The sequence below is a fragment of the Sus scrofa genome, chromosome 15 (assembly GCF_000003025.6).
Source record: "Sus scrofa isolate TJ Tabasco breed Duroc chromosome 15, Sscrofa11.1, whole genome shotgun sequence".
Taxonomy (NCBI): Eukaryota; Metazoa; Chordata; class Mammalia; order Artiodactyla; family Suidae; genus Sus; species Sus scrofa.
In genome coordinates, this window is record NC_010457.5 from 78200322 (window position 1) to 78272410 (window position 72089).

Here is a 72089-nt window from a genome sequence, read left to right on the forward strand (position 1 = left end):
AGGGCCCGTAGGATTTACTAAGTTCTCAGCTCAGCCGTCCCCGCAAGGGCCTCAGGGAAAACGGAGGGGAAGGTCCAAAGAAGGGGTCTGACCCTGGCTTCGGCAGGTTCCCCGCGGCGGCTTGAATGGACTGCGGGGCCAGGACCGCAGGCGCGGGGGCGGCTGAGACCGCCCAGGCGCGGGGCTTTGGCGCCGGCGCCGGAGGGGCTAGGCAGGCGGAGGCTGGAGCCGCCCGGCGCTGAGTGACTCACCGCGCTGAGAGCTGGCGAACCTCGCGCCGGGACTCGGATGGGGCAGAGCGTGAACCCTCACGGCGGCCCTGCGCTGAGTGCACCTGTCCTCGCCTCGCCGCATCTCACCGCAATTCGCAGCCTCCGAAAAGATGTAAAATGTCACTCTTGGCTGACCTAGTTCCCTGCCTGGGCAGCGGCTCGAGCCTCCAGGTCGTGACACCAAGGAAAAAGGGCACGCATCCAATGAAAACAATAATTTATTTAAATAATCTCTTCATATTGTAAAATCAACATTAAGAGCATGTTGTTTTCATAATAAATAACCCCAAAATACCTTTCATTTCAAGAACAAAGACTTTAGGATAAGATAAAACAAATCCAAATCAGTAGCTTAGTTAAACTGAGAAAATTTTTCAAAGGGAAAAATAAAACGGAGGGGTTGCTGAGGTCACTGCTAAACCGCAGTTTTCACAAGTGGGGATTTACAAAAAAGCCTGAAAAGATGGGTGTTTTTTATACAAATAAATCAGTGGGAAAATCTGCTCAGACACCTTTATTTACAAACGCTATGTCGAAGTCCAGGTTAATACTCCTGAATAAGTTTAAAAAAGATAATTTAAACACATTTTTTTGCAGTGTCCACATATTAAAAAATCATTTTTTCCCCGACATCAAAATGAGGTCATCCGCAAAGGCACCTAAACTTTTAAAAAAATAAAAATAAAAAAACTCCACCGGTGAAGGATGAGGAGAAAGTTAAGGAAGCGTTCCTGGGAGAAGACCTAAGGCGGGGGAGGGACGGGGGCTCCAAGGACTGGAAACCATAGGGCAGAAAAAAAGCGGCGGGCCGCCCAGGTCAAGGGGGCGTGGGGGGGGGCAGGGCGGGCTGGCAGGAGCCGGGAGGTCAATAACCCTAGAGGACAGGAGCTGAGCCCGGGGGCGGGCGAGGAGAAAGGAGCCTCAGAGGGCCCGGGCAGCCTCGCGGGCGGGGGAGGTGTCCCTCTCTGGGACTCAGCTCGCGGCCCGCGGCGAAAAAGGCGCCGGACTGCCTCGCCGGGCGGGGAGTGGAGGGGGGCGGGGAGGCAAGTCTGAGGCGGGGCTCAGGTTGGAAAGGCAGCCGTGACAGGCAGCCTTCGCCACGCGGATGCCAGGTTTCTCCTAGAGGAGCCCATGGGGGCGAGAAGACGCCTTCCAGCCCCTGGTTGCGCAGTGGCCCCGCCAGGGAGCAGGGTCTGGGGTCGGCCTGCCCGGGCTGCCACCGCCGGCATCATCAGGCCAGCCGGAGGGACCCTCTGGCTCTGGGGGCGAGCTTTGAGAATAACTGGTCTCTGCTCTCTCAGTCTCTGGCGCGGTCTCTGGGGGTTAGAAAATCGTCCCCGCGCTCACGGGGGCGCCCCCGCCGCCGTGGTGATGGTGGTGGTGGTGATGCGGCTGCGGGGTCTGCGTCGGGTGCAGCAGCGGCGCCGCGGCCTGCAGGTGCGTGGCGGAGCTCGAGGCCTGGTGGTACCACGGGTAGTTGCCCAGGAAAGCCGAGGCCGCGCTGCTCGGGCTGGAGCCGGAGCTACCCGCGCCGCTGCCACCGCTGCCCGGGCCGCCGCCGCCTCCCATCCGCTGCGGCGCACCGAAGTCCCAGGAGGCGGGTGCCGAGGCCGGTGGCGAAGCACAAGGTGGCGAGGCGCTGGCCCCCGGGTGCTGCTCCGAAGGGATCTCACCGCTCTTCCACATCTTCTTGAACTTGGATCGGCGATTCTGGAACCAGATTTTGACCTTTGTGGAAAAGGGACCTGAGCATTAGTGGGAGAACTTCGGCCTAGGGCAGGGGTGGGGAGAAGGCGTAGGAAGACGGCCGGTGAGAGGGGCCACCGTAGGCAGGTAAGCCGATCACGTGCCGTCGTCTCGGAGGCTCTGTTGGTTCCTACTCCAAAAAAACAAAACAAAACAAAACAACCCGAGACGGCTGATGTGTGTGCCCTGAGGGGGTGGTGACAGCGGGAGAGGGTCAGTAGAGCCAATTGTTTTACCCGCTTAATCAGTAGTGCGCTGGAAGACAGCTTGGTGCGAGATTTCTGCCCACCCTCGTTCTTTCCTTTTCTCACACGAAGTGGCCCCCTGGGGGATTTCAGCTTCCGGTGTAGAAGTTTAGGCCGCCCAAGGCACGCACGGCCTCGAAATCCTTAAAATCACTTCTAAAAATATTTTAAAGACACAGTCTTGAACCCGCCTGCTTCTCGGCCATCCCCGGCCAGCGCCCTCCTCGTGCCTCCCAGGCCGCGAGCCCTCACCTGAGTCTGGGTGAGGCCCAGAGACGCCGCCAGCTCGGCTCGCTCGGGCAGTGCCAGGTATTGAGTCTTTTGGAAACGCCGCTGAAGAGCTGCCAGCTGGAAACTGGAGTAGATGGTTCGAGGTTTCCGGACTTTCTTTGGCTTCCCGTTTACTATCCGGATTTCAGGCTCGAGGTCCTCTTTCTCTGCAGTGAAGCGGAATCATGAGAACCGCGCGATCAGGGGAGCCCAGGAGTTCCCGCCCGCCAGGAGGGGAGCGTGGAACCTGGCCTAAGCTGGGAGGCGGGTTCTTGGGGACGCTCTGCGGCGCTCAGGCACAACTTCGCCATGGGCGGACCCATGCCGCCACCAAACCAGGGAGCTAGCTCCTCCAGGGAAGGGAGGACGGGAGCAAAAGCGGGAGAAAAGAGCAGCAGGTGGTAAGGAAATGAGGTTACCGAGGCATGCACAGTGCACCCATTCGGCCGCCGAGGCGACCTGGTCCCACAAACTGAGTACCGAGGGACATACCCAGTGATCCTCGGCCGACTGGAAGTTGAGGAGGTAAAGGGCGAGGGGCGAGCGGGGAGCCGGCAGAGTGAAAGGCGAGGGCTCCGGATGGACCCCTGCCCCAATCATTTTTATCCCACCCATCCCAGTAACCAGACCGACTTTGCACCCTAGATGTCAACCACGCATACCAGGTTCGTTGTTGGCCGGGGACGAACTGGTCCCGTAGGGCGCGTAGGAGGTGTAGGCGGCGGTGTAGCCCAGGTCGTAGCCACTCTTGGCTGAATAAGGGACGTTGTTGAGGCCGCTGGCGTGGTACTGGTAGGAACCCATGTGCGCGTAGGGTGAGCCCCCACCGCCGCCTCCGCCGCCCGCTGGGTGTTGCTGGTTGGTGTAATAGCTGCTGTCGGTAGCTGTGGACACCGGGAGGGTGGGCGACTCCTGGGGCTTGTGGAGGCTGCTGCCGTTGCTGCCGCCGGGGCCAGCGCCGCCGCCGCTCGGGGGCTGCTGGTGCTGGTGGTACGTGCTGGAGGCCGTGATCTGGGTCGAGTGCATATCAGCCACCAGACTGTCAAAGACTCCAGTCATCCTGGCCCGGGACGGGAAAGAGCCGGGGTGGCGGGCGCGAGGGGGGTAGTGAGGCGCCTCCTCCGTCTCTCGCAGTCCCCTCCAGCAGCCAATGTAATTACAGTGGGGGAGGGGGGAGGAAAACAAGAAATGTAGCAATGGTCTAGGCAACTCCTCCTCCGGGGGAGGCGATCACCGTGCACTGCTCTGGACAGCTGCCGCGGGCCGCATCCTCTCTCCGCCTCTCGGGCCGCTCGGTCCTTTGCCCCGCGCGGGCTCGGGCAGGGGGCGGGCAGTGGAGGGGGCAGGGGTGGCGGGGCCTGGCCAGGGCTCCGGGAGGTGGGAGCAGGTGAGCTGCCGGGAGCTGCTTTACGATTGTCTGCGGGGCGGGCTCCTGCAGGGTGGGCATTTAACACTCGTCACGTGAGCTCAGGCGACGTCACCTAGCAACAGCCAATCGAAAGCGCCGGGCCGCGAATCTAAGGGCGCCCAGGAACACCCGACGGGGGGGGGGCAGTGTCACTGTGCGGGCGCTGCTGCTGCCTTGGTCTTGGGTGCAGACTGGCGGCTGCTGAATATGACTTACTGGGCGAGGAGTGGAGTGGGGGCGGTGGGGAGTCAGGGTGGCCAGCTTCAGGAGGTCATAAGGCGTGAAGATGGAGACCGGCATTTCGCCTCAGAGGAAGAGGAAATTGGGGTCTCCCATTCCATTCTGCGTACAAGTGCCAACCAATTCCAGTGATTCGTACCTTCATGTCCGAGGTCAGCTTTCCAACATTAATTAAAGGAAAGCAGTGTCGAAAGCCCAGCCAGCTCTAGCTCCGCTTTTCCTCAAAGGGTCTGGTGTTTACTATTTTCAGCCACTCTGCACTCCAGCCAATTGATTTGATTTAAATTATCCATAAACTACGGATAATACCTGCTTCCTAACCGACCCACAGAGATATTAGGACAATTAATTCGATACTATTTAAACTATTTTCCTTGTCGTTTGAGAGAAAAGCTATATAAATTCAAAGGTTGCTCTTATTATTAAGGTTATTGCTAATGATATATTTGAAACCGTTTTCCCTTGTACTTTTCTGACATGCAGAGACTCAGAGTAATTACGTGTATCTGGTGGCTAATTGACAACTGATAAAACGATCCTGAGGATTTCCTCTATAGGAAAGCTAGACTAAACTGACCAGATGGCCTTCAAAGTACATTCTAACTTTATAATTCCACGTTTTTACGAAAAAGGAAATGGGATAATTTTTCAGTGAGAGAGTCATCTCGATGCTACAAAACTTGGTACGTTTACAGAAACAAATAGAAAAGTTTTATCTCTCGCACTTAACCCTGTTTTTACAATTTTTTCACTTTAGGACCATGTTTTGCCCTATCATCGCAATTTCCTCTTTTAAGTCTCAAGTGTCGACCTCCTCTCTATCTCTATTACCTGGTGATTGGGAATCATGGCCCAGAGTGGAAGAACTCTCGACTTTACTGAACTCCGCAGTTCCTGCCTTGTGGCGCCACCTGGTGGAGGTGTTTGTGGTTGCGGCGGGACCAGTAGACGGTTTAATCACGCCTAGGCGCCAGTCTTTGAAACACCCCAAAAGAACAAAATAGTAATTAAAAGCCACAAAATTGTGCTAGTGCGCACCATCTGAAGCACCCCTTTCTAAAGACATAACATTTTGCTGAAAGAACTTGTTACAACAACTGCCTAATGGAAAACAAGTTGATACTTTGAAAAATATCATCTTTGGTTTTCTTCCCCAGAAAAAGCAAGTGTGTAATTAAAACTCCAGCATCCACACAGAACACTCTCTGCAGAATAGTGAGGTGGTAATCCACCTTCAAATCTTCCAGATTTAGTTCTTAGTCTTCCTTTTGGTTTCAAAATGCCCCTGGATGAAGAGGGCTGAGCTAGATAGAAAGCTTTGGGAGATGGGGCTCACCGCCATGGGACATATAGCCTGCTGCTTTGTGGGCTCCAGTCACAAAGTTAACCTCTTGATATTTAATCAGGATTGCCTTTTGGTGTCTTGACACCAAATTCCAAGTTTTTCTGTCACCACAGTGGTAGCTGTTTTGACCTGAGTTTGAAACTTGTTTTCCCCGTGAAAGTGAAATATAAAAGATCTAATTTCTGTAGTCTTGCCTTCTCTCTTTCCTCTGTTCCTCTCTTCCCACCCCAGACATGTCTTCCAGATCTATTCATGGTGGCAAGTGTGTTGTTTTATTATCTATGACAACCTGCATTAATAGCCTAAAGTCCAGGTCAGCGGAGATCTGGAAAATAGCCCCTTCCTTGAAGGAACTATGACCCCAGGCCCCCATTAACTGGACAGCAAGGAACTGTGTGCATGTGGGAGAAAAGACCAGAGGCAATGAACAAAGAGAGAGAGAGGCAGAATTTACAACTGCACTTGAAGAATCAAGAAAAGACTTGAGACATTAATTCTGATAATCTGGACACAAATCTGGGTTTGCCTAAATTATCTGATCATTGCATCACACTATTCACATGACTTCTTCACTTTGGTCTAAAGTCAGGGAGACAGCAGTAGAGAATCTACACTCTTGTCTGCAGTTCAGAGCAGTTATGCTTCTCTCCACAGTGATCAGAGAGGGGTTTAGCGGGGCTCAGACAGCGTTTGGGGGAATGGAGATGGATCCCTGCAGCCAAAATTCCTGTTCGGCCTCAGGGCACTCTCCTTTTCTGCTCTGCTTTCGGGTTTTCTCTCTCTGCCTGGGCTGGCTTGCTTATTATTTGTTTATTTAACACTGAAGGGACCCGAAGGAGGATGGGAGAAGAGGGAGGGGCTCAGTGTCTCTGCTCTAATCATATATGATCTAACACTATCGCTGAGACCTTTCCACTTTGGATCCCATGCCCACCAGGTTGTCTGGAAGGCACTTTGGTCAAAGAGTCTCACCATCGCCTGCCTCCCTTGGGAACCTTGTGAGAACCCTTGCAGGCAAGGACGGAATTATTGTTCCCATTGTAAAGATGGACACTGAGGCTCCAGGGTAGAAATGACTTCCTTTGAGTTAGGTACCCTTCCTATCTCTGTTGATATAGTGCAAACCACAAGGTATTTACTGCAAGCCTTGGTTGAACAGCTGCCAGTCTCCTGCAGACAGCAAGCAAGTCTGGAGAACAGGTCTGCTGTGTCTTCCTTTCAGGCCCCTGCCATCCGGGAGACTTTCTTTGGCTCCACGGAGAGAGCCTGTGCTGGACTGTTGGAGCCCCCCACCTCACAGAAAGCCGCCTGGGGAGGGGGTACGGTGGGAGAGAAGATGCCCCCTGCCAGCAGGGAGCGTAGGCTGAGGGCCAGAGTGCCATTTGTGCACAGTGGGGACAGGCTCATTCTCACTCCCCTACCCTATTCAGGGTCACACACGCTGCTGCTAGACTGCCCCACTCTGCACTCTGTCGTCCAGGGTCCCAGGTACACAGGTTTCTGGGCCATGGGTCCGAGTGGCATTCTTTCGTGTTTTCGTCCCCTGCGCTTTTGAACTTTTGGGGGCTTGGTCCTAGAAATCACAGACGTTGGAGAGGGTAGGGGTTTGGTTTATGGGAGTCTCCCGTCTCCACCTTTCCAGGACCAGGCCAGCTGTGCTCTCATCCCTTCTTCACTGGCCATTGCATCTTCTTGGGTATAATCCAAGCCCAATCCTTTCACGTTGCTAGAGTCTTTTTTTTTTTTTTTTTTTTTTCCCACCTGTGGCATATGGAGGTTCCCAGGCTTGGGGTCCGATCAGAGCTGTAGCCGATGGCCTACACCACAGCCACAGCAACGCAGGATCTGAGCCGCATCTGCGACCTACACCACAGCTCACCACATTGCCAGATCCTTAACCCACTGAGCCAGACCAGGGATCGAACCCACAACCTCATGGTTCCTAGTCGGATTCGTTTCCAGATTCGTTTCTGCTGCTCCAGGACAGGAAGTCCGAGTTGCTAGAGTCCTTAACCTGGTTTTCCCCACCAGCCCCTAACGAGGCCTTGAGGAACTCATGCTGTGGACAGGTCCTCCCAGCCCCTCTGCCCCATAGGCAGACAGGATCCCTGACTATGGGGTCAGTGTTCTTGAAGTCTACTCTTTTTTTTTTTTTCCCTTTCTTGCACAGACTCAAGGAAAAGACCTAATGGAAACACATCCACTGGAAGGGAAAAAACCCTCCAGAAAACTCTTCCAGGACTGGGAGTCGGGCCCAGGGTTCGTGCAGAGAGTAAATGGCCTTTGGGTCCTCTGCCCTCTGCTGCCCTGCAGCTGCCAGTGTATCCTCACCTCTCTTTTTGCCTTCAGCTCAGAGACTGTCTGGGATGTCTGCACCTTGGTGTTCCCTCCCCCACCTTCCTCATGAGCTTGAGGGTCTCAGTCAGGCAGTCTCGCCCACCTTGCCAGATACTGTGTCAGGTGCTGGGAGTTTCTGTCCTCCAGGACCTTACAGTGTCGGGGGAAAAGCTGATATACTGAGATAACCAATCGTGATGGCCAGATTTTATTTTCATTTTTAAACTGATTACAATTAAATTATAATCAATTTTAGTTGGTTTACATTGTTGTGATAATGGCCAGCATTCATTTTTTGAGCGTTCCTTGAACACCAGGAGTTCTGCCGAGCACTGACCCCCCGGGAACCATCCTACGTGATGGGTACACAGTTATCCACATTGAGAAAACCAAGGCTTAGAGAAACTGAATGTTTTGCTTAAGGACACGCAGCAGCGTCAGGACTTGAACGCAGGTCCGGGCCACAGAGGCAAAGCCGCTGGTGCTTGAGGATGCGCCGGAAGGCCGCGACCCACCCACCTCTCCTGGGCCAGGGGCTCGGACGCAGCAGGACCGCTAGGAAGGGGCGCTGACGGCCCCGAATTCGAGCTTCGAGGGCGCCTTGCAGCCCCAGGATCGGCCTGGGAGGAGCGGTTTCCGCGGGAGACTAGCGAGCTGCCCGCGCAGGCACAGCCCAGAGGGGCTCGGCGGACCGGAAGATCCAGCAACAGACTCGAGGGGCGCTGTTGTAGCGGGAGGGAGGCGGGCGCGCCTCTCCCCGGTCACACGCGCACCTCAGCGCCGCGCCGGGGTTCTGTTCCCCGTGAGTTCCTGCCGAGGTTGCCACCGCTCCCTGCTCTAGTGAGTAAACCCAAGGGCTTGGCGACAGCGAGCGGACCCTCGGCGTTTACAGCCCGGGAAGGTCGTGGCGCTGGGTGGTCAGTTCACCTTGTTCCCAGAACCTTGAGAGATCATTTCCCCAATACCTTCTGGGTCTTCCTGACCCAAGCCAGGCCCATTTTGCTTTATTGCCTATTCAGCGGCCAAAGCAAAGAAAGCAAAAGCGAGTTTTCCTGACCCGTGAGGGCGCCCAGACCGGGGTGAAGGGTCCCCCGGGCTCTGAGGTGCTGCCGGGGCCTCACCATCCCTCGGAGCTCAGGCGGGGCGGACAAGCGTCTGTGAACTAGAGGGATGCCTCCTGCTTCTGCGGCTTCAGATCTCAGAGTCGGGTCAAGTTGGCCGTGAACGCTGGTGGAGTAAGTTTCCCCGCACCCCCAGCTCAGAACACTGGCACCTTCGCTTTGCACTGTGGAGCTGCACCCACGTGGTGTGATAGGAAGTGTGCAAACAAAAGGCTCAAAGTTTATGCCCAGAACCTGAAAGAAAACAATCTTTGACACCCCGCCGGGCACACACCAGGGAACTTAGGGAGGGCGAGCTCAGCTGCGCCCACTGAGTGGAGGGAGCGCTGCGTGCAGGGCCAGGTTGGGAGAGCTGTTTTCATTCTAGAACCTTCTGTGTGCCCAGCATTGGCTGACTGCTGCTTGTCAGATTAAAAGGATGACACCTCTCATAAGAGGGGCGGAGGTGAACTTCTGTGCTGGCCACCCAAACTCAGTGGTCACCTCCTGTAGCTCACGGTGCTGCTTTGTCTGTTACAGCATACTTTCTGGAATTTTCAGAGTCAGGTTTGCCTTCTGCCTTCCAGGTCTTAGACTCAAGTCAGGTGCGTTTCACTTTCTTGATTATTTAATGGTTAAAGCACCCCCCCACCCCCGCCCTGTCTTTCCCCCTTCCTTCAACCCTTTCCCAGCACCAAATGGGAAAAGAACTTGGAAGGAATGTTTGAAACTCAGAGTATCCTGTCAGGTACCACGGATTCCTTTCTCTCCACCCCTACTCCTTTCTCAAGACACGCTAAAGAGTGCCACTTGCTGTGGATGCAAAGAGGATTTGCTGACACCTGGGCTTGGGAGCCAGACTTTGCTGGGTTGAATCACTGCTCACTGTGTGGCCTTGGGAAAAGCCTTATTTTTCTGTGCTTCATTGTTTGCATCTGTGGAATGCGAGTAAAAGTACTACCTTCCAGGGGCGAGGGACAAAATAGGTGAAGAGGATTAAGAGGTATGAACTACTAGGTATAAAATAAGTCACAAGGTTGTAATGTACAGCACAGGGAATAGAGCCAAATTTTATAACTTTATGTGGAGTATAATCTATAAAAACGTGGAATCACTATGTTGTACACCTGAAACTAATGTAGTATTTTAGGCTAGCTATACTTAAATAAAAAACAAAAACAAGCAAACAAACAAAAACTAATATCTTCCTCCTGGGATTATTGCCTGGGAACATATCATCACATGATTTCTTGACTGCTGCCCTGTTTATCTGGAGAACAGGGCATTCTCTGACCTAGACTCTGCAGGTTCTAGGAGGCCAAGGAGAGGGTGTGGCCCTACTTTCTTCTCCAGTGCGGAATCAAGCCTTCTCTTGGTGGGGAGCTGAGGGCAGAAGAGGCCTGCCGCCTGCCTTTTGCTAACTTCAGTGGACCAGAGCAGGCTTCAAATATGAGCATCAGCCTCTTAGGTGGCAGTGCAAGGCCCAGGTATGTTAGGAGGAGGTCAGGCGCTGGGATTCGGGCAGTGCAGGGCTGCCTGCTGTGTTGGATTTAGGAAAGGCTCTTAGGCTGCTCCTAACCCATGTGGCATGGCACTACTCTCATTCAGTCTCCTGGGCAGAATCCCACTGTGTGGAGCCTTAGGTAGTTTCCCCGTGCGGAATACGCAGGTCTTTCCGCACCTCTCTGAAACTGGAGAGAGGGGAATAGGGAGGAGCCCTGCAAATTATTCATAGGAAAGTGATTGTCATTATGGAAACATTGTTTAAAAAATTACAAAGTGATTGCAGAGAATCAGATAGTATTAGAAATATATTGGAGTGGTTAAATGTATAGACACTGTGCTCAATTCCTAATTTGGCCATTTGTTAGCTGTGTGACCCTGGGAAAATTACTTAATTTCTCTGTGCCTCAATGTAATGTTTAATTAGAATAAAATTTCAGGAGTTCTCATCATGGCACAGAAGAAATGAATCCGACTAGGAACCATGAGGTTGCGGGTTCGATCCCTGGCCTCGCTCAGTGGGTTGAGGATCTGGTGTTGCCGTGAGCTGTGGTGTAGGTTGAAGATGAGGCTCGGATCTGGCATTGCCGTGGCTGTGGTGTAGGCCGGCAGCTGTAGCTCTGATGCAACTCGTAGCCTGGGAACCTCCATATGCCATGAGTGCGGCCCTAAAAAGAAAAAAAAAAAAAGAACAAAATTTCATTATTTGGATTAGTACAGGATGATTGTGGAATAGATCAAGTGCTGTCTCCCAGCATCTATGTGATCTTTTAGGGGAGCACAACTAGACCGCCATTTCCTAGCAGTCCTTGCAGTTAGGTTAATGATGTGATTCAATTCTAGGCACTAGGATTTCCTGTCGTGGTGCAGTGGGAATGAATCTGACTAGGAGTCATGAGGTTGTGGGTTTGATCCCTGGCCTTGCTCAGTGGGTTAAGGATCCAGCATTGCTGTGAGCTGTGGTGTAGATCAAAGATGAGGCTCGGATCTGGTGTTGCTGTGGCTCTGGTGTAGACTGGCAGCAACAGCTCCAATTAGACACCTAGCCTGGGAACTTCCATGTGCCTCAGGTGCAGCCCTAAAAAGACCAAAAAAAAAAAAAAAAAAAAAAGTCTAGCTAGGCACTGAAAGGAACAGAATGGGAGTCATGTGTGCCACCCCTAGGATGGGACGCTTAAGACAGTTGAGTCTCCTCCCTGTTCTTCCACTGGCTGGAATCAGAGTTATATGACCCCTCAGGGAATCACCCAGGGGAATCACTCCTAAAGGAATCTTCAACACTTGCCTTGAGTGGGTACCTGACCAAGAAATATACTTCTCATATTTTAAGCTGCTGACTTCTGGGATTTAAAATAAAATACATAGCATCTTAGCAACTATAATATGACTTGGAGTCAGAGTGTGATGACTTTGTCAGTAAATTACACGAAAAAAAAAAAATCCAGAACATCTTTTGTCTGTGAAAACCAGAGATTGAGTTGGGAGCCAAGTGTCGAACTCAAGCCATTTGATTCCTAGGTGCATTTAGTCCAGAAATTGAAATAGCATAGCTAGTTGTTCTCATTAGGAGCATAAGTCTTTTTTTTTTTTTTGCTATTTCTTGGGCCGCTCCCGCGGCATATGGAGGTTCCCAGGCTAGGGGTCGAATCGGAGCTGTAGCCACCGGCCTACGCCAGAGCCACAGCAACATGGGATCCGAGCCGCGTCTGCAACCTACACCACAGCTTACGGCAACGCCGGATCGTTAACCCACTGAGCAAGGGCAGGGACCGAACCCGCAACCTCATGGTTCCTAGTCGGATTCGTTAACCACTGTGCCACGATGGGAACTCCAGGAGCATAAGTCTTAAGATGATCATTAGTGAGGTTTTGACAGGTCCAAGCCAAAATCATATGGATTTCTTTTTAAAGGTGACATGTTGCAGAGGTTTTGTCACCCTGCTACCTGTGGCCTTTCCCTTCATGTCATTGTCATTCTTGCCTTGAGCACATGCTTATTACCCTTAGGAGTTGTCATGAGGTGATAAGCCACTTCTCACCACAGTCTTTTTTGGATCCACAGTACTAAGCTAATGTGATGAGCCAAGGCAAAGACATACAAGGGCAAGAAGTACTGATAGTGAAATAACTTAAAACAGGAATCTTTCCACTAAAAGAGTCCAAATGGCTTTCCTTTGAGGAGAGTATAGAAACTTAGGTGGAAGGATTTTGACATGTCATTTTGGACAATTTCAAGACTTTATTTTTGCTTGTTTTCCTGTCCTCAGCAGTGTTCTACTTGCTTGTGTAATATAACTTTATAGGAGTCTGAAAGGGACTTTCGAAGACCTGGGAGGTCAGCTGAGTGAGAAGAGTGTACACGATGGGGCTGGAAAGGTAGGCTGAAGCTGGGTCACGTAGGACCTAGTAGGTATTTGGTCTAAGAACCGATGGAAAAAATCTGAAGGTTCAGAACATTTGAAAAATTAAACACCTTACTTTGATCATTATAGATTCTCTATGCAGTTGTAAGAAATAATGAAGAGACGTCTTTTGTACTTTCTACTCAGTTTTCCAATGGCAGCGTCTTACAAAGTCACAGTGTAAAATGCGCCCAGGAGGTTGACATTGGTGTAGTCAGGATGCAGAACGTTTTCATCACCATTTTGCCCTTTTAAAGCCACATCCACTTCCATCCTTCCCCCACCTGCTCCTTGACCCCAGCAATGACTAATCTCTTCTCCATTCCCGTAATTTTTGTCATTTCGATACTGTTATATAAATGGAGTCACATGGTATGAAACTTCTTGGATTTGGCTTTTTTTTTTTTTTTGCTCAGCATAATTCTCTAGAGATTCATCCAGATTGCTGTGTGTATCAAGTCTATCTTCTTTTATTGTTTAGTACTAGTCCATGGTATGTATGTACCACAGTTTAGCCATTTAACCATTTGCCCCCTGAAGGACACCAGAGTTTTCAGATTTTGGTTATTATGAGTGAAGCTGCTATGAGTACTTCTGCATATGTTTTTGTGTTAACACAAGTCCCTTTGTTTCTCAGGATTACTATTGATGGGTCATACGGTAGTTATATGTTTAGTTTTTATTTCTATTTTTTTATTTTTTGTAAGCAGCAATTTTTATTTTTTAAATTTTTTTATTACTCAAATGAATTTATCATACCTGTAGTTGTATAATGATCATCACAATCCAGTTTCACAGGATTTCCATCCCACAACCCAAGCACATCTCCCCACCCCCCAAACTGTCTCCTCTGGAGACCATAAGTTTTTCAATGTCTGCAAAGAAGTTAGTCTGTCCTTTTTTCAGACTCCACATGTCAGTGAAAGCATTTGATGTTGGTGTCTCATTGTATGGCTGACTTCACTCAGCATGATAATTTCTAGGTCCATCCATGTTGCTAAAAATGCTGGTATTTCATTCCTTTTAATGGCTGAGTAATATTCCATTGTGTATATATACCACATCTTCTGGATCCACTCCTCTGTCAATGGCCATTTAGGTTGTTTCCATGTCTTGGCTATTGAAAAGAGTGCTGCAATGAACATCGGAGTACATGTGTTTTGCAAGTCATGGTTTTCTCTGGATAGATGCCTAGGGGTGGGATTGCTGGGTCAAATGGTAGTTCTATTTGTAGTTTTCTGAGGACTCTCCATGCTGTTTTCCACAGGGGTTGCACCAATGTACAATCCCACCAACAGTGTACTAGGGTTCCTTTTTCTCCACCCCCTCTCCAGCACTTCTTGTTTGTAGACTTTTTGATGATGGCCATTCTGGCTGGTGTAAGGTGGTACCTCATTGTGGTTTTGATTTGCATTTCTCTAATGATGAGTGATGTTGAACATCTTTTCATGTGTTTTTTGGTCATCCGTATGTCTTTGGAGAACTGTCTGTTTAGATCTTCTGCCCATTTTTTGATGGGGTTGTTTGTTGTTTTGGTATGGAGCTGCCAGAAGGTGTTTATAAATTTTGGAGATGAATCCCTTGTCGGTTGACTCAGTTGCAAAGATGTTCTCCCATTCTGTGGGTTGTCTTTTTGTTTTGTTTAGGGTTTCCTTTGCTGTGCAGAAACTTTGAAGTTTGATTAGGTCCCATTGGTTTATTTTTGTTTTTACTGTCATTCCTCTCAGAGGTGGGTCTGAGAAGATGTTGCTGTCGTTTATGTTGGAGAGTGTTTGGCCTATGTTTTCCTCTAAGAGTTTTATAGTGTCTGGTCTTAGATCTAGGTCTTTAATCCATTTGGAGTTTATTTTTGTGTCTGGTGTTAGGGAGTGTTCTAATTTCATTCTTTTCCATGTGGCTGTCCAGTTTTCCCAGCACCACTTACTGAACAAGCTGTCCTTTCTCCATTGTATATTCTTGCCTCCTTTGTCATAGATGAGTTGGCTGTAGGTATGTGGGTTTAATTATGGGCTTTCTATCCTGTTCCACTGATCTATATTTCTGTCTTTGTGCCAGTACCATACGGTTTTGATGATTGTTGCTTCGTAGTATCGTCTGAAGTCAGGGAGCCTGATTCCTCCAGCTCCATTTTTCTTTTTTATGATGTCTTTGGCTATTCTTATATGTTCAGTTTTTAAAGTAACTGTTATGAGCTGAATTCTATCTCTCCTCCCCCCGCCATTTATATGTTGCAGTCCTAACCCCTAGTACCTGATAATGTGAATATATTTGGAGATAGAGTATTTAAAATGGTAATTAAGTTAAAATAAGGGAATCGAGATGGGCCCTAATCCAATCCAGTATGACTGTGTCCTTATAAAAAGAAGCAATTAGGACACAGACACACACAGAGACGAAAGACCATGTGAAGACACGGGGAGATGATGGCCCTCAGAAGAAACGACTCCTGTGATGGAGATATTAGCTAAAGCAATGGTGGTAATCATTTTACAATATTCAAGTATATCAAACCAACACATTGAGTGCCTTAAACTTACATGATGTCATATGTCAAATATATCTCAATAAACTTGGGGAAGAAAGAAGCAACCCATCCCACTGACACCTTGATCTCAGACTCTAGCCTCTGGAACTGTAAGAAAATAAATACTTGTTTAAGCCACCCAGTCTGTGGTACTTGTGATGGCAGCCCTTGCAAATTAATACACTGCCAAGTTGTTTACCAGAGTGGCCTTACTATTTCATTTTCTCACCAGCAATGTGTGACTCCATTCTCTCCATATCCTCACCGGTGTTTGGTGTTGCCGTTATTTATTTGTTTTTTTCTCTTTTCAGCTGCCCCAAGGCATATGGAGTTCCCTGGCCAGGCATCAGATCCAAGCCACTGTCTCCACCTAAGCCGCCAATACAGGAACACAGGATCCTCAACTGACTGTGCAGCGCCAGGCATTAATCCCGAGCCCTGGGGCTCCCAAGACACCACTGATCCCATTGAACCACAGCAGGAACTCTGCCATTATTATTATTATTATTATTTGTCTTTTTAGGACCATACCTGCGGCATGTGGAGGTTCCCAGGCTAGGGGTTGAATTGGAGGTGTAGCTGCTGGCCTACGCCATAGCCACAGCAACGCAGGATCTGAACTGCATCTGTGACATCCAGCTCACGGCAACGCTGGATCCTTAACCCACTAAGCAAGGCCAGGGATAGAACCCATGTCCTCATGGATACTAGTCAGGTTTGTTAACCATTGAGTCAGGATGGAAACTCTGGAAACTCTGCCATTATTTTTTTATTTTAGCCATTCTGATAGGTGTGAGGTGGTATCTCATTGCGGTTTTGTTTAATTAATTTATTGGCCACACCCATGTCATATAGAAGTTCCTGGGCGAGGGATCAAACCTACACCACAGCAGTGACAACACCAGCTCCTTAACTGCTAGGCTACCAGGGAACTCCTTCTTGTGGTTTTAATTTCCATTCCTCTAAGAGTTGATAATGCTAGGCATCTTTTCATTTGCTTATATGCTTATGTATATCTTTTTTGATGAAATCTCTTCATGTTTTTTGCTCTTAAGATGTGCCCAATTGGATTGTTTACATTTTTACTACTGAGTTTTGAGAGTTGTTTATGTATTGCAGTCTTTGTTGGATATGTTATTTGCAAATATTTTCTCCCACCTTGTAACTTGTCTTATCATCCTCTTAAAAGGCTCTGTTGGAGAGATTTTCTTTTCTTTTCTTTCTTTCATTTTTATTTTTAATTAAAAATTTTTTTTTGCTTTTTGCATTTTAGGGCCACACCCGTGACGTATGGAGGTTCCCAGGATAGGGGTCAAATCGGAGCTACAGCTGCCAACCTATACCACAGCCACAGCAATGCAGGATCTGAGCCACGTCTGCAACCTACACCACAGCTCACGGCAATGCCAGATCCTTAACCCACTGAGCAAGGCCAGGGATCGAACCTGCAACCTCATGGTTCCTAGTCAGATTCGTTTCTGCTGTACCACAATGGGAACTCCCTCTTTCTTTCATTTTTAAATAATACTTTATTGTCTGAAGAATGGACTGTAGAAGGGGCAGGAATGGATGTGGGGAGAACGATTAAGTGTTTTTTTTTGTTTTTTTTTTTTTCCCTGTTGTTTAGGTGCTATGTAATTGTGGCTTCAACTAGGTAGAGAGAGGAAAAAAAAAAAAAAACGTTGAGAAGTGAGTGAAGTGAATTCTGGAAATATTTAGAAATTAGAATGAATAGAATTTGATGAATGAAAAGAAGAGGAGACATCAAGGTTGACTTCTCGGTCTTTTACCTGAAGAACTGGGTGGATGGTATTGCTCTTTATCAAGACAGAGGATATGGGAGGAGGTCCGACTTGGGGAAAACACTATGAGTTTAGTTTTTTAAAAGTTTTATTGGATTATAGTTCTGCTCATTTAAAAAAATTGGAATGTATTTAGCATATAACATTGTATAACATTAAGGTGTACGACATGTTGATTTGATACATTATATATTGTAAATAATTCCATTGCAATGATAGTTAGCATTGTTATCACATCACATAATTATCAGTTCTGAGTTTAGTTTTAGACAGACTGAATTTGAGGTATATCTATCAGTTAGCTATTGCTGTGTTAAAACTCAGTAGCTTCAAAAATAAGCACTTATTATTGTTTATAAGTCTTTGGGGTCAGCTAATTGGGGCCAGGCTCAGCTGATCTTGCCTAAGCTTGCTCATGTGTCCATGGTGGGCTGAGTGGTCAGTTGGAAGCCAGCTTGTTTGGAATGGCCTGACTCACATGGCTGGCAGTTGGTTGGCTGGCAGCTGGGGCAACAAGGGTGACTCGGCCAGGTATCTCTCATCATCTAGCAGACTGTGTTGTTCACGTGGCATTTGCAGGGTTCTGAGAAAGAGGAAACATGCATGACGTCTCTTGAGATCTAAGCTTAGACTTTTTGCACTGTCACGTCCCCTGCATTCTATTGCCCAAAGCAAATCAGAAGGCCAGCCCAGAATCAAAGGGGAAGTAGACTTAGGATGACCAACTCATCTTGGTTTTCTCAATGTTTTCCTGGTTTAAGCCCTTTAAGTCCTATGTCCCAGTCCTGAGGCGATTTGGATGGCTGGTCACTCTAAGCAGATTCCATCTCTTTGTGGGAAGAGCTATAGAGTTATACTGCAAGAGCATAGTTATAGGCAGGGATGAAGAATTAGGACTTTTTTTTTTTTTTTTTTTTGCATTGTCTACTATAATTCCTATGAGGTTTCTGAGCAGAGGTGTCAGGTAACATTGGACTTTTATAAGCGAGGTCTGGTCTGGAGATAAATTTGGGGTGTGTGTGTGTGTGTGTGTGTGTGTGTGTGTGTGTGTGATTATCTGATATTTATTGAGCAGTTGAATGACAGATACCATAAAGCTACTTAGTTTTAATCCTCACAAATTACTAAAAAAAAAATAAATGTTTCCATTTTGCAAATGGAAATAGGAGCTTAAAGTATTGTTTCTTGAGATAAAAGGAAAGCAAGATAAAAGGAAATTGATGGTTAGGAATGGAGATAGCAAATCTACTAAAAGTCCCCAAATACAGCAATTTGAGGCTAATTAGCATAGAGGGGATATCTTGACATACATTGATTAGGTTCTAATGGACCTGGTAAATTATTAATATTTAGAATAATGAGGCTTGAGTAATCTAGAAAAGTTTGAAATATAATCAACATGCATTTCTACTTTAATTTCATTATGGTTAGAGAACATACTTTGTCAGATTGTGTAATCTTTTGAAATGTAATGGAGACTTGTTTTATGGCCCATATAGGGTCTGTTTCAGTGACTGTAATACATGTTCTTGAAAACAATGTGTATTCTGCAGCCGTTGGGTATAATATTCTAAAATGTCAATTAAGTCAAGGTGGTTGATAGTATTGAGAATTTCTGTTTTCACTGGGTTTTTAAAAAATTTGTTTCCTTTTAGCGGTTGCCAAGAGAGGGGTATTAAAATCTTCAATGATGGTTTCCTCTTTAATTCTACCAACTTTGTCTTTCTGTATCTTGAAATTTTATTATTAGGCAAATGCATATTTATGATTTATGTCTTCCTGATTAGATATGTTATAATCATGAAATGTCCCACTGTTTCCCTGGTAATACTGCATCTTTTTTTTAAATGATTTTTATTTTTTCCATTATAGTTGGTTTACAGTGTTCTGTCAATTTTCTACTGTACAGCAGAGTGATCCAGTCACACATACATATATATACGTTATTTTTCTCACATTATCCTCCAAGATGCTCCATCACAAGTGACTAGATATAGTTTCCTGTGCTATACAGCAGGATATCGTTGCTTATCCACTCCAAATGCAATAGTTTTCATCTACTAACCCCAAACTCCCAGTCCATCTCCCTCCCTCCCCCCCCCCTCGGCAACCACAAGTCTGTTCTCCAAATTCATGATTTTCTTTTCTGTGGAAATGTGTATTCGTGCCGTATATAAGATTCCAGATATAAGTGATATCATATGGTATTTGTCTTTCTCTTTCTGACTTCACTTAGTATGAGTCTCTAGTTCCATCCATGTTGCTGCAAATGGCGTTATTTTGTTCTTTTTATGGCTGAATAGTATTCCATTGTGTGTATATACCACATCCTCTTAATCCTAATACTGCATCTTTAAGACTACTTTATTTAATAATACTATGGCTAATCCACATTTTTTAAAATGCTTACTGCTTGCAGGTTTTAAAAAGACATCTTTTCAACTTACCCGTCTTTATATTTAAAGTGCCATTTTATGGAGTTCCCATCATGGCTCAGTGGTTAATGAACCCGACTAGTATCCATGAAGACACAGGTTCAATCCCTGGCATCGCTCATCTGGTTAATGATCCGGCATTGCTGTGAGCTGTGGTGTAGGTTGCAGAAGTGGCTCAGACCCCACGTTGCTTTGGCTGTGGGGTAGGCTGGCAGCTACAGCTCCAATTCATCCCCTAGCCTGAGAACCTCCATATGCCATGGGTGCAGCCCTAAAAAGACAAGAAAAAAAAAAGTGCCATATTAGTGAGAGTCTAACCAAGGGATGGAAACTACATAGTAATTTGAATCAGAAAAGTTTAATATGAAGAATTGAGTAAAAGAGGGAATTGGAATAATAAGGGATTGCTTAGCAAAAAGCAAAAAGAATTCTCAAGAATATAATAAGAGCAGATATAAGTAGCAGCCACCATTTCTAAGGCTGAGAAAGGGTGCCCAAGGAAGAGTCTCTCCCTCCCCTCCCTCTTGCCAAAGCTAAGGCAAAACTTCACCTTGTTGGAAACAGTGGTACTGTGGCTCACAGTAAGACGGAGAAGTCACTATGGTGCCTTATCAACAGATTTTGCTAGAAATCCTCATCTAAAACTTGCCAGAAACTTGCCTCTAGGGTGTTGGGGAAAGTTGTTCACTCAGAGGCAGTTTCTGCAGTGAAGCTTCCCAAGGAGTTCTGAAGAAGCTGCTGGTTGTGGATGCTGCTGACCACTGTGCACTGTAGGATCTGGGCACTAGAGAAGCTCTAGGTGTCAGGTGAGCTCTCTGAAACCAGCCAAGGGAATCTTTTCTTCCTGCAATGTTTCTCCAGTGCTCACCACTGACAGAACTTAATTATTGTGCCAGGTGGCAAGGGGAAAAATGCCTAGCTCCATTTTTACAGAGCCTTCAGTGAAAGGTGAATTTGGGGCTGAGAGGCAACTGATAATTGGCACCTGCAGCATGTGGAAGTTCCCGGGTCAAGGACCAAATCTGTACCATAGAAGTGACAGTTCCAGATCCCTAACCTGCTGAGCCATCAAGAAACTCCAGGTTTTCCTTTTCTATTGAGTCTTATAATCTCTGTCTTATAATTGGAGTGTTTGGTTATTTATTTATTATAAATCGTTGATTGATAGATTTGGATTTAGGTTTTTTTTTTTTTTTTTTTTTTTAGGGCCACACGTGTGGCATGTGGAAGTTTCCAGGCTAGGGGTTGAATTGGGGTACAGCTGTGGGCTTACATCCCAGCAACAGCAATGCCAGATTCTAGCCATGTCTGTGACCCACACTGTGGCTCACGGCAACAATGGATTGTTAACCCACTGAGTGAGGCCAGGGATCGAACTTGCATCCTCATGGATACCAGTCGGGTTCGTTTCCACTGAACCACAACGTGAACTCATTTTACTATTTCTTTTAGTTCTTTCTTTTTTAAAAAAATTTTATGGCTGCATTTGTGGTATAAAATACTTGGGCCAAGGATTGAATCTGAGCCACAGCTGCAACATCTGCTGCAGCAGCAGCAACCAGATCTCTTAACCCACTGTGCTGGGCTGGGGATTGAATCCATGCCTCCACAGTGACCTGAGCCGCTAAAGTCAGATTCTTAACCCACTGTGCCACAGTGGGGACTCCATTATTTATTTTCTATTGATTCTATTTTTGTTTTTGTTGTTGTTTCTTGGTTCCTCCTTCACTATTTTAAGTCAATTTGGTATTTTTAGAATTCCATTTTTTTCCTGTATTGGCTTTTTAGTTATTTTTCTTTGCATTTTTGTTTTGAATAGTTGCGCTAGGGATTACAATGTACATCCTTAAATTTGTAGAGGCTACTTAGGGTTATGATTTTCCATTTAATGTTAAATATAAAAATTTTGTAAGCAGGAGTTCCCATCGTGGTTCAGTGGAAATGAATCTGACTAGCATCCATGAGTATGCAGGTTTGATCCCTGGCCTTACTCAGTTGGTTAAGGATTTGGCATTGCCATGAGCTGTGGTGTAGGTTGCAGATGCAGCTCAGATCTGGCATTGCTATGGCTGTGGTGTAGGCTGGCAGCTGCAGCTCTGATTTGATCCGTAACCTGGGAACCTCCATATGCCATGGGTACAGCCCTAAAAAGACAAAAGAAAAAAAAATTTTTTTTTTTTGTAAGCAAACAGTTTCATTTACCCCAATCTTTTATTCCAGAGGAGGACAAACTGTGACTTTTGCCTGCCAATCTTGCCTTGTACTTGCTTTTGTTTTATTGCAGATTTTTGAGGGGGTGTGTGTTGCATTACACGGTAGATGAGTGCTGTAGGTCTCTGTGTTCTGTGTTATTACCACACTCTTTCCTTTTCCCAAAGGGAAGAAGTAATGAAGGGGGTGTCAGGGAGACCATGGACCCTTTGGTAGCCAAACCTGGGGAGAGTGGACCTCAAGGGTTAGGAGGAGTGGAGGCCAGCTCTGAGAATGCAGGTCTCAGAATGCAGTTGGCAGGCAAGGACAGGAGAATGCAAAGGACTCGTTTGGCCCTGGGAAGGGTTTCTGGGATGAGCTACAGATGGCCTGTCTAAGATCTCCCTGCACCAGTGGTTTTCATGACATTAGGACCGTTTGCCTTCAACTTGGTTTAAGTGTATTTCCAAAGCCTAGGGACTTCATTTCCTCCCTGGGGTGTTTTGAGGATTTGTATTTTAAAGTACATCAGTTTAAGTGAAAAGAGTTGTAGAGGGAGGGCAAAGAATCATTTGATTATCTAATTTTCATGTTTACATAGCATTTGTTTTAAAGTAGTAAGAATCTAAATTCCAAATGTGGTTATAAAATCAGCCTCCACTTAAACTGGTAAGTGCATGTTAATGAAGCTTAATTTAAAAGCATATATTTGCATATTGAAATTTACTTGAGCAACTTATAGAGTATGATCTCTAGAGCACTGGTAGTCTAGTGTTCTGAGTGTGTGACAATTCTTTTCTTTTTTGTGTCTTTTTAGGGCTGTACCTGTGGCATATGGAAGTTCCCAGGCTAGGGGTTGGATTGGAGCTGTAGCTGCCAGCCTGTGCCACAGCCACAACAACGAGGGATCCAAGCTGCATCTGCTACCTATACTACAGCTCATGGCAACTCTGGATCCTTAACCCACTGAGTGAGACCAGGGATTGAACCTGCATCCTCATGGATACTAGTTGGGTTCATTACCATTGAGCCACAATGGGAACTCCAAGTGTGGCAATTCTTTTAAATTATTTTTCAAGGCCTGGAAATGTTAGCCCAGTAGGTACAAAAGATAGTAAAATGGAGAAGCTTCAAATTAAATTATTATATTAGTTATAGTGAAATACTTTTCCAAGTCATTTTTAGAATGTCCTTGGGATTTTTTTAGAACCCAAATGTCATGTTTTTGAATAATGTTTTAGATATACTCTATAGCTCATCAGTATTTAAATCAACAGGTATGAGAACTTAAAATAGCATATGAGATAGCATATGAGAATTTATCAGGTCAGAAATAGATGGCTTCATTTTCTGTTGATATCTTCAGGCAAAAATGAAACTCTGTTAATACAGTTATTACAAGTCTGACAATTTCAGAACTTCTGTAGTTATATAAAGTGAAGTTGATATGTTCATTTCAAACCTTTATTGTGAGAGTATGATGAATAATTATAAAATAAGTAGAAAAAAACATAAAAACATCACCCAGATCAAGAAATAGAATATTGTCCTCGCCCTCAGAACCCCTTCCCATGTGTCCTATCCTGATCACCTCTTTCTCAACCTTCCCTTCCCCAAGGTAACTGTTATCCTGACTTTTTTTTTGGCTACACCCATGGCATATGGAAGTTCCTGGGCCAGGGGTTGAATCTGGGCTGCAGCTGCAACCAGCACCACAGCTCTGGCAATCCTGGACCCTTCACCCACTGTGATGGCCTGGAGATTGAACCACCACAGAGACAGCACCAGATCCTTAACCTGCCATGCCACATTAGGAACTCCTATCCTGACTTTTATGGCCGCTTTCTTGCTTCTTTAAAGTTATGCCTGCTTTGACCTCTATACACAGATGGAATAATACTAACAAACACTGACTCGGCTACCTAGTCTGCCCACATCTGTGTGACCCTGGCTGGGAAGCACAGTCCCCACAGCTAATTAGAAACACTATGAGGCTTTGTTTTCCTACTGTTAGTCTGAGAGAGGTCTCAGTCTTTTCGACTTAAAATGAATCCACTTCATTTCTTCTTCCCCCATTTTCATCTCCCAGAGCCTAGACTCTGGGCTAGATTAGGTTCTTCAGTGTTTTGTTTTTGTTTTTGTTTTTTCTGGTTGTGCCCATGGCATATGAAAGTTCCTGGGCCAGGGATCAAACCCATGCCACAGCAGTAACCCAAGTCACTGCAGTGGCAATGTTGGATCCTTAACCTGATGCACTGTGAGAGAATTCCCAGGTTCTTCAGTTTGACAGGACTCTTTTTTCTAGTCAGTAGTCAGTGTTTGATATTAAAATACCAATAGATTAAATTACTCTTTTTTCTTAATGCTACATAATGTTTTCTTTTGTATGTCCTTTTTGCTCAACTTTATAAGATTCATTCATGTTGTAGGTATAGATGGTGTTCGCTCTTGTTCACTGCTGTGTAACATTCCAGTATGTAAATATATAATTTATCCATTCTATTGTTTTTTTTTTTAATTTTCCCACTGTACAGCAAGGGGATCATGTTATCCTTACATGTATACATTACAATTACATTTTTTTTCCCACCCTTTGTTCTGTTGCAACATGAGTATTTAGACAAAGTTTCCAATGCTACTCAGCAGGATCTCCTTGTAAATCTATTCTAAATTGTGTCTGATAAGCCCAAGCTCCCGATCTCTCCCTCTCCCTCCCATCAGGCAGCCGCAAGTCTTTTCTCCAAGTCCATGATTTTCTTTTCTAAGGAGATGTTCATTTGTGCTGGATATTAGATTCCAGTTATAAGTGATATCATATGGTATTTGTCTTTGTCTTTCTGGCTCATTTCACTCAGTATGAGATTCTCTAGTTCCATCCGTGTTGCTGCAAATGGCATTATGTCATTCTTTTTTATGGTCGAGTAGTATTCCATTGTGTATATATACCACATCTTCTGAATCCAATCATCTGTTGATGGACATTTGGGTTGTTATCCATTCTGTTGTTGATGGATATTGGAGTGACTTCATTGCTGTTAAGAATACTCTTGTACTTGTCTCTTGGTACAAGTATGTATGTATGTCTGTTGGCTAAGTACCAAGAAATGGATAGAAGGATCATAGGGTGTGTGTACCTTATACTTTAGTAAATATTTCCAAACTACTTTTCAGAGTTGTTGTAGTGTGCATTTGTGCAACTTTTTTTTTTTTTTTTTTTTTTTTTTGGCTATGGCATGTAGTGGCTGAGATGTGGGATCTCAGTTCCCAAACCAGGGGTTGAATCTAGGCCATAGCAATGAAAGCACTGAATCCTAACCCCTAAACCACCAGGGAACTCCCCTGTGCAACGTATTTTTTTTTTTTTAAATGCAGTCAATATAGAAAAGTACAAGGTAATATAAATCATTCTTCAGTAAGCATCTGTTAAATTTTGTTAATGAAAAAGGTCTGCTCTAAGAGATTAGTGTAGACGAGCTTAGGCTCAAGTGAAGTGGTCCACCTTCATGAATGTTCCTGTTCCAGGCGCTTCTGGTTACCCCTGATAACATGGTGCTCTCCAGAGGAGACTAGTGTACTTGCAGATTGGTAAGATACTGGTAGATACCCAAGTGGGTATCTTTGGAGTAGGTAGGTAGGGCAAAATCTAAAGGTTCTTTTCATAGGTCTTGTGTTTCACCAAAAGCAAGATTCCCTTTGGGGGCAGCTTTTCTATACCTGCATTCTGTAGAGTTTTAATTCCTCCTGCTTTTTGCTCTCAGTGTATTTTCTTACCTCCTGATATTTGGACTACAAGGGAGGGCCTCATTTAAATTCCCTGCCCCAAATTATATGGCTTGTTGATTTGCAAATGGCTAAGTCAAGAATGAGGGAAGTAGCTTCTCATTTTTTTTTTTTTTAGCATGACACCCACTAAAATTTTTTTTTTATTATTGTGGACTTTTCTAAACATACACGAAAGTATAAAGAATGGTATCTCATATATCTACCTCCAAACTTTGACAGTTATCAATTTATGACCAATCTTGTTTACATCTCGCAGACTTCTTTTCCCACTGGATTATTTGGAAGGAAATCCAACACATCAAATGATATTATCCATAAATACTTCAGCATGTATCCCTAAAAGGTAAGTATTCTTTTTAAAAACACAGCCATAATACCATTATTACACTTAAATAAAAGTAGCAATTCTTTAATATCATCAAATATCTTCTCAGGATCCAAATTTCCCCAGTTGTCTCATAGTGCTTTGTTATGGTTGCTTTGCTAGAATTAGGGTCTAATGAGATAGACACATGGCACTTGGTTGCTATATCTTCTAAGTCTCTCATTCTCTATTTTCCTTGCCCTCTTTCTTTTCTTGCCATTAAATTGGACATCATTTGTCCAATAGAGTTTCCCTACTTTATTTTATTTTTTTGTCTTTGTTTTTGCTTTTTAGGGCCACACCTGCAGCATATGGAAGTTCCCAGGCTAAGGGCCAAATCAGAGCCACACCTGCCAGCCTACACCATTGCCACAGCAATGCAGGATCCAAGCTGTGTCTGCAACCTCGACCACAGCTAACGGCAATGGGCAATGCTGGATCCTTAACCCAAGGAGCCAGGCCAGGGATGGAACCTGCATCCTCATGGATACTAGCCAGGTTTGTTACCACTGAGCCACAAGGGGAACTCCTGATTTTTTTTTTTTTTTTGCTTACCTTCTGTTTCTTTAGCTATAAAATGTAGGAGTTAGATCAGATAATTCTAAGACCTTTTCTGGGTCCCAAATCTAAGAGATTCCCTTCTGGCTTACAAATAAGTCCATCCTGTGTTTCCTTTAGCTGGGGGATGTAATAGAAGAACCCACAGCAACCTGAGAAAAGAGTACTAAGACCCTTTTTGGTGAGTCAGAGGGAGAACAAGGATTGAGTACACCACGACAAACTCAAAATGGAAGAGTAATGAAGTATAGGAGTCCCTTGTTAAGGAGTTTTGCAAGATTTCCCACACCGACCAGTAACCTCAGAAAAAGAACCAAAGCCCAATATTTTTTTTCTCCTAAAATCTTTATAAGCTTCTAAACTCTGTTCCCTAAGGAAAGCATCAGTAAATTATAGCCTGGAAATTGAGGATAGTTTTTACACTTTCAAATGGTTGAAAAATCAAAAGATGAATACTATTTTGTGACGCATGAAAATTATGTAAAATTCAAAGTTCAACGCCCATCATTAAGTTTTATTGGACAGAGTCACTCATTTATGTGGTTTATGGCTGCTTTTGCGCTATAATGACAGCATTGGGGTGATGTGACATAGTATGGCTTGCAAATGTTTACTATCTGGCCCTTTCCAGAATTTTTCAGACCCCTGCCCTAATGCAAACCTATAATTTGCATTTTATAGCTGTTCTTTCAAAGGCTGACCATAGTCAACAAACCCTTCTAAATCCGCTGTTCACATGCCTTCTCTTACATTTGGTTCAACTTTTAGATTCTCTTAGGTTGCTAATTACTTCTGCTTCAAATCTTTTATATAAAAACCACTCTGACACCTTTAGTTAACCATCTCAATCCCTGTTCTAGAAAAATTTTAGGGCTGAAGCAGGTGTTCTGTGATCCACCCCTTCTCAGGTCTAGCGGAAACCCCCATCCTGGCTTTTTACTACAGACTGCCTCAAATTCAATACCACCTACACCCTTTAGCTTCTTACTTTCAAGGCCTCCTTACCTATAGCAATTGTTGAGAGTGGCAGGCAGAAGATGCGATTGTTTTTTTTTTTTTTTTGGGTACACCTGTGTCACATGGAAGTTCCCAGGCTAGGGGTCGAATCTGAGCTGCAGCTGCCATCCTATGCCACAGCCACAGCAACGCTGGATCCAAGCCAAATCTATGACCTACACCACAGCTCACGGAAATGCTGGATCCTTAACACACTGAGTGAGGCCAGGGATCAAACCTGCAACCTCACAGTTACTAGTCGGGTTCATTACTGTTGAGCTAGGACGGAAACTCCCTCAGTGATCTTTTCTTGTATCTGGAGGACAAGCCTGAAAGAGCTGGAAAAACTCATTCAATAGTTGAAATGAGAAACAAAACAAAATGGCAGCTCTTCCTCTTTACGTGGATATCCTTGGAATTTTTAGACACATGTCTACATGTTCTAAAATTATTCCCAGGATTTTATTTTATAGAGGTGTAATTGAGATGGAGATGTCAGTGCTGTTGAATAAAGATTTTGCAGCACATCACACAGCGCCCCAGGGGAAGGATGGTCAGGAAGCAGAAGTAGGGGAGGGGCAGGAATCATTAGAGCAGAGCCTTTATTGGGGAAAGGAAAATAGGGCAGAGTGACCAGTTTAGAAATGGCTAGCTTGAATAATTGCATTGGGCCTTGGGGCATAGGAGCTATCCCTAGTTGCCAGGTACCTGGCCCTGGGGTTGATTTAGGTTGGGGGAAATATTGGCTTGTTTGTGTGAGAGTTAGATAAAAAGATAGTTGGGGGTATAGACTGGGAGATTGATTGGTTTCCATATGAAAAGTGTGCCCTTGGCAAGCTGTTATTTCCTTTAGGAGTTAGCAGACCCTGGGAGGGGCAGTCTCTCTTTGGGTCTGTTAGGGCCCCAGAGCATTCAAGAATACACAAAGTAAGAAAAATATCCTTGGAGTTCCCGTCATGGTGCAGTGGAAACCAATCTGTAGGAACTGTGAGGCTGCGGGTTTGATCCCTGGCTTTGCTCAGTGGGTTAAGGATCTGGTGTTGCTGTGAGCTGTGGTGTAGGTTGCAGATGTGGCTTGGATTCTGCGTTGCTGTGGCTGTGGTGTAGGCCAGCAGCTGTAGCTCCGATTTGACCCCTAGTCTGGGAACCTCCATATGCCCTGGGTGTGGCCCTAAAAAAAAAAAAAGAAAGAAAAGAAAAACATCCTTAACTTAATTGGCTCTGTGATGAATGGATGCCATCTAGACAAATATGAAGTCAAGAAAACACAGACCCTTAGGAGTTCCTGTTGTGGCACAGTGGTTAACGAATCCGACTAGGAAACATGAGGTTGCAGGTTCGATCCCTTGGTCTTCCTCAATGGGTTATTAAGGACCCGGCATTGCTGTGACCTGTGGTGTAGGTTGCAGACGCGGCTCAGATCCCACGTTGCTATAGCTGTGGTGTAGGCCAGTGGCTGCAGCTCTGATTAGACCCCTAGCCTGTGAACCTCCATATGCTGTGGGAAGCGGCCCTGGAAAAGGCAAAAAGAGAAAAAACAAACAAAAAAAACACAGACCCCTATAAAGTTGCAAGTTAATTGAGTTTATATATTTAATAGAATAATGAATTTTACCATTAAAAATAGAAATCTTGAGTTTAAATTAGTTATAAAATTAATAAAAAGCATAGAAACTCATAATGAAATTTAAAACCTGTATGAAAGTATACAATGTGAGACGTTCCCGCTGTGGCATGGTGGGTTAAGTATCTGGCTGCATTTGCTAGGATTGCTGCCGAGCCTTGGGTTCTATCCCTGACCTAGCGCAGTGGGTTAAACGATCTGGCTAGGATTGAATCCCTGGCCCAGAAACTTCCATATGCCGCGGGGGATGCATCCATAAAAAAAGTCCATGGCATGAAAATTGAAAAGATTTTCTACACCTATTCCTAATCCAGTTTCTGAATTAACCACTATTAACATTTTTTCCTAAATTGGATGCTTTTCTTTGCAAGTATATCCATCTCACAGTGTTCTCACAATGTCTACAGGCCCTATTTCCCCTTAATTTACTCCTGCCTGCTTGGTCCCTCCTTTTCCACTGGCTGAAACCTCCAGGCATGTTCCTTTCTTAGAGCCTTTGCATTTAGTGTTTCCCAGACTCTTCCTTGGAACAGCTGCCTGACTCCCTGCCTCACTTGCTTCCCTTCTTTACTCAGATACAACTCCTAGAGATCTAGACCAGGCAGTGGTAGTATCAACTACCCCACACTTCTGTCCTCCTTTCCTGATTTATTTTTATCCTTAGCACTTTGTACATGGCACGTATACTTTTTGCTTATTTCTCTTATTTTGTTATCCATCTTCCCCACTGGGAATGTAGGCAAAGATTGTTGTGTGGTGTCTGATAGAGAAGATGCTTAATAAATATTTCCTGAATGAATGAATAGATGAATATCAGGCACAGTTATATAGTATAGATTTATTTGCATAATTTTTAAATGGGTGGGATCATATTGTACATATAACCTCTAACTTGAATTTTTTTCACCCAGCGAGGAATTTTGGATATTTTTCCATGTTAGTACATCTGATTCAATTTGTTCTGTGTTTTCTTTTTTTCTTTTCAGGGCCACACCTGCGGCATATGGAAGTTCCCAGGCAAGGGGTCGAATTGGAGCTGCACCTGAGGCCTACACCACAGCCATGGTAACACTGGATCTGAGCCACATCTGCGACTTAATGCTTGCGACAGTGCCTTAACCCAGTGAGCGAGGTTAGGGATCAAACCCGCATCCTCATGGATGCTAGTTGGGTTCTTCACCTGCTGAGCCTCAATGGGAACTGTGCAATTTGTTCTTTAAAGTAGCTGCATGGTATTCCAGAGTATAGATAAACCCTGATCTATTTAACCAGTCATTTACTGATGGTCATTAAGATGTTGATAATGTCACAATTTCCTTCAATAACAAGTCAAGGAACATAATGCACATCAGGTTCAGGGAATGGGACTGGTTGTAGAATTGACTAGGAAGCTGTTGGTCATTTTCTGACTTTCTTGTGATGAAATTTATATTTTTCTTTAATCCTTGTTACTCAGTTGGGAAGAAGATTGCTTAGATGAAGTATGGGCAGAGATGGATGTTAGGGCCATCACAGGTACTTACAATAATTCTGTATTAATAGTTAATAGAGCCAAGGGCAGAACTCCATGAAGGTGGGCTACAGGCATGTGGAAGGGAATATCCCTCCATTTCCTTTGACCTAAGTCACCCCATTTATCCACAGCTGCATCTGGTCTTATATGCCTCTTGCCTACTTGCCCATTCATTTACTATGTGCCTTCAAAACTAATACTTGACACTCCATGTGCTGGCTGATTTATCTTCTCAGCAATCATTTTTCTTCTTTTTTCTCTTCATTTAAACCCCACTTCTCAGTCTTTTCCTCTTTAGAGCACAGTCACATGGTCTCTTTCTCCATTGAAATCTGCCCAGTCTCTGACATCTTCTGTATAAAAGTTCAAGCCTCATCTCTCAGTGATGCTTAATGATATGGCCTTCATCTTGCCTTTCATTTTCTCCCTGGCCCTGGACCAGACCATCTGTTCCTTCCTAGCATCTCTGTTGCTTTAATCTGTGCTTGCCTCTGATCTGTGCTTGTTATACCTGAAAGCCCAACCTATGTAATATGCTTTTCCTCCCTAACCTTCAGAAACCTCATCTGCTTCCCTGACTGATTCCAGTCTTCCAGGCTTCCCTAAGTGATTCTGCAGGCTACTTGAGCTGTGTTTTCTTGGGGACTGGATGTTTATTCTCCATGCTGTATCGCTTTTACTCTATTGAATGTTCCCAGGTTGGCTTAATTAGGGCGCTGTGGGATCATACTTGGTCTTCTGTTGCAGAGGGGACTAGGCAGAGGCCCAGGAATGAAGGGAAGTGTTGCTAAGGTGGGCAGCCAAGCTGGTGTCACCGAGTTCCTGGTGCCCCCAGTTCCTGTAAGGTGTCACTGGGGGGAGAGATCACTTTTTTCCAAGAGGGAGGGCAGTTGGGTTTTAGAAAATACTTCTGAGTTATAGAAGATATTTATTTCTATTATAAGTTAGTGGTACTTAGTGTTTTTTTCCCTCCAGTAATGGGCCTCTTGATAAGAGCTGTGAATTTTCTTTCCAGAAAAAGGCACATATGCACCAATTTTTGAAGGAGCTTTCAAGGTGTCTCTGGACCCCCAGTAGGCTGCTAAGGATTCCATAGTCCCAGGTTAGAGCTCACTTCTCTAGATCATGTTCAATATTTGTTCTTTGCTGTACTCCCATCTCCCCGACCTGTCCACTGATTTTAATGAGATTAATGAAATAGACAAAATGACTGATGGCATCTTTTACTTTTTTCTCTTATTTTTTAAGCAAGTTTTGCTTCTCTTTGGAAACATGCTATATTGGTATTTAAAGAATTAGGTAGAATTCTTCCCCTACCCCATGCATACGTTTAGCATTATAAGGTTTTGTCTTATATCTGAGTTATTTATTTTGTGATATAGGTTGGTAGGAATTCCCCTCTGAGCCATAGTGGGGATTCTTCAATACTGACTGTCTGCCTCCTTTCTCACACAATTCTGTTTAGGTCTGGTGTACTGACTGGGATCAAAGGGAATAATAGAGCAGTGGGTTAGCCTAGGTGTTAAGAGTGTGGGTCTCCAAAGGCAGACTGATTGGAGTTAGTTAAATCAGAGATCTTGAACAGGTGGCTCAAAGACCAGAAAAACCAGTGGGTAAGTTTTGTTTTGCCTGCCTAGCATTTCCAAAAGCAAAGTTATTTTGATCTCATACAAGGTGTTATCTTGATTTCAGTGAAAGCATTGTGCAATTTTTTGTCTTATTCTGACCCTCTTTAAGTGTTAAGTCAGTTGCTTGTCATGACACAATTGAGTTTGGGATTTAGTTTCCCCAACTGTAACATGGACATAATACCTATCTCAAAGCACTAAACGACTGATGAATGTAAGAACCAAATGAATTAGCCTGGTTCATGTATATTCTGAACAAATTATATACTTGATTATTAATAATAATTCACAGTGATGAATGCCTTAGGAAATGCTTGAAGTGTGAGGATAAAGGAATGGGGACAGATGCAGCTGAGAGATGCTGAATCAATTTGAGAAAAAAACTAGGCATGTTTGCTGAGAAAGCCACATAAAAGTGGGAGGGCACAATTTGGTCCAGAGAGTTTCAGAACAGCAGCCTGGAGTTGCTGGCATACAGCTCAGAGAAGAAGTCAATGCCCAGGATTCCACTTGAATGGCAATGTGTGGTTTCCATTGCTGTTTCATGTAGGGGAAGTGAAGGTCTCTGTCCAGGCCTCTTTCCTCTGGATTCTTTCACCCTCAGACCTTCTGTTCTTCCCACAGCTGCCTTCTTCTGCTGCCCACTGCTTGGATTTCACAGCAATTTCCAGACATAGGAATCTTTTGATGGGGAAACATCCTCCACAGCCTTGGAAGGCAGGCCTGAGGTGCCATGGCTGCATCCTGGATGTCTGGAGCTCATTTTAATCAGCAGCTGGGAAGCTCCCTAAGGCTTCCATGAGCTGGCCACCTTGGCTTGGCTCAGCATTGACCTCTCACTGCCTCGGGCTCTGCTGTTGTCCGTGGGAGGGGAAAGGGTATGTCAAAAGAGCACCCAATGGGGCAGGGTGGGCAGACTCTATCATCTGACTTTGGGTGGCAGGCGGAGGGGCTCAGCTGCATTATCAAGGAGCTCAGACTGCCATCAGATACAGAGAATCTGAGGGTAGGGTTGAGGTTGATTGGGAATAGGGGGTAAAACTTTCAGTGTTGGCATGAACTCAGAGGCTGGATTGCAGATCTTGGGTTCAGATCTCAGCTCTGCTGTTTATCAGCTCTGTGATCTTGGGCAAGTTGCCTAATCTCCTGGGGTCTCAGTTTTCTCATCTATAAAAGGGGGTTATAACAGTATCTACTTCAGAGGATTGCTATAAAGATTAAATATATACATATGTGTGCATGTGTGTATGTGTGTGTGTGTGTGTGTGTGTGTGTGTATGCGCTAGCTTGTGTTAGTTCCAGTTATTAATTATTAGTATAATACCAGGGTTTGGATTGCTAGGTTGGGCATTAGGGGTGAGCACTAGTCAGGGCTGGGGATTGGTATGAAGCTAAACCAGGGAATGAAACATAGCACTGGGGGAAAATATTAGAAAAGTTGGGATTAGGGTTGGCTCCGGAATGTAGCTTGGTCCAGCACATTTGCTGTACACTTTCATTGAGGGGTAAGAGGAGCAGGGAGGAAGCTGGGGGTGGGGGACAAAGGCAGCCTCCTTTCCGCCCTCAATCCATGAACATCGCTATGGATGCTCCTATATACTCTTACCTCCCCTACTGGACCAGGGTGCCTGTAGCCCTGCAGGAGGTTAATATGGGGGAAGGAAGGTCCTGAGTTCTTTGAACATAGCTTGAGAGTGGTGGTGGTAGTAGAGCCAGTGCCAAATGCTGGCTGAGGGGGAAATATAACTGCTGTTGTCATCTGCCTCCCAGGTCTCCTCCCCATAATGTCTCTTTTGCTGCCACAGTTAGGAAAACCCAAGAGAAATCTTGGGAGTAGTCTTGAGTGCCCAGGACAGTGGAGATGACATCAAGCTTCGCCTGTGGCTGCTCCAATAGCAGCAAAGCTTGGATAGTGGGCTGGGGAGGATGGGATTCCCTGGAGAAGACCTCCCTGCCTAGGTGATGCATCCGGTCCATATAGTTAGGTCCTGATGCCATGGTACCTGACAGTGTATTCCCCTGTATTTGTGACTATGTCTTTATCACCTGGAGGCAGCTAAAAGGAGGAGAGGTGTACAGGAGAAGGAGAAGGTATGAGACCATAGAAAGGTGGAGAGTCTCTCCATGAGCTCCAAAATGGTTTCCAGTTCCAACCCGCTTTGAATTTGTTCAAGCACGGATGGGTGGTGGACCAAGGAAAAGAGCCAGAGTCCACCAGAGTCATTGTTTGGGGCAGGAGCAGAAATATTCTTTTTATATTGTTTCAATATGCTCTTCACTTTTTGTGCTGATTGGGACAAACATACAGTTGCTCTTCATTTATGCAGATGGCACTGCCAGGACTCACCATGGGAATGTGTGTTTTTATGCCAAAGGTGCTAGCTCTTTATGTTCTCAGAGCTGCAGGAACTGCCTTAGCCACAAGTGCTGTGGATGAGCCCTTGAGGCATCAGTGTTGCTCTACCACCCACCACAGCCCCAGAATCCCAGGGGTGGCATAGCTTGGACATGTCACATCTGCTGTGTGTGTGTGTGTGTGTGTGTGTGTGTGTGTGTGTGTGTATGTGTATGTGTATTTAACAGAAGCAAAACGATGCTCTCATTGTGGTTTAGGAACAGAAAAGAAACTTCTTTGAGAGCTAACCACTCCGGTGTTATTAAGACTTACATTATTACATTAGAATTACTTTAAGTGGCCTGTAATAAGAGTAAAGTGAAAGGAAGTGAGCAGATGAGAGGTTGCTGGGCTCCAGTTGTGAAAATCAGAATGAGGAAGCACCAGAGGCCTTTTCATTAGAACCATGAATGGATTATAGAACATTCACCATTACCATTATCATTTGATGTCTTTCCCAGTTTGTAGCTAGTGCAATTAAAGATGAAACAGAAACATGATTTAGGTCATTGGAAAGGAAGAGACAAAATTTTATTATTTGCAGATGATATGATTTTATACCTACCTAAGAGAATCAAGGAAAATGTACTCTCAGCTATTGGATTTAATAAGAGGGTTTAGTGTGCTGGCTGCAAGCAGGATAGATATACTCAAATCAAAAGTTTTCCCACATGCCTGTGCTGAAGAGCTTTAAAATATAATGAAAAAAAAAAAAAAAAAAAGGAGTTCCTGTCGTGGCACAGTGGTTAAGGAATCTGACTAGGAACCATGAGGTTGCGGGTTCGGTCCCTGCCCTTGCTCAGTGGGTTAACGATCCAGTGTTGCCGTGAGCTGTGGTGTAGGTTGCAGACACGGCTTGGATCCAGTGTTGCTGTGGCTCTGGCATAGGCCGGCAGTTACAGCTCCGATTCGACCCCTAGCCTGAGAACCTCCATATGCCGTGGGAGCGGCCCAATAAATAGCAAAAAGACCAAAAAAAAAAAAAATAAATAAAATATAATGAGAGAAGGTGACAGAGATCTCACTTTTGAAAACAAATCAAAATCACAAAATACCCAGGAATATGTTTAATGAGAAATATGTCCTGGGGTCTTTATAAAGGAAACTAAAGGAGTTCCCTGGTGGCCCAGCAGTTAAGGATTCAGTGTTGTCACTGCTGTGGCTTGGGTTCAGTCCCTGGCCTGGGAACTTCCACATGCCCATGGGGGCGGACAAAAAAAACAAAAACCAAAAAGACACAGAACTAGAACAAATAATCCAAAAATTTATATGGAACCACAAAAGACCCAGAATTGCCAAAGCAATCCTGAGGAACAAAAACCAAGCAGGAGGCACAACTCTCCCAGATTTCAGGCAATATTACAAAGCTACAGTCATTAAGACAGTGTGGTACTGGTATCAAAACAGACATATAGACCAATGGAACAGAAGAGAGAACCCAGAAATAAACCCAGACACCTATGGTCAATTAATCTTCGACAAAGGAGGCAAGAACATAAAATGGGAAAAAGACAGTTTTTTCAGTAAGTGGTGCTGGGAAACCTGGACAGTTGCATGTAAATCAGTGAAACTGGAACACACCCTCACACCATGCACAAAAATAAACTCAAAATGGCTTGAACACATAAATGTAAGACAAGACACCATCAAATTCCTAGGAGAGAACATAGGCAAAATATTCTCTGACATCTACCTTACAAATATTTTCTCAGGTCAGTCTCCCAAAGCAACAGAAATAAAAGCAAAAATAAACCAGTGGGACCTAATCAAACTGACAAGCTTTTGCACAGCAAAGGAAACCATAAAAAAACACAAAAAGACAACTTACAGAATGGGAGAAAATAGTTTCAAAGGATGTAAATGACAAGGGCTTAATCTCTAAAATACACAAATTTATACAACTTTGTATATTTATAAAGTTATACAACTCAACAGCAAAAAAGCCAACAACCCAATGGAAAAATGGGCAAAAGACCTGAATAGACATTTCTCCAAAGAAGATCTAAAGATGGCCAACAAGTTCATGAAAAAATGCTCAACATCACTGATTATTAGAGAAAATGCAACTCAAACCTACCACAGATACCACCTGACACCAGTCAGGATGGCCATCATTTATAAGTCCACAAATAACAAATGCTGGAGAGGGTGTGGAAAAAAGGGAACCCTCCTGCACTGTTGGTGGGAATGTAAGCTGGTACAACCACTATGGAGAATAGTATGGAGGTATCTTAGAAAACTATACACAGAACTACCATATGACCCAGCAATCCCATTCTTGGGCATATATCCGGACAAAACTTTCCTTGGAAAGGACACATGCACCTGCGTGTTCATTGCAGCTCTATTCACAATAGCCAAGAGCTGGAAACAACAACAAACACGTCCATCAACAAATGATTGGATTAAGAAGATGTGTGTGTGTGTGTGTGTGTGTGTGTGTGTGTGTGAACATACAATGGAATACTACTCAGTCGTAAAAGAAAACAAAATAATGCCATTCGCAGCAACATGGATGGAACTAGAGACTTTCATACTAAGTGAAGTAAGTCAGAAAGAGAAAGACAAATACCATATGATATCACTTATATCTGGAAACTCATATATGGCACAAATGAACCTTTCCACAGAAAAGAAAATCATGGACTTGGAGAATAGACTTGTGGTTGCCAATGGGGATGGGGAGGGGATGGGGAGGGGATGGGGAGGGAATGGGATGGATTGGGAGTTTGGGGTTAGTAGATGAAAACTATTGCACTTGGAGCGGGTAAGCAATGAGATCCTGCTGTATAGCACTGGGACTATGTCTAGTCACTTATGATGGAGCATGATAATGTGAGAAAAATAATGTATACATGTATGTGTGACTGGGTCACCTTGCTGTACAGTGGAGAATTGATAGTACACTGTAAACCAACTATAATGGAAAAAATAAAAATCATTATAAAAAAAAGTGTTCAAGTGGAATTTTTTAACAAAACAAATAGCAACTAAAAAAAATCTTAGAATTATAAAGAATGATATGAATAGAGAGCTATTTTGTCCTAATAACAAATGTTATATTTATATCTTCTTTATTGCATTTCACCGTATGCTGTGGGGTGGGGCTACAGTGGTGAAAAACAGATACATTTATGGAACTTACATATGAAAGGGAGAGATACTGATGAATGAATAAACAAAACATGATTTACATGAATACAGCTCACAATAAGGAGAGACGAGAGACATGGCTTTCTCTATGATTTCTGTGAGAGCCCCTGTTAGCAAGCTGTAGTATCCAAACTTTTTTTTTAAAAAACCGCAAGTCACTGAATATAGCAAATTTAATGAATAAACAGCAAATGATAAATCTAATTTAACTAAGAAAATACGCAGACAGGGGAACCATTAATCACCTCAGCTTTCAGTTGTGGTGGCCAGAGCTTCCTGAGTACTGGGTTCTTTCCTTTAAAAGGAAATCTTTTTTCCTTTTACTTCACTTAAATGCATTCTTGCATATTGTCATGTGAAAGGAGGGCTTGATTTGGCCTGTATCCTCAAGAGGTCATGCAGGCCCACTTCTGGGTTTCATGGTAGCCAAATCTGAACTCTGTTAGCTAATCATATAAGTGTAGTGAGTGGCTTCTTCTCTGCTCTGGAGACTGTCACTGCTGCTCGGCTTAAATGGTTAACCAGGGAAGGATGTTGTTTAAATATTTTCACATCATTATTTTTTATGAAAGTGAGCAAGATAGAAGAAAATTCCCCTGAAGCACGGGGCAGTGAACTGAACGTGGAAAAAGTCTCTTGCTAACAGAATTTTCTAACTTTTTTTCTTCTCCATTTATTACAGATCTCTTATACTTTTCATCTTCTTTAATCTACCCTGGTCACGCCCTGGATGAAAGTTTACTGATTTCCTTTGCAATTTCTGCCCAGATCTTCCATCATCTTCTATCCTTTGGCCCTGTCAGAATTTTCCAAGGGGTCCTATAGCTAACAGACAACGTTCAGCTTCAGAGAAGAAAGGAAATGGGTAACCATATTCCGCACAGAGTGTCTTCCTTTGATGCTCTCTTTATTTAGTATGCTAAGTACATATGGAATTAATTTCTTTCTGAAGCCTTACAAGTTGCTAAATGACACATTTATTTCCAGAAGGAAGGTAAGTATAGTCCAGGTGCGGAGGTGGGTTAGGTTTTTTTTTAAAGAAATGTTTTTTATCCATTTGGAGAAGAGCTGAAGGTGCTACTTCATCATGGCAGCATCCAGGAATTTGAAGAGTGGTCTTGAGGAGGGGACTTAGCCTTATCTTTGCCTTCTGGGCCAAGAAGATATATTTGTCTTTTCCAGGAAGAAGGGATTTGAATGATAAACTGTGAGAGCTTGAGGAGAACTTGAAAAACATTCATTCCAATCATTCCCTTAAATTAATGAAGAAACGGAGGCCCTGAGGGGTGAAATGATTTCCTAAGGAGATTCCCAATTTTTAGTCTATTTGTGTTCCCAGCACACCTTGGCATCTGTTGTAAACTTTGGAAGCCACTTTGGAATCCGCTAGTGACCTGAGCAGAAGACTGTGGCATGGCCCCCTCTTGCTACATAGCCACAAGGGAGGCATATAGTATCTTTTCTTCTAGAGACTGGGAGAAGGATTCATCTTTAAGTCACAAAGAGACAATGACAGATTCCCCAAGCTGCATACATCCATGAGAAAATGACAAACATATGAGGTGCTGAAGCCGAAAAATGCTCCCATTGATACAGCCGTGAAGAGGGAAACCCTGCACCCTTTCAGGCAGCAGGAACTATGCTTTGCTTGGAACAGGTGTGAGTTCAGCTTCAAGTGTTTCAGGAGGGTCAGAGTTGAAGGTATTTGAAGCAAAAGATAATTTATAAAGACACAGGGAATGATTTATCATTCAGGATCATAAAGAATGAAAAAACACCACATACCATTGAGACCATGTTCAAGTTTCCACCCCTACATTTCAGTTGAAAAATTTCAAATCCACAGTAAAGTTGAAAGGATAATAAACTTAACATCTATACATCCTTCACCTAGATTTACCAATTGTTAACGTTTGAAAGTTGCAGATATTGTGATACTTTACTTTAGCATGCATCTTTTGAGAATAATGACATTTCCCCTATGTAACTATAATACTAGGATCACTGAGAGAATTAGGAATAATTCTGATATATAGTTTGTATTCAGTTTCTCCCCAAATGTCTTTTTATGAATATTTTTTCAATTTGGGACCCAGTCAAGATTCATGAATTGTGTTTAGTTCTGATGTCTCATTCAGTATAGAATAACTGCCCTCCTCTTTTGGATGACTCTCTTTCTTTGAGGAGAGCAAACCTGTGCCTTGTAGAATGTACTACATTCTGCATTGGTCCGGTTGTTTTCTCTTGATTCCTTTTAGGGAAATATTTTTTGGCAAAAATATTGGTGAGCTTGTGTGTGTGTGTCTCTCTCTCTCTCTCTTTCTTTTTTTTTCCTAGGGTGGCAACTGCAGCACATGGAGGTTCCCAGGCTAGGGGTTGAGCTGGAGCTGTAGCCGCTGGCCTACAACACAGTCACAGCAATGCTAAATCCAAACCGTGTCTGCCACCTTCACCACAGCTCATGGCAATACCGGATCCTTAACCCACTGAGCAAGGCCAGGGATAGAACCTGCGTCCTCATGGATGCTAGTCAGATTTGTTTCTGCTGAGCCAAAGTGGGAACTCTGTGTGTCTCTTTTTTTATTACACCATAAGTTACATAAACATGTTGCTAAGTGTGGTCATTCAGTTAGTGATCTACTAATTAGTGGGGTGTCCCTCATATTCCTACCTTTCCCCTTTTATATTTATTAAGTCCTCTGTGCAGTGATACTTTGAGTCCATGAGAATATATTCCCCTATATTTTTTGTACTTTTGAATTGATAAGTATCACAGATTACAAAATGGTCATTTTCTAAACCTATAATTCCTTCCGTATTTATTAGTTGAAATTCTTCTATAAGGAAAATCTCTCTTTCTCTTTCTCTCTTTGAGTATCTCCATGAAGCAAGGTTTATTATTATTATTATTTACAAACAATTCACTGTGTTATAATCCATTATTATCATTACTTCATTTTTCCATTTGTTGTTCAAGTTGCTCCAAATTTGGGTAGTAAGAACCCTTTCAAACTGCCTCTTTTTTTTTTTTTTGTCCTCTAATTTTTATTTTTTATTATATTTTATTTTTTTAAGTTTTATTGAAGTACAGTTGATTTACAAGGTTGTTCAAGCTTCCTCTTGTAATCTATAAGGTTTTGACATGTCCTGGTTAGTCTTTGAGCACTTCCTTGCTTTCTGGTTCAACAAAATGTCCCAGGCTCACTTCTATTTTCCCTATGGAATCAGGATTTTATCAAAGGATTATTATGGAGAATGACATTTAAGCCATGACCCAAGCACCAAGCCCATTGCACATTCCCATTAAAATAAAATCAACTTACGACAAATTTTAGTTATATATTTTCTGAGCTATATTAATAGTTCACGTCCCTGGTAATAAAATTGGATAAATTAGGAATGAATGACCAGGATCAGTAATAAGAAGTCTTGATGAAGTCCTAAGCATTAAAAAAACCTTTGAAAAACAAAAAAAACCTTTGAGTACCCTGTATTTGAGGGAAACTGTTTTAGTTTCCTATGGATGCTGTAACAAAATACCACAACTGAGTGGCTTAAAATAACATCAGTTTATTGCCTCACAGCTCTGGAGGCTAGGAGTCTGAAATCAAGGTGTTGGCAGGGCCCTCTGGAACCTGCAATGGAGAATCTTTGCTTGCCTCTTCTGGCTTTTGGTGTTCAAAATCTTTGATGTTCTTTGGCTTCTTTCTAAACACATCACTCCAATCTCTGCCTCCACTGTCACATGGCTGTCGTGACTCTTCTTTCTTATAAAAACATCAGTCATATTGGATTAAAGACCTGCTTTCCTCTAGTGTAACCTCTTCTTAAAACTTGGTGATACCTGCAGAGACTCTATTACCAAATTAGGTCATTTTCACAGTGACTTAATCCACATTAGGACTTCAGTGGATCTATTTTGGGGATACAATCCAACTCATAATAGACACCATAACCAGGAGTTAAACATTCAAGAAAGTGTTTAAAATCAACTATAATTAAAAAATTTTAAAAAAGAAGTGTTTAGCTGGAGTATGAAAACATCAATTTCATGGACAATTACTCCTGAAAATTCTGATAGCTGCTCTTCTTAGGACTCCAAATCGAGTGAAAACACACAACATATAAGAAATATTTATAGTATTTGTTGTAATAAGTTTTTGGTTTTTTTTTTTTTTTTTTTTTTTTTTGGTCTTTTTAGGGCTGTATCCGCTGCATATGAAGATTCCCAGGCTAGGGGTCCATTCAGAGCTGTAGCCACTGGCCTACACCACAGCAATGCTAGGTCACCAAATCCAAGCTGTGTCTGCAATCTACACCACAGCTCATGGCAATGCCGGATCCTTAACCCACTAAGCAAGGCCAGGGATTGAACCTGTGTCCTCATAGATACTAGTCAGATTCGTTTCTCCTGAGTCACAACGGGATCTCCTGTAATCAGTTTTATATTGTATATGATTAGATAAAAGGTAGAAGGAAGAAGCGTGGAAGACAATGAGAGACATATTGAAAGAGGAGAGAGGTCGAGCACAACAGGAGATAAGAGAATGAGGGGTGAGGAGAGGGGTTAAATAGAGGGGAGATTTACAGGAAGGAAGCAAGGAGTGAATGCTTTAAGTACAGGAGAGAGAGCATCTTCTTTAGCCCATTCAGCTGGTTTCACAGTATGCGACTTCACAGTCCATCCTGATTTCTTAGCTAATACCACATTTTTGACTTGTGCGTCTTTATTAATGAGGCTATGGAGTTCCCATCGTGGCTCAGTAGTTAACGAATCCGACTAGGAACAATGAGGTTTCGGGTTCCATCACTGGCCTTGCTCAGTGGGTTAAGGATCTGGCGTTGCTGTGAGCTGCAGTGTAGGTTGCAGACGAGGCTCGGATCCTGCGTTGCTGTGGCTCTGTTGTAGGCCAGCGGCTACAGCTCTGATATGACCCCTAGCTTGCGAACCTCCATGTGCCGCGGGAGCAGCCCAAGAAATGGTAAAAAGACAAAAAAAAAAAAAAAAAAAAAAAAAAAGTAAGCCTAAATATTAGTCTGTTTTCTTCCTTGACTCAGATAGGGTAGAGATCATGTGAAGTGTGTGCCCTTTTGGTGAGAGGTACATCTTACCTGGGAGGTAGTGATCTATGAGTAACACCAGGACTAGTGTTTGGAGGCCAGATTTGTGCCTGGGTGAGGCCAATGTCTAGGTCACCAAATCCACAGGGTCAACCTTTAATTGAACATTGATGTGACCTAAGGAGCTGGTCCAGAGGCTGGTCGCCAAATTTGGTGGGAATTATGGCAGGAACCAGAACTTATAGCTAGAAATGGGTACTCAGCCAATATGTAAGAGTGTGGCAAATGGTGGGCAGGGGTGCGAGTCCTTGTGGCCAGGGAAGGTGTGTGTCAGGGCAGCCACAAGAGAGGTTCAACGCTGTGTGTCCTCCTGTGGCATCTCTCATCTACCAGGCCCTTTAGCATCTGTCTGATGGAAGTTAGGGGAGTAGCACCCTGAGGATATGCTAGTGTGAAAGCTTCAGTAGGTGTAGGATACAGGCCTTCCTTGTCTGTTTCAGCAGAACCAGGTCCTGAACCCAAGGGCCTGACCTGACCTTGTTGATGACTCACCTCCTGATTGCCATGTCCAGACTTCTTCAAGAAGCTTGATAAACAATTACATGCTTCCAGCAGTGTTTGGGGCACTGTAGGTCTATGGGAATAAGACAGACAAGGGCCATGCTCTCCTGGGGCTGACATTCTGGTGCACTTTACTCCTGAGCCTTAAGGCGAGGCCTATTCTGCCACATGGGGGTAAATTTTACCACAGAGGCTAATTCAGTTGTGTTGTGCTTTGCTTTTCTTGTTCAGTGTAGTTTCATTTTAAGGTGAAATTTTCTAATAGTGAATGATTAAAATAATAACTACAGACATAATCCTTTGCTTTCATGAAATTTTACCATAGACAAAATGAGAATAGAATTATTATAATGAATCATATATTTCTAACATTATTCTTTAACAGAAATGTTTTCTTGGCATCCCTTATTACACATTAATACAAGATTTGTTTATATGTTATACAAGTGAAAAAAAATTGAGGTGAAATCCATATTGCAAAATGAACCATTTTATTTATTTTTGCTGCACCCAGGGCTTACGGAAGTTCCAGGGCCAGGGATTGAAATCCAAGCTGCAGCTGTGACCTGTGCCACAATGGGGGATCCTTAACCCATTGTGCTGGGCCAGGGACCAAACCTGTGCCTCTGCAGCAACCTGGGCTGATGCTGTCGGATTGTTAACCTACTGTGCCACAGCAGGAACTATAATAAACCTTTTTTTTTTTGGCTGCCCCACGGCATATGGAGTGCCCAGGACAGAGATCAGATCCGAGCTGCAATCTCAACATAAGCTGTGGAAACACTGGATCCTTAACCCACTGTGCCAGGCCAGGGATTGAACCTGTGTCCCAGTGCTCCCAAAATGCTGGCCATCCTGCTGCATCACAGCGGGAACTCCCAACAAACCATTTTGAAGTGAACAGTTTAGTGGCGTTTGGTATATTCTCAATGTTAAGCAACTACCAAATATATCTAGTTCCAAAACATCATTACCCTAAAAGGAAACTGTTATCCATTGAGTTATTTCTCCCCATTTCCTGTCCCCCATCAGCCGCCAATCTTCATTCTGTCTCTATGGATTTATCTGTTCTGGATATTTCATATAAAAGGAACCATACGATATGTAACATTTTTTTTTTCTATGTCACCAAATCCCTTACTGATGAACACCGGAGTCTTTTGTTATTATAACTTGTTATGGGTGGATTTGTGTTCCCCCCTCAAATTTATATATTAAAGCCCCAATCCCTGGTGTGATTATATTTGGATATAGGGCTTTAAAGAGGGTAATTAAGGTTAAATGAAATCATATGCGTGGGGCCCTAATCCCATAAAACTGGTATCCTTATAAGAAGAAAGCATACCAAGGATGCATGTGCACAGAGAATGTGTTGCAAAATGATCACCACAGTAAGTCTAGTTAACATTCATCACCACACATAGCTAAAATTTTTTTTCTTGTGATGTGAACTTTTATGATCTACCCTCTTAATAACTTTCAAGTATGCAATATAGTATTATTAACTATAGTTGCCATGATATACATTATATCCCTATTTATTTTAGAACTGGAAGTTTGTATCTTTGACCTATTCTGGATAGTTCTCATAAATGGAATCATATAATATGTGACCTTTGTGTCTGGCTTCTTTCACTTAGCATAACATTTTTGACGTTCATCCACTTTGTAGCATATATCAGTACTTTGCTCCTTTTTGTGGTTCCGTAATATTCTATTGTATGTACACATTACAACTTGTTTGTCTATTCATGTGTTGATGGACTTTTGAGTTCTTTCCACCTTTCGGTAATTGTGAGAAATGCTATTATGAACATGTGTGTCAGGTGTGTACATATATATATATATATATATGAGCACTTGCTTTCAATTCTTTTGGATATATTGTTTTAAATCATTAAGAGAACCCAGGACTCTACCTAAACCACATCCTCGGGGGGGGGGTTCAGCATTTGGGTCTGTCATCCCTTGCTGATAATTGGATAACTCTCTTAACTCTGAATATCCCTTTTCCTGAGCAAGCTTCTGGTCCCCAGTTGTGCTCATCTGGATAATGGGGTGGGCCAGGGGAGTCTGGACAGCACTTTTACATCTACATACATAGTTCCTGAGAAGGTTAATTTGATTATTTGTTTAGTCAATCAACAAATTTCTTTTGTGCATGTTTTCTGTGAAAGGCACTGTTCCAAAACAGTGGAGGATAGGAAGAGATCTAAGTTCGGATTCTTTTTCACTAGCTGTATTTTCTAGTCAGTGACAGCTGATACTTTCATGCAAAGAATTCTTTTTGTTGTTGTTTTTTGTTTGTTTTTTTAGGCCACACCCTTGGCACGTGGAGGTTCCCAGCTAGGGGTCCAGTTGGAGCTACAGCTGCCAGCCTATACCACAGCCACAGCAACGCCAGATCCCGAGCTGCATCTGCAACCTACACCACAGCTCAAGGCAACGCCGGATCCTTAATCCACTGAGCAAGGTCAGGGATAGAACCCGAAACCTCATGGTCCCTAGTCACATTTGTTTCCACTGTGCCACGATGGGAACTCCATCATGCAAAGAATTCTAAAACCAGGATAAGTGTCCTATGCCAAACTCAAGACAGGGAGAGAGCCTTTTGGGAACTCCATCATGCAAAGAATTCTAAAACCAGGATACGTGTCCTATGCCAAACTCAAGACAGGGAGAGAGCCTTTCTTGCTGGGTGACCTCTAGGAGGCTTTATCAAGGAGATATTATTTGAAATGAATGCAGGCTAATAATAGGTGAGGCATTAGGTAAGATATTCTTCATGGCAAAAGTGTGGTAGTAGGAAATTTAATGCACAGATCAGTTTGGCTGGAGCAAGGATTAATGTAGAATAGACTGATGGAGGGTTTGATTGCAAAGGATTGAGTGTTTGCGCTTTATCCTGAACCAAAACAAAATCTGTTGGGAGGCAGTTTAATAATTGGGGATAGCTCTTTATTTTATTTCATTTTATGGCTGTAAGTCTGTGACAGTCTTTAGCAATGATGCTTGGTCATAATTTAGAATAATTACTCTTGCCAGATCCTTGAGAGCCTTTAACTGTTTAGTCTCTTAGTTTTGGCTTCTCCTATAGTTATTGATACTTTTTCAGAGAATTTGCCTAACAGGTAAGTTATAAGCCTATGCGGAGTGTGTTCTGTGGAACATGACTTCTGCAAATAGGATTGCATGGTCAAATACATTTGAGAATGACTATACAGTGTATCTCTCTTTAGAAGTTTCACAATGTACATTAGCAAGATAAAGGCTTTGCAAAATCCTGCAGCAAGAAACTGGCTTAATTTATTTAGTCCAGCATTTCCCAAATTTATCTGCTGTAGTAGATTGAATGGTGGCCTCCCTCCCCAAGAGATACATCCACATGGAATCCTGGGAATGTGAATGTTTCCTTATTTGCAAAAAAAAAAAAGTCTTTACAATCGTAACTGAGTTAAGGATCCCCAGATGAGATCATCCTGAATTTTCTAAGTGGGCCTTAAATCCAATGATGTGTCCATATAAGGGAAAAGTAGAGGGTCATTTGAGACAGAAGAGAGGACAGATATGGAAGAGAGATGATAAGAAGATTGAGGATAAAAAAAAAAAGATTGAGGCAGAGTTTGGAGTCATGTGGTCTTGAGTCAAGGAAGCCTAGGATTGCCAACAGCTGCCAGAAACTGGAGGCTGGGAAGGATTTTCCCTAGAGCCTCTAGTGCAAGAGTAGCCCCACTGACAGCTTGATTTCAGACTTCTGGTCTTCAGAACTGTGAGGGAATATATTTCTTTGTTTTAAGCTACCCTGTTTGTGGCAATTTGTTATGGCAGCAATACCTCATTTTGTTGCATTTGTTTTATTGTTCTTTGCAGCTATTACGGTTTTTTGTTTTGTTTTGTTTTTTCCTTTTTACAGCCGTATCTGATGCATATGGAAGTTCCTGGGCTAGGGGTTGAATTGCAGCTGCAGCTGCAGGCCTACACCACTGCCACTGCAATGCTGGATCTGAGCTGCATCTGTGACCTACGATGTAGCTTGCAGCAACGTTGGATCCTTAACCTACTGAATGAGGCCAGGGTTGAACCTGCATCCTCATGGACACTGTGTTGGGTTCTTAACCCGCTGAGCCACAATGGGAACTCCCTATTATGCTTTTTTTTTTTTTTCAAACAAGCTGAAGGTTTGTGGCCACCCTGGGTTGTCAAATGATGGTTATCACTTTTTAGCAATTAAGTTGTTTTTAAAAAATTAAGGCATGTACATTGCTTTTTTTTTTTTTAATTTTTTTTTTTTTTTTTTTTTGTCTTTTCTAAGGCCACACCTGCGGCATATGGAGTTTCCCAGGTTAGGGGTCTAATCGGAGCTATAGCTGCCAGCCTACACAACAGCCACAGCAACACGGGATCCGAGCCGTGTTTGCGATCTATACCACAGCTCACGGCAACGCCGGATCCTTAACCCACTGAGCAAGGCCAGGGATCGAACCGCAACCTCATGGTTCCTAGTCAGGTTCGTTAACCACTGAGCCACGACAGGAACTCCTACATTGCTTTTTTAAAAGACATAGTGTGATTGCACACTTAATAGACTACAGTATAGTACTAATATAACTTTTTTGTTGTTATTGTCTTTTTAGGGCCACGCTCCTAATATAACTTTTGTATACAGTGGGAAATCCAAAGATTCACATGACTTGCTTGACTGCAATATTCAATTTATTGTGGAGGTCTAGAACCAAATCCACAATATCTCCGAGGTATGCCTGTAATCCATTTGCTGTAGGTATGCCTGTAATCCATGAAATTCTTAAAAAAGTTTTTCATGAAATAACTGCTGTGTATGCCCAAATATGAGGTGAGGTTTCCTTCTTCCAAATTATCCCTCATGGATTTTTAAGATGGAGATAGATATGTAAGATATAAGATGGAGTTTTCTTATATTCAAGGACTTTCAAGATCTTGTATTTCAAGGCGTTTCTCAATTACTTTTGAACAACTTTTAAACAACTGTATGGGGAAAACTTGATCTTGAGTTAACTTTAATTAGTGCTTGTTTCAGTTGCTGATAAAGGTCATCTGATGGTGTTGGTTTAAAAAAAGGCAAATAAATATAAATTGGTAATTATTCTTGAGAATACGAGGCAGATGATGTGGACTAGCTTGCTCATTGTCCATTCTAACTTTCCTATGATCAGTCTTGCTATAATCGAAGAGGCTGGAAAGCTAAAAACTCATTTTATTAGACTCTGCAGAGAGCATTTTGGATGTACTTTAGGTTCCAAAAATCAGATTCACTTGCGTGAAACTTGACTTTGGAACAAAGCAAAAACTTTGGTTTGTGGATGGTAGCAGAAGTGATGTGAAACAGCAGACTTTCAACTTATTTGGTGACTTCTTGATTATAGCAGAAGTGGTACATTGCATGCTGCAGCAGGAAAGCCAGATTTGGCTTGTGGCTTCTTGTTCTCTGGCTAGTCCTCTGGTGTGGCTTTGGAAATATTCTCAGAGCTCAGCCTAGAGCCTGTTTCTTGTCAGATCTCCCTCATCCTTATTTCAGTGATTCTGGCAATTACATGACACCCTGTTACAAATCTCCTTTTGCTTAAACTAGCCAGAAGGTCTCTGTTCTCTGCAGCTAGACCCTTACTGATGTAGGATATGACCTCCCTATGCAAGTGTTGGGTATGTACATAAAAAGCAATGATTGAAAGCAATATAGTAAGTGAATGTGTTGTAGAGATAACAAATCTAAACCTATAGCACAAATTTGAAAAAAAGCCTTGAATTTATATAATTATGATTTAGGATTAAAAATATCCAGTGCCATACACAGATTTGAAAAAATACTATATGTAAATAGAAGTGACTGGGTTAGATGCTTTAAGAAGTGCCTTTTGGGATGACTGAGATATTGAAAGTTTCAGTTGAGAATTTAAAATTGCTTCATAAAAATGAGAGGAAAAAAAGCAGTATTACCAAATCAACCCATTTCACATGTGATTTAAATTTTAAATAACTAAATGAATGAATTCAGTCCTATGCACAGACATTTAACTCTCTTATCTATTGCTGAAATATTTATATTTTCAAGTTATCCAAAACCTCAACCTTTTTTTTTTGAGGGGTTTTTCCCTTGTAAAATGTGAGATCACTGTATATATTCAGTTACCTGATATTCAAATTTTATGGCATTAGTATGGCCTGAAACTAATATGTAGGAGGTGACCTTTGAGAAATACTGAACCAAGGCTCAGCATGACAGATAGCAATTTGGTGTTCAGTAAACTGTTTAAATGACATCAAATTCGCAAAACAGTGTTGCCATTTTGACATATCTTCTTTCTTCTGTTTTCTTTCCTGTTTCTAAGGTTTGCTCATTTCTGTCTTTCTCCTTACTCCTAACATAATGAATAATACACGGTCTCTGTCTTGGGGAGCTTATAGGGGCCAGGTGATGGGGATGACATGCAGATGTGATTCACAGGTGGGAGACAGTCACACAGGCGTGACACTGAGCAGGGGGACTCTTACTTATCCAGAGGCCGATTTCAGGAAGGAGGAGGCATTTCAGTGGAGCCTGATTATAATCAGTTCTACTAGCCATTGACTTTACCAGATCATTAGAACCATCCTTCAGATGGAAATCGATAGTTCCTTCCTCAGTTTTCATAAATGACTAAAACTAGTTTTCTGGAATTCTGAATAAAAGACCTCAAGCCTCTCAAATCAGAACATTAAGGCAACTCGGTTTTCACCCACAGTGTGAGCGCTGTAAGAAAGACCTGTGAAGTTTAGCAACAGTGTCTTGGCCAACAGATTAACCCCCTCTATTTACAAAGGAGGCAAAGGACTGCTCCCGTGTCACCTCTCCTTGAGACTGTCACTGGCAGAGGTGGTGACTCTCCAAGTCCTTGCCCTACTAGTTGTACGGGCGGCCGTCGGTCGCAGTTTCCCCATGGTCCGCTGGGTCGCACTGTGTTCCTACAAATGTGCGCCCGGGCCGGGCAGGGGCGCTCGGGAGCGGCGGCGACTTCAGCCCAGTGCAAAGTGGTTGGGTCGGGGGCGGGGGGGCAGCTGCTGCGGGGCCGCGGGTCTCCATGGGTGATGCCCGACGTGCAGCTTTCCCATACTCTGGCAGTTACACTCAAACGATGCATTCCAGGGGCTGGCACTTGCCGGCCCGACCCGCGGGGCTGCCCTGCGCCACCCTTGGGAAGTTTGGCGTCTCAGCGATCGCGGTCAAGGCAGCGGGTGGTCCTCAGGCGCGACCACACTTGTTCTGTATGTTTGTGGAAAGTGCTACTCCAGTTTCTTCTTTAGATTGCTTTAGTTTTCCTTATGTCTGCATGCCTTCAATTTTTAATTTTATTTTAAAAATTGTTTGCACTTTGCCCGAGTGTTCATTTCTTGGTTGAGATGTGGATTCTCCTTCCTCCTAACTTAAGAGCTCCACGGAGTCCCTGACCCTGCTTACAGATTCATTTAATGTTCACTCAAAATAGTTAGCTAGTTTTTAAAATGGAAAAGTAATAAATACATATGGTAGAAAATTCATGGGATTCAGAAGCCTTTCTCCCTTTTAATGGTCCCAAGACCCCCATTCTCAGAGGCAGCTACTGCTAATACTTTCTTTTGATTTATTCCAGAGCACAAAGATATGGACATCTCCTTTTTTTTTTTTTTTTTTTTTTTTTTTATCATTTCTTGGGCCGCTCCCGCGGCATATGGAGGTTCCCAGACTAGGGGTCTAATTGGAGCTATCGCCGCCGGCCTACACCAGAGCCACAGCAACGTGGGATCTGAGCCACATCTGCAACCTAGACCACAGCTCATGGCAATGCCAGATCCTTAACCCACTGAGCAAGGCCAGGGATCGAACCCTCAACCTTATGGTTCCTAGTCGGATTTATTAACCACTGAGCCACGACGGGAACTCCTGGACATCTCCTTTTAAATGCTCTTCATAAACAAAAAAATGGGTCATCTGTGCGCCTCTTCTCTTCCTCCTTTAGAGTATTGTCTTGAATATGGCTTCACATCAGCTCAAGGTGGCTGCCTAGTGTTCTGTTATGCCACACATTTTCATTATTAAATCAGTTCTCTACTGTTGGACATTGAGGTTGTTTCTAGTCTTTTGCTGTTACAATTCTGCAGTGAACATCTGTGTGTATATGTCTTGGACTAGATGAACAATTCTGTCTATAGGATAAATTCCTAGAAGTGGAATTGTCTTGAAGAATATTTTTGTTTTTAATTTTATACATCTTGCCTATTAACGGTAGCATCAAATCATACTCTCCTCAATGATTACTCCCCATTCCTCAACTTAACACTAGGCTTACTGAACTTTTAAAATACTATTTGCTAATGTGAAAAATAAAAATATAGCATGTCATTGTTTTAATTTGCATCCTTTAAGTTTTGAGTGAGATTTATTCTTTTTCACATGAATAAAGTCTTTTGAATTCTATGAGCAGATGGTTCATGTTCTTTGCCTGCTGCTGTTGGATTGTTGGACTTTTTCTTATGGATTTCAAGTATTTTTTAACTATTGGAGAAATTAGACTTTTGGCTATTATATCTATTCAGTCTTTTGACTTCAGTATTTACCTTTCATAAATTTTTAATTTTAATAAAATTTTTTAAACTTCTACTTTACATGTGCTGGGTTTTCAGTTTTGTTTAAAAAGACCTTCCTCGCTCAAATATTGCATCCACATGTCCTCAGCTTTGAGTCTAGCAATCTCTCCAAAGAGACCCAGGTTCATAAGAGCCTCTTAAGTGCTGGAACAGATGGGAGGGGATATTATTTCTTTCATAAGGCAGATATATGACTTTTAAAGGCAAATGGTTTGCCTTTAAAAAAAAATAACATTTTCTACCTGTTTAGAAAGATTATGTTCACTGTAAGAAATTTGGAAATTGTATAATTTAAGGAAGAAAATAAAAGTCATTGATAATTCTGTCACTTAGAGATAAACAATGAAATGTGTATATACCATTATACTGTTTCTATTTTGTAACCTACTTTAAAAAATATAGCAATATTCTGTGGGAATTTTCTCAGGGTATTAAATATTCTTCCAAATTATTGAGTTATTTTTTTGTTGTATAAGTAAGATAAGGTGTTGAACCAATCCTAGTTGTAGGATGTTAGAGAGTTTTGAATTTTTCACTATTATGAACAAGTAGTGATAATATGCACCTATCTTTCTTGTCTTCTAATTTAGTCAGTTCCATATGTGTAAAAAATGTACTGCAAAGAAAGGAGAATACAAATTTAATTTCTGGGTGGAGCTTTCCTGTCTCTATCTTTCTACACATGATGGGTTCATCTCTGGCTATTATGCACCAGGGCCACCATAGACTCTGTGCCTTCCTTTAATATCTTTTTGGAAAGTGTTCATACTTTTTGTACATAAAGGAAGAAGCAAGTCAACAATCCAGTTCCCTACAATTTTCATATCGCAGTGCTTGCCTGTCAGACTAAAAATTGAAATTTCCCTTTTTTAATATATAAAATATCTATAGGCTCAGAGTGAGGATCTATAAGTGGTATCATTTGTGTGTCTGGAAAGGATCAGAGACCGTCAAGTCCAGTCCCTTCATTTACAGGTGAAGAGCATTCTGAAAGCCTTGGAGTCTTTTACCTAATTGACTTGAACGTAAGTGATGTTTAAAATATTTACTTGGATTTTAGACATTTACAGACACACAATTGTTGAGACTCTTCTTGGACAAGAAATCGGCAAGGTTAGTCTGATAAAGCTCAGCTAGCCGAGAATTTGAGGAATTTGAGGTTGGTTTGTTTTGGTCCTTGCTGTTCCTTGAACTAAGACATCACCAAGACTGGAATCTACCTTTCTTTCTTTCTTTCTTTTTTTTTTTTTTTTTTTGTCTTTTATTTTAGGGCTGCTCCCACAGCATATGGAGGTTGCCAGGCTAGGGGTCAAACAGGAGCTGTAGCTGCTGTCCTATGCCACAGCAACACCAGATCCGAGCTGTGTCCGTGACCTACACCACAGCTTACTGCAATGCCAGATCCTTAACCCACTGAGTGAGGCCAGGGATTGAACCTGCGTCCTCATAGATACTAGTTGGATTTGTTAACTGCTGAGCCATGACAGGAACTCCTACCTTTCTTTTCCTTCCCTTAGTAAATTATACAGATGGTTCTATCCTTTGCTTTTGACATAGACTAGAAGCCCCCCCGCCATACTTTTTTTTTTAAGAAAAGGTCTGGGAAATTATTTTTGTTCTGGACTTGGCTTCTAATGAATTGTATGACCTTGGGGGAAATTCCATGTAGAAGGTTCCTTGTACCTCATTTTCCTGAAGCGCAAACAGGATAGCCTACGCAACAATGACATTCAGAATATTAGAATATGGACTATAATTTTGGATCTTGAGTGTGGCTGATAGTCACTGTCACGGAGTGGGTTGTTAGACCTCCAGTGAAGAAATGGAGATATTCATTAGCCAGGACTCTTTAGGTTGCAAGAGAGAAAACCAATAGAATCCAGTTTAAGCCACAAGGAGGAATTTATCGATTTATACAAATGGAAAGTCCAAGAAGAGTAACTGGCTTCACATGTGACTGAATCCAGAAATTGAGATGGTGCCATCAGCCCTGCCCTTCATTCTCTATTTTTTCAACTCTTGTTTACCTCTGCCTCTCTTTATTCAAGCCTTCATGGTCTTAAGTTCAAGATCCTAGAGTAAGAGAGACAACACTTCCCACATGTTAATCTTAGGGAAGATTCTGATTGGTCCAGTTTAGGACACTTGCCCATCACTGGACAAATAATTGTGGCTAGGAGAATGGAGTGCCCTGATGGGCAAGCCAGGGTTTTGTGCCCATCTCTCTGGCAGGGGTGGGAGATTGTGGCATTATGATAGACAACTGTACCAGGATCCTACGGAGTCAGGTGAGGATATTTCTATGGTTCCAGACAAAGAGCAAAGGGGTGCTAAACAGGCCAAACCAAAATTACAAAAGTTTTACAAGAAGTATTAGGTTTGCTCAGTGTTTAGACATGTTTATATCTCTCTCCATAAATACAACTTGTACATGTACTCACATTTAATTTGATTTCGCTATAAAGCTGAAGCTCCATTGAACAGAAGCAGTGCCATAGTCAGCCTGGCAAAACTACTGTATTAACACAAAAATTTATATCAGGCTAGAGAGATAAAAGTAAGAAGATAATTTTTTTCTTTGCTTCAGCTAGCACAAAGACATTGTATTTGTTAATAGTTTTTCTTGGGCTCTTTCATTATTTCATTTAGAAAAGATTTTCAAACAGTTTTTAAAATTATAAAAGTAGCATATAAGGATATAAACATGAAACTCCCTCTATCTTTCCATCTACTTCCAGAAATAGAATAGTTTCTTTTATATCATTCCAGAAACTCCCGATGTACTTGCAAGAATATATGTTTTTAAAAATATTTTATGTAAACACATAGGATGATTCTGTATGTCTGCACTGCAACTTGCATTCTCCCCCTAGTGCCTTATCTTGCACATTTTCCTTTGCTGGTATAGACAAAGCTTCATTTTCTCTAACAATTTGGCACAACTTTCTGTATTATGACTGTGTAATTCATCCCCTCATCAGAGGATTTTAAGGTGCTTTGCAAAGCAATACTTTCAGTCTCTCCTGCCTGCAGGAAACCTACTGTGGCTGAAGGACCTGTGGCTCATTGGTCTTGCCTATTGATGGCAGATGCAGCAGAAGCAGTGACGCCATCAGGGATTTCCTGGAGGGGCTGAGTTAGAGCCAGAATTTGGTCCTGTTCCACAGCCCTCCCTGTGGTTAACCAGAAAGGCCCATTGTTGAGTGGATTGGCACTTATCTGAGAAAACTGCAAGGATGTAATGACTTCCTCTCTAGCTTATAGCCACACACGAGGGGACTAATACTAATTTCACAGGATTACCAGGTAGCTTGTCTTCTCCACCTTCCTGAGTGGGCTACTGGTGTCCTTTTTTTTTTTTTTTTTTTTTGCAAACATCAGCACACATTCCTGGTTTATGGTCAATCAGAGGTAATTACTTTATATCTGGTTTGGAAATGCTCATATCAGATTTAATTCCCCATAGTGTCTGTCTCTTCTTGCCACTGAGTAACCAAGACTGTCCTAAAAGGTAGGCTGGGTTAGAAGGACGGTGACCGGGATAGGTTGAGAGGGCAGCTCTAAGGCAAATGAACAAAGGAGCCATCTTCAGTTTTCTGACTAGGAAGAGGTGTTTGATCTTCCTCATCTCTAGCCTCTGCCTCCCAATATTCCTCCCTTGTGTGCTTTCCTGCTTATTCACTGAAGGAATGTCAAAGGACTGGCTTCCTTTCATTCAAAGAATGTCCCAGCTCCTTCAGTCTCCTGTCCAGATGAATAGCTACAGAGTTGCAGTGACCTCGGATCTACAGTTAAGACTACAAGATGTCTCATTCTTTTATTTTTCCCTCAGACTTCTCTCTCTGCCTTCGATTGCCCTTCCATATGTCTTCGCCTATTGAAATTCTTATCCTTTTTGATCCAGCTCTGATGCCACCATGAAAGCGTCTCTGGTCATTTCAGTAGGAAGGGGTCTCTCATTTCTGCAGCAAGTGCCAACAGCCCATTGTTTGCCTTGCTGGACCCCTGAGGTCCAGGGTTGGAGGCCTTGTCTTGGAGATGCTGGGCTAGGTAAACTTCATCTTTTTCATATCAGACTGTCTCACATCCCCCCCTCAAGACTCAGAAGGCATTGTATTCTTAGCAGCTAGCATGATATCTGGCCCATAGTAGGAACTCAGTACATCTGTTGAAAATGTGAATTTCATTGAGAACTATGTCTAGATGCTTATATTGCAACAGAACAAAGGGTGGGAAAAAATGTATACATGTTAAGTGTAACTCGGTCCCCATGCTATACAGTGGAAAAAAAATTAATTAATTAAAAAAAAGAAAATGTGAATTTAATTCAACTGCTGTGAAAACTTGGTCTTAGTTTTACAATTAAAAAAACTAGGATCTTTTTTTTGGAGGGGGAACTCACTGTATTTGTTCCCTTTGTTGATGTTGGAATTCTGGTGATGCTTTTACATTTTCAGAATATTTATATTTTTAAGTGGAAACTCCCCCTCTTCCTCCCTTTAGTTTCCTAGCAGACCTTAAAACTACCAGATCTTAGGGGGGGTAGCAGTATGAGGACAGGTTGTATGTAAGTGTAAATTGTTTGGGAGATTTAAAGTCAGAGTAAAAAGAGAAAGAAAGAAATGTAAAAAGACCCCAGGAAATAGCATCTTGCCATGTGAGGGGTTGGGCACACTTTCCATCCTGCCACAATGTATTTTTGGACCCTGGAAACCCTCCTGAGAGTCTCTCCAACATAAGAAGGAACCTACAATTACAAGTACAATGGCACCATTTTACCTCCCTAGGGTGGCTGGAGCACAAAGAGCGCAGAGGCTCACGTGGGCGTTGGTTTGGGGCACAGGAATGTGCTCTGAAAAGAGGTTCTGTTTGTTTTATTTCTTGACACAGATGTAAATGGCAACCCTTGCGGGCTTTGCTAAGCAGACTTTTACCCCTTAGGTTTTTTTTTTTTTTTCCTGGGACATCACCTCTTTCTCCTTCCTGGATGATGGCAGTTCTGCCTAAAATATGCTGTAAAATCTGTCTTTGGCTTTTTGTTGGCTTCTGAAGACAGTTCAGTCTCCTAGAGGGCATTTTCAAGGCTCCATAAGGCCACTCTGGTTCTGGTATATAGTTCTGGTATGTAGATATACACACACACCTTACACACACACACACCTTACTTATTTAGTAAGGTATATATAGTATAGTAAGGAATATAGTTAGGATATAGTTAAGTCTAAAAACTGCAGGAGAATTCATTCCCCATTTTTAAGTGGAAAGGATTAGCATTTCTCCTGTTTGCAAAGACCTCCAGCAAAATTTCTATGACTTCTCTTTGATGACCAATTTTCCTTTATGATTGGTCTCTTTAGGGAAGTTCTGATTGGCTTTACCTTCTTCATTTCCCTTAGGAAGTCTATCATGTGGTTTAGGGATTTTCCTTTTATTTATTCTCTTCAGACCTTATCAGTATTAATTTTTTTCCCTCTGAATAAAATGTGTGCTTGTTAGGCTGTATCCTGCAGGTCTGCAAAACTTAGAATTGCCCAGCCGTGAGGCTGAAGAAAGAGCCCAGAAACAGCCACAGAGACATCAGTGGTTTGTTGGACAGGAGATTCTTGCAATTCTGGAGTGACACCCCACTGTATACAGCAAAACGCGGGCAGGACACAGCAGCTGTCTTTGCTGCTGGAGGGAGAAGGAGGTTACCAGTTTTTGGGGGGAATGACATCAGGTTGGCTTATTGGTTACCAAGGCACATAGGCAGTTACTGATTAGCCCTATAATTAAGAGAATTAGCTAGTCATGTACGTAGGGTGTAGGTGAAGCAGGGACTGGTTGAGCAGGGCATGTATAGAGAGTAAGAGAGCAGCCATCCTGAGGGGCCTGGCTATACAGTGCTCATTGAAGAAGATAAGAAGAACACACATACAAAAAATGTACAGAAAATAAAAGTAGTCCTAATTTGATCTGCAAGATAATTCTGCAGCTCTGGGAAATTTTCTTCTGTTGTTTTTTGAGTGGGTTCCTTTCTTAGATCCTCACTTTTCTGGATATACCCTTCATGCTTCTATCATACTTTTCATTTCTGAGAGGATTTCTCTGCTTCACCTGTGAGCTTTCTAAGTCTGTCTTCTGCTCAGTCCATTTTGCTATTCAGATCATCTGCTAGGTTTTAATTACTGTTTTTTTTTGTGTGTGTGTATGTTTGTGTGCATTGGGGTGGTGGTTAGCTCCTATCTTAGTTATAATTGATGTCTTTCTGTTACAGTAAGGGTTTGCTTCAAATATTTGGTGGTTTGTGATTATGTACTGTGTATCTGGGCCATTGGGAGACCCAGTGGTGTGTCTGAGAATGTGCTGTCTGCTGGTGGTAGGGCAGGAGTGGGGTGAGGGGCTGGGCAGGATGAGTCAGTAGAGACTTCTGGCTAAGATGCTTCCACTCCTCCTGGGTGAAGCCAACTACTAGAAGCACCTCCTTGATTCTCTGGCCCCAGTATGCCCCTTGGGCTTGCTGCTTCTACAAACTTGGTGTGTGTTGGGGGTAGGGGTGGGAGGAAACCACCTGGCTGGCTCCTCCTGCCATTTTGGTCCTTCCAGTTCTGATGGAAGGACCACACAGGCTCCCAATATCTCCTCCTTGTAATACATGGCCCCTTGGAGCCATTCCTACCACTGTCCTCTCCTGGGTATGTTTTAGGTTCATTAATCTGATTCCATCTGTCCTTTGTCTTTCAAGGATGGCTCATTATTACTGGTCCCAGAGGCTGCCTTTCTTCGCTTACCTTCATTTTTCTAGTATATTTATTAAAAATTATTATTTTGGGGGGTCATTTCTAATGATTTGGAAGGGGGAAGGGTAGGCTGGAACACATCAGCCTTCTTTATCCAATCTTCTCAGTGATTTGTTTTTCAAAGTCATCTGAGATTTTCTTGTGGACCAAGAATTAAGAATTGATAATAAGAGGAGGAAACGGCTTAATATTTGCCTCTCAACATCTTAAAAGATGTTAGGAATTTAAAACTCTAGATAAGAGAAAGCATGGTTTTGGATCATCCATCTGACTGAAATCCAAACTTTCTTTACCTATAGTTTAGGGCCACTTTCTTAGAAGTTGCTCTCCTGACTCCTGGCGACCTTGTTTCTGGAGAACTTTGGTAGCCTAACCAGAGACGGCACCTCCTTGGCTGAGGGCTGTTTTAAAGCTTTGCGACTCTAGGGAGTGGTACGGGTGGGGTCATGTTCCAGCTGCACCCCATAACATTTCCCACGTACTGTGTTGACAGCTGGTGCTGTCTGCGGTTCGCTGTCCTGGCACACGGAGGCAGGAGAACTTCTTGCGTTGCAAAATGCATTGACTCATCCAGGAGCCTCTGGCTATGGTTTACTCACATGGGTTTATAGACCTCTGGGGCTGGCATTTCTGTGAATTCAAGCTCATTCCTGTTCCTCAGGCTTACCCCTTTACAAGTGCTTGCTTGCCCTGCATGCCTAAGTGACAGAAGAACATCAACCCACATGATAACTTGTCAGTGATTTTTTTTTCCTAGAATTTTCCCACACTAGTCAGATATCATATCCCTGTTTGTGCAATGTACTAATAAAGGTACTTTGTATTTCTCTAGAATCTTTCCCCTGAAGAATTTCTGAACACCTAAAGACAGTAGCTTTTAATCCTCATGACATTTCAGTCTGAGGTAAATGTTCCTTTGTTAATTTTTAAGGCAATGAATATGACTTCGAAGATGGCAAGCACAGTGGGCTTTTAATTTTACCACAGAACAAAAGAATTCTATATCCTAGACCTGTGTAGAAATGTGGCATTTCATACTTATCAGGGGTTGTAGATGTACATACGGGTAGGTATTTTTCACTTGGTGGTATTTTAGTAAAATTGACTCTAGACTATTTGTTACAAAACTTATTCTGTACCCCAGGACTTTTTGATATGAAGTTAGAGATTTTTTGTTTCAATAGGGAAAAATTCTAACAAAATGTTTAACTTTTGTAAGACAGGACTAAGGAAAGTGTTTAACTCTTTGGTGTCTAGTGCTTTGTGTGTGTGTGTGTGTGTGTTTTTGTTTGTTTGAAAGAGTTCATATTTATTGCTTCCACCTGATGCTGTATTTTTTAATTTTTATTTTATATTGGAGTATAGTTTATTTACAGTGTTATATTAGTTTCAGGAATACAGCAAAGTGATTCAGAATATACATATACATATATCCATTCTTTTTAAGATTATTTTCCCATATAGGTTATTACAGAATGTCGATTGAGTTCCTTATACTATTGTTACACAGTATATAGTATACTATTTAGTATATATAACCTACTATTACAGTAGTCCTTGTTAATTACCTATTTTATATATAGTAGTGTGCATATGTTAATCCCAAACTCCTAATTTATCCTTTTCCCCCTAGAATGGTTTTTCTTAATCATGTCTGCACAAGAATCACTTGGGAGCCTCTAAAAACTAGTGGTGCTTGAAATCTAGAGACTGGAAGTAGACCAATGGTGGTTGAGGCTGGAGTGGGAAAGGGGAGTGACTTAAAAACTGGCACTGGGGATCTTTTTGGGGTAGAAGGGAAGGTTCTACACTAGATTGTAGTGGTGGTTGCATAATTGTATGTATTTACTAAAATATCACTGAACTGACAATGGGTGAATTTAATGGTATATAAACTGTACCTCCATAAAGTTATTTAAAGGAGCCTACCTGGGTATATCACTTCAACCAATAAAATCAGAATCTCTTGAAGTAGGACTCTGGCTGGCTCTGGCATTTTTTAAATGCTCCCCAACTGATATTTGTGTTTGGCCAGCGTAAAGAACCACTGGCCAACCGTTGTTTGTCTTGGTAGGATGATCCTTCCCTAGGGCCAAGAACCTTCCAAACTGTATTACTTAGGAATGAGATTTGGTTCCTTTTCCTATCCCTTAAAGTAATGAAGCCTAGTAAGACTCAGATGTTAAGATGGATGATGCATTGGATTATAGTGAAATGGTTTGAATTCAGGTGGCAGTGCTATGTTGGAAATACAGCAGAATGACTGAATGAGTTACCACTATTTTGGGGAAACCCCAGCCTTTGCATGTCTGGTGAGTCTCTATGTGCCTAGACAGTGTGTGACTGAGGGTCAGGCGAGTGAGACTCTCACCTTAGATGAAAAATTTAAGGAAGCACCAAAAAACTCAGTAATAAGAGAAATACTATTTTAATATAATTAAAAAAATAAAAATTAATGCAAAAATCCATGATGAACCAAATATCAACCTTTTAAAGAAAGATAGGATTCTTCTAGCCTCCCTGCTGAGGCTTGGCTCTCCATCCCTTCCTTTGAGAGTCAGGACCCCATCCAGCTGGTTCCGTTAAAAAAGAGGGCCTGACGACTCTCTATGCCTTTTTTTTTTTTTTTTTTTTTTTGCTTTTTTTCCAGGGCCGCTCCCACAGCATATGGAGTTCCCAGGCTAGGGGGTCTAATTGGAGCTGTAGCCACCAGCCTATGCCAGAGCCACAGCAATGCAGGATCCGAGCCGTGTCTGCAACCTACACCACAACTCACAGCAACGCCAGATCCTTAACCCACTGAGCAAGGCCAGGGATCAAACCCGCAACCCCATGGTTCCTAGTCAGATTTGTTAACTACTGAGCCACGACAGAAACTCCTTTTTTTTTTTTTCTCTCTCTCTGTGCCTTAGACAGGGGGATTTATACCCAATCCTGCTGCTGCTGTTGTCCCTACTGTGTGCACAGATGTTTTGTCTTTCCTCTTGTTGGATGAAAAGGAAGCCAGCTTTCTGAGGATACATGGGTCCCTGAGTGTATATTGAATCCTATCTGGAGTGGTGAGAATTATCTCCTCTTTTTTCTCCCTTTGGGCACAGGAGAGCAAGAGTGGCCTGAAGGTTGCCTATGATGTTATCCCTCGTCTGGAGGTCTGTGATTCTCTGCATGATCTCCAAACCTGAAGCTAGAAAATCAGTCTCTAATTAGATAAATTCATGGTCTCATGATGGATCCAAGTTTTGTGGGATCTTAAGCTTTATCATTTGGAAGATCTTTCCTTAAGAAAAAGAATACAAATTTGTAAGTAAAAATTAAATTTAGAGCTTTGGAAAGAGTGTCTTAGAAGTGAAGGGCACTTGAGCTTCATCAACTTCATGATAGAATTGTCTCTAATCTCAATTAGTGTGTCATTCTCCTTATGCCTTTGCAAGACTTCTCTCTAACTTATTAATGCACAATGCCTGTATACCGTCGGATTATGTCTCAAGTCTTGTCTTCCAGTTTCATCCACCATATTTTCCTTTGTGAGGTAGTGGAATAATTAAGAAAATTAGTTCTAATATTGAACTGACTGATTTTGTATTTTGGTTCTGCTAAAATATGACCTGGGCAAGTTAATTAGTGTTTTTGCTTGTATTTCCTGCTCTGTTCTTACCTCATGGGGTTTTACTGGAGCAGGACTAAATGAGATAATGCACATGTGGGGCTTAGCCTGGTGCTTGACACATAGAAGGCACTCGATAAATGTTACTTAGTGTTATCACCTAAGGTTCTTGATTCTAAGTAACAGAAACTTACTTTGGCTTACAGAGACAGAGTTTATTGGAAAGATGTTGGCTAATTCATAAAAGTGACATGAAGTTTGGAAAAGCAGATGCTGGCAATAGGCAGAAACTAAGGGAGGCCAGACAGCAGAAATCATCTGATCAGGACATTCTGTTCCTAATGCTGGACCCAGGTACCACTGCTGGACTCAGCCACCATTGCAGCCTTAATCTACCTACTCTTTCCTGAGGTTTATTTTGTAAGATTCGAAATCACTGGTGATCATAATTGGCCGAGCCCCAGGTTAGGAAGTGGTTGGTCTATCCAATTTAGCTTCTATAGTAGAAATTGGGGCATTAATTTCCACTGTGGCATAGTGGGCTAAGAATCTGACTTCAGAGGCTTGGGTTGCTACGGAGGCGTGGGTTCAATCCCTGGTGGCACAGTGTGTGAAAGGATCCAGAGTTGCCACAGCTGTGTAGGTCACAGCAGTGGCTTGGATTTCAGTACCTGGCCTGGGAACTTCTGTGTGCTGTAAGTGTGGCCATAAAACAAAGTTGGGACCTCTTACATTGGAGGGTTTCATCCAAATAGGATTTGGTTGTTGGGGATCATAAGCTCCCCAAAAGACACTTATTTCTGTTGTGGTTCCTTTGGCGTGTCCTTTAATATAACTGAGCTGCAATATTATATCCTGCCAGTAGGTGCCGCCCTTTAACACTTGAGTATATACATACCATGACCTTTAACTTCAACCCCTCAAAAGTAATCTGCAGAAGTAATCTGTATATAGATCACAGTAGTATTTTTCCACTAAAATTGAACTGAGATGGTAATATATCAGGTCACAGAAAATGGATTCAGTTCCTCAAAAGCTTGCTGTCCATAAGTTTATGTTAATTCTTTGGTACATGTTGCTATTTATCTAACAATAAATATGAACTGCTAATAAATTTAATGGAAAAACGCAGAGCCAGCTTATTAAGCTTAGTTTACTAACTTTTTTCATTATATGCTTTCAGGATTGTAATCCTATGTTGCCTTTATGTAAAATACTATTATTTTCTGAAAGAATTATCTTCCTTGTTTATGATCAAATTAGATGGGTCATGGAGTTCCCATCGTGGCACAGTGGAAACAAATCTGACTGGGAACCATGAGGTTCCAGATTCGATCCCTGGCCTCGCTCAAGTGGGTTAATGATCCGGCTTTGCTGTGAGCTGTGGTGTAGGTTGCAGATGCGGCTTGGATCTGGCATTGCTTTGGCTCTGGCATAAGCTAGCAGCTGTAGCTCCAATTCAACCCCTAGCCTGGGAACCTCCATGTGCCGCACCCTAAAAAGCACACACACACATACAAAAGCAAAAAATTAGATGGGTCAAGAGAAAATGGCATTCCCCCAAAGGCCAAACATAGTTTAGTGTTGTTCCAAGAGCCCTGAGAACTCATGGATTCCCTGGGGCCAGTATTCCACCTTTTATTTATCAGTGCATTCTCAGCACATACTCAGCACAGTTCTTGACACAGGTAGTTCTTAAATAAATGGAGGAATGAAGGAATGTGCACCACAGATTGTAGGGGCAGTACCATCTGGACCCATGTGAAGAATCACTGCCCTAGAGTTCTTCATCTTAAGTTTGACTCAAGTCCTAGTTTGTGGATATTTTGCTCCATTTATTTGCTATTTTTCATATCTTTAACCAAAATACACTAACTACTTAGCATATAGTAGTGCTGGGCCAGGTGCAGATGTGAAGATTTGCCAGCAGAGTATCTTGCTCTTATGGATTTCATGTTTGAGTTTAGAGATAGACACACAAAGAGAACTGTAAACCAGCGAAGTCTGCCTGATGATGGAAATATGCACATAGGGCAATTCAGAAGAAGGACAGTTCCCCTAGTCTGGGAGGTTCAAGTGGTCTCCTGGGGAAAAGGAGTCTAAATTGAATTTTAAAGTTCTTCAAAGGGTCCAATTTGTACACTTTGATGTGCTAAACATCACTATTGAGGTGAAGAATTTAGCACAGTACCTAGAACATGGCGGATGCTCAATAATAAATAGTTGTGGATTAATTAATTGGTTTAGAAATACTATCTAGGCTGGTATAATTTATGCTATGCTGTTGAAATATAGGGTTGATTTTCTAGTATCCATAAATTGAATACATGCATTTAGTTCCCATAATAGCTGGTTATATTACATGTAGAAGAAACCTTTGTTTCAAGATAATAAATTGAACCTCAAAGCCCACTTGATTCCAAGAAGCATGATGAGCATGGTAATGGCTCACTACAGATCTATTTTCAATACTGGGAAAAGTGAGGAAAGCTGTGGCAAGACGGTGTATAGGTCCCCTTACCTGGCAAGTTTATAACTAGCTGGGCATCCATCTGGAAAATATTCTTTTTTTTATTACTCAATGAATTTATTACATTTATAATTGTACAATGATCATCATAATCCAATTTTATAGGATTTCCATCCCACAACACCAGTGCATCCCCCCACCCCCAAACTGTCTCCTTTGGAAACCAGAAGTTTTTCAATGTCTGTGAGTCAGCATCTGTTCTGCAAAGAAGTTAGTCTGTCCTTTTTTCAGATTCCACATGTCAGTGAAAGCATTTGATGTTGGTGTCTCATTGTATGGCTGACTTCACTCAGCATGATAATTTCTAGGTCCATCCATGTTGCTAAAAATGCTGGTATTTCGTTCCTTTTAATGGCTGAGTAATATTCCATTGTGTATATATACCACATCTTCTGGATCCACTCCTCTGTCAATGGCCATTTAGGTTGTTTCCATGTCTTGGCTATTGAAAAGAGTGCTGCAATGAACATCGGAGTACATGTGTTTTTGCAAGTCATGGTTTTCTCTGGATAGATGCCTAGGGGTGGGATTGCTGGGTCAAATGGTAGTTCTATTTGTAGTTTTCTGAGGACTCTCCATGCTGTTTTCCACAGGGGTTGCACCAATGTACAATCCCACCAACAGTGTACTAGGGTTCCTTTTTCTCTACCCCCTCTCCAGCACTTCTTGTTTGTAGACTTTTTGATGATGGCCATTCTGGCTGGTGTAAGATGGTACCTCATTGTGGTTTTGATTTGCATTTCTCTAATGATGAGTGATGTTGAACATCTTTTCATGTGTTTTTTGGCCATGTATATGTCTTCTTTGGAGAATTGTCTGTTTAGATCTTCTGCCCATTTTTTGATAGGGTTGCTTGTTTATTTGGTATGGAGCTGCCAGAAGGTGTTTATAAATTTTGGAGATGAATCCCTTGTCAGTTGACTCAGTTGCAAAGATGTTCTCCCATTCTGTGGGTTGTCTTTTTGTTTTGTTTAGGGTTTCCTTTGCTGTGCAGAAACTTTGAAGTTTGATTAGGTCCCATTGGTTTATTTTTGTTTTTACTCTCATTCCTCTCAGAGATGGATCTGAGATGTTGCTGTCGTTTATGTTGGAGAGTGTTTGGCCTATGTTTTCCTCTAAGAGTTTTATAGTGTCTGGTCTTAGATCTAGGTCTTTAATCCATTTGGAGTTTATTTTTGTGTCTGGTGTTAGGGAGTGTTCTAATTTCATTCTTTTCCATGTGGCTGTCCAGTTTTCCCAGCACCACTTATGGAACAGGCTGTCCTTTCTCCATTGTGTATTCTTGCCTCCTTTGTCATAGATGAGTTGGCTGTAGGTGTGTGGGTTTAATGCTGGGCTTTCTATCCTGTTCCACTGATCTATATTTCTGTCTTTGTGCCAGTACCATACGGTTTTGATGATTGTTGCTTTGTAGTAGAGTCTGAAATGAGGGAGGCTGATTTCTCCAGCTCCATTTTTCTTTCTCAGGATATCTTTGGCTATTCTGGGCCTTTTGTGCTTCCAAATAACTTAAAATATTTTGTTTGAGTTCTGTGAAAAATGTCCTTGGTAATTTATAGGGATTGCATTGAATCTGTAGATTGCCTTGGATAGTATAGTCATTTTGATAATATTGACTCTCCCAGTCCAAGAGCATGGTATGTCTTTCCATCTGTATCATCTCTGATTTCTTTCATCAGTGTCTTATAGTTTTCAGAGTACAGGTCTTTTGTCTTTTTAGGTAGATTTACTCCTAGGTATTTTATTTTTTTGGATGTGATGGCAAATGGGATTGCTTCCTTAATTTCTCTTTCTGATCTTTCATTGTTGGTATATAGAAATGCCGTCGATTTCTGTATATTAATTTTGTATCCCTGACTTTACCAAATTCATTGATGAGCTCTAAGAGTTTTCTGGAAGAGTCTTTAGGATTCTTTAGGTATAGTATCATGTCATCTGCAAATAGTGATAGTTTTACTTCTTCCTTTCTAATTTGGATTCCTTTCATCTCTTTCACTTCTCTGATTCTGTGGCTAGGACTTCCAAAACTATGTTGAGGAGTGGTGGCAAGAGTGGACATCCTTGTCTTGTTCCTGATCTTAGTGGGAGTTCTTTCACCACTGAGAATGATGTTAGCTGTGGGTTTGTCATATATGGAAAATATTCTTTATTTTGAAGACAGAAAATCTACCAATAGCTGTGCAAAGTATGCTGATTGTAAAGTTTATTAATTAGATTAAGATTAAAATTCTATTCCTTGCAATAAGTATTTCCATCCATCCCTCATGGCTTCCCCAAAAGAAATCCTTTTTTTCCCACATGAATGTGACTTCTTGGAGCATCTCCAAAAGAAAACTTTGTTCACGTTAATTAGTATTTGGAAATGTATTTGCCTGCTGCTATACCGTTCAAGTTTCAGAAACTTATTTCACAAAGGGAAAAGTTTTGTCTGAAAATTTTTTCTTTTGAAATAGAAATATAACTTTAAGTTTTATAACATTTCTGTCTCATTCTCTGCTTTGCTTATCTAAAACATTCAGAGTCTTGATTCGGATCACATTTCAGTTTGGTTTAACTTACAAGCACCAACTGGAAGATGGAATTGGAGGTGGCCCCGGGCATGTGAGGATATAAGGAAAGCATGTAAGATGTAAGGAAAGGTGTATAGTCAGCCAGGGTTGGTTTCTGACTAAGACACTCTCAATTTTATGAAGACAGTCATGGCTCCGCCCCTGTAAAATCAAGGGGTCAGCTTTTCTCTGCTTTTGGGGCGTTACATCTTACTTCTGATTTTCAAAAATCTTGAGTAGAAAACTTTTTGGCATGTGCAGTAAACAGTAGAGATCCACCTGTGTGTGTAAAGAGTTTGCTCCTATAATTAAATTAATTTGCAACCCAGTTAATCTGATACATGTTCAATAATAAAAAAAAAGATTTTGTATTTCACTGGAGACAATTAACACTTCCTATAAATGGAGATTTTTATTTTTATTTTTTTGTGGCCACACCTGTGGCATATGGAAGTTCCCAGGCCAGGGCTGCAGCTGTGGCGTACACCACAGCCATGGCAACACTGGATCCAAGCTGCATGTGCGATCTATGCCACACCTTGTGGCAATGCTGGATCCTTAACCCACCGAGCCACAGAGATATTTTTAAATAGCCAAATTAACATTTTAGATGTCATTTTCTCCTCTCTTTATCTAGGACTTGTAATGTCTCTACTGCCCATCTTTTCTCTGATACTCTGTACCTTTCAGTGAAAACCTGCTCACTCATTTTCATACATCTTACTACAGAGGTCCTTGGTCTCTTATTCTAAGCTGAAGCTCTCCAGTCTCCTGCCCAATTCCAATCCCTAGAATTGGTGTACCTTGGGGCTTGCATCTGCATTTTTAGTATAACTTCAAACTTGAAGGTTAAGCAGTTGCTTCTGATAGCCATACCAAACAAAATCCTCATTTCTTCTGTGAGCCAAGAATCCTCCCATTCTTTTCTTTTTTAAAAAAATGTGGTTCTGGGATGGTTCCCATTTGTTTGACAAAGAGGGATGAATAGCTCTTGCCTTAAAAAGTTCAAAGCTTAGTGAATGAGAGAGGAATGCTTGTAATTCAGGGTCATGAGTACATGATGGGAAAGCTCACAGTGTGTGATAAAGCACAACGAGGTGGGTGGGGGCACTAACAGACCCCAGGAAGGTGGGGAGAGTCTCCCACAGGAGGTGATGTCTCAGCTGAGTCTTGGAGAATAAGCCAGACAAAGAAGGATGGGAAAGGTATTCCAGATGCAAAGGCTCATGCAAAGGCAGGATATGATGGAGAGGATGGCATCTCTCCATCCAAGTGGCCCAAGTTTTGGCTGCATGGGTTTAAGGAGAGAATGGTTAGAGATGAGGCCGAGGCCATGTCCTAGGGGCTTCTGTGTCATTCTGGGGAATCAGGATTTTGTACTATGGAAAGCATTTGCAGGAGTTTAGGCAAGGGAGTGACATGGTCAGATTTGATTTTAGAAAGATCCTTGTGGACAGGCTAGAGACTGGTTAGGATGTGATCAGTGTCCGAAGGAAACAGAGGAAGCAGAGGAAACAGAGAAGAGGGGGGATTCTGGAGATATTATGCAGATAAAATTAATGGGACAGTGCATCTTGTCAGATGTAGATCACAAGAGAGAGAAAGAAAGCAACTTTCTGACTTGGGTGATGGGATGGACTTCTGAATTTAGGAGGAGAAGGAAAGGTTTTTGGGGAAAGATGCCGAGGTCTGTTTAGGATACGTGGACTTGAAATGCTTGTGGAAGATGTCCCTTTGAGTAGGGACCCTGGGGAGGTCAGGGCTGGAAGAGTGGATGGGCTTATTTAGGGGGGAAGTGGATATGAAAAGAGAAGGAGTCCAAACCTCTGGGATACCAAGTCCCTCTCTCGCCATTACCCTAAAATCTTAAAGGGGACTCTTGGGCCACTCTCACTAACGTTGGCCCGCTCTGGCCTTCCTACCTTTGACATGCTGGTGGGGTTGAAGTTTCATAGCATTGGAAAGGGAAATCCACTTGTGATTCCTTAGCCTGGCCATTCCATTTGTCTGGGAAGCTCTTTACCCAGATACCCCTGAAGATTTCTACCTCACTTCAAGCTTTTGCTTGAAAGTTAAGTTTTCAATGAAGCCAAGGTTAAATGGGGTTAGAAAGCCAGGCAGGTGTCAGGAACTACAAGTGACTTTGTCTACATAGCAGCTTGCAAATGCTTAGCTCTTCTAACCATAATTAATGCACTGTTTTGGCATATGAAGTATTTTTTCAAATAGAGTTGTCTGAGAGCACTTGGTGAGGGAATTCTGTGAGTTCCATCCATCTGTTTTATCATAACTCAAGGAGTAATAGTCTAGACAGCCATGTAATATCCATGCACTCAGCTGGCAGCTGCTTGGATTATCATAACACCCCTCTCCCTGAGGTTCCTACCCCAGGAAACATGTGCCAGGGGTTTGGGTCATGGAGGTTAATGGATGAGGACAGGGTGGCCTTGTTACCCTGCTCTGAAAGTAAGGTCTGGTCCGTTTTTACAATGAAGTATTTCTTTCTTTTTTCCTTTATTTTAATTTTTTTGCTTTTGTCTTTTTAGGGCCAACCTGCAGCATATGGAAGTTCCCAGGATAGGGGTCGAATGGGAGATGCAGCTGCCAGCCTATGCCACAGCCACAGCAACGCAGGATCTGAGCTGCATCTGCGACCTACCCACAGTTCACAGCAATGTTGGATCCTTAACCCACTGAGCAAGGCCAGGGATCCAGCCCACATCCTCATGGATGCTAATCAGGTTTGTTAACCCCTGAGCCATGCCGGGAACTCCCACAATGAAGTATTTCTAATCCAGAAGGTTCTGTAGGTCTCTGCCATCTCCCTTTCCATACCACGATTTAGATTGCTGAAGACAGGTTGGAATCCTGGCTTATAGCCAGGTGTGCTTATCCATTCCCAACCCTCTCTCCATGTTCCCTAATTGCAAACTTAATGGGGGTTTGTCTTTGTAGTTTTATATACCATGTGACATTTTGTATGGGGATGGATTAATAAAGAGGGAGAAACTAGATCTTTCATAGTTAGTATTCACTGCAGGAATGCCTCCTTAAGATATAGCCACATAGGAATATTCAGGGACCCCAGTTCATCCTTATTTCTTTACCTAATTCTCTTTCCAGGGGCAACACCCACCTGCCTCACTTACAGACATCAAGGGCATCTCTGTTTACAGTTGTCTCTGACACCACCTTTCAGAAGCAGGGATGGATGGGTGCATTTACCATCTGTTTTCTCCAGTAGATACATGGGAGAAGTGCCGTGCGTTATCATGGCACTTTCCCTTCTGTGGAACCCATGAAAGGGTTGGCAGACTGATCCTAGACCACCAAGAGGAATTGTGGGTAGAAGGAGGGATGCGTTCTCAGTCAGGGTTGTTAATCCTGAGGCTGCACAGACTTCTTTTTCTCTAGGACTTGAGAGACAGGATATCTTCTGATCAGATAGGAATGTGTACTCCTGTCTGAAAGCTGGAAGAAGGCTTGAAGGACTTCCTCATGGAGACTGCTCTCTTATGTCTGTTTTTTGTTTTTTAACTTAAGGGAGCCACTGTTGAACAAAGGCTGAAGTAGCAGAAGAATCTATTTATAGAGCTTATATTGTGAAAAACAGAGTCAGGAAAAGAGGAGATTTTCTTTTCTGGGATGGCAGTTTTCAAGGCTATACATTGTGAAATAGCCTAAAGAGGGAAGTGGCCGTGGTCTGATTCATATCTGACCTCTCTTTCCATGTTCATAAAAGATGGTGAGCGCAGGGTCAGGACTAAGGATGACTTTTGACTTGATGGTTCAATTGTCAAATATTTTGTGCAGGTTGCAGGGTGTGTCTGGTGCAGCTCTCAGAGTTTCCTGACCCTCCCAATTCCATTCTTCATTCTTGCTAAACAGTTTCAGAGAAAACACTGGAGTATGAAAATGATAAACCAGAGGAAGGCACACACTGCTGAATAGTAGAACATTAATACTGAGTAGAGTCGTGAGTTAATATCATTTAGAAGGTTTTTTTTTTTTTTTAATATTCCCGGAGTAAACTTTGCCTTTATGAAACTGGAGATTATTTGAGCCCTTATCAATTTCTCTAATGAATTTCTATTAGCTCTTGCTTAATTTTTTACATTTGTTTTTATGTTATGAAACTATTTGCCATGAAACAGTAAAGCCAGAGAATAAGGAGCAAGAACTTGCACTTCCTCATCCATTCTCTTTCTTGGGGCCATGCCCTCGTATGGACTATTAACCCATGAACTGCCCCATGGGAAAGGCCTAATCAGTGGTATGGAATGAGTTCAGAGAGCCTTGCTATCATCTGAGTCTGGGGTGATCAGGTCAGGGCAGGAGGGATTTGAGATGGGCTTTAATTGGGCAAGATTTGGTTGGGAAGAAGTGAATGGGGAAATGCAGAAAAGGAAATGTTATAAACAAAAGCACGGACGTGGAAAAACAGGGTTGATTGAGGCAATAATGAGTGGCTAAGAATAGTGGAAGATGAGCCTGGAAAAGTTAATTGGTTTAGGCAGAGGGTCTCAAAGATCAGG

General features: G+C 42.7%; 1 protein-coding gene and 1 long non-coding RNA gene across 2 annotated transcripts; one reads left to right on the top strand and one right to left on the bottom strand.

Annotated features, from left to right (window-relative positions):
- DLX2 (distal-less homeobox 2) lies at positions 375–3943 on the bottom strand. Its single transcript, XM_003133477.4, has 3 exons — positions 3196–3943; positions 2516–2700; positions 375–2000 (listed from the first exon to the last, which is right to left on the bottom strand). The coding sequence occupies exons 1-3, from the start codon at positions 3590–3592 to the stop codon at positions 1596–1598; spliced, it is 987 nt and encodes a 328-aa protein (XP_003133525.1). The 5' UTR covers positions 3593–3943; the 3' UTR covers positions 375–1595.
- On the top strand, positions 7722–40128 carry LOC110257106. Its single transcript, XR_002339337.1, has 5 exons — positions 7722–8703; positions 25859–25945; positions 31673–31759; positions 32910–33163; positions 38516–40128. It is a non-coding gene; the product is annotated as an uncharacterized LOC110257106 (long non-coding RNA).

What these genes read in the sequence shown, in the direction of transcription:
- DLX2 (XM_003133477.4), bottom strand. Translation starts at nt 3,592, where the DNA reads ATGACTGGAGTCTTTGACAGTCTGGTGGCTGATATGCACTCGACCCAG. An exon ending in CCCGGCCAACAACGAACCTG is followed by an intron (nt 2,701 to 3,195) that starts GTATGCGTGGTT and finishes GCTTCACTGCAG; the next exon opens with AGAAAGAGGACCTCGAGCCT. An exon ending in TGGGCCTCACCCAGACTCAG is followed by an intron (nt 2,001 to 2,515) that starts GTGAGGGCTCGC and finishes TTTTCCACAAAG; the next exon opens with GTCAAAATCTGGTTCCAGAA.